Genomic DNA, 71454 nt, shown 5'->3' on the forward strand with positions numbered 1-71454 from the left:
AAATCATATCATTTTATATAATATATAAATGAATAATCTGAGAAGATTGATTTGATTTGATTTTGATGCTAAGAACACATAAGAAAAAGTTGGGACAGGACATGTTTACCCTTGCATCACCTTTTTCTAAACTACACTCTGTAACGGTAATGGTTTGGGAATTGAGGATACCAGCTGCAGTTGTTTTTAAAAGTGAAAATTTTTTTTTTCATTCCAGAGTCCACCACATGTGTCAATGCGTGACAAGTCTGGATTGCAGCCATGTCAGTTTAACTTGTGGATATCTATTAGGAAGCCATGCTGTTGTAATACGTGCAGAATGTGGTTGTTTTGCTTAAAGAACCTGCTTAAAGAAATTGCTTAAAACATGCAGCATACGTTGTTCAAAAAGTTATTCATCGTTCAGCATTAATGGTGCCTTCACAGATCTACACAGTTACTCATACCATGTGCATTACCATCACCTATTCTATGCTGTACTATACTGATGACAAGTTGTATAAGCTGCCTTATATATAGCCAGGAAAACCCTTTATTTTCTAAATTAACTTGGGCTCAGGGTGATGCAGAAAAACTAGTCCATGCAATTGGCACTTTAAGATTGGACAACTGTTAATCCTTGTAATTGAGCTGTCACAAAGATTCTCTTTGAAAAGTCTCCAGCTGATCCAATTTGCTGCAGCGAGGGCTCTGACAAGAGCTGGCAGGAGAGATCATGTTCCTCCAATTCTTGTTTTTCTTTATTGCTTATCTGTAAAAAAAAATTTAAAAAAAAATCCAGGATAGAATTTAAGATTCTTCTCCTCACATATAAAGCTATGAGTAACCAAACACCATTGAATGTTAAAGACCTCATAGTTCCATATTTTCCATACAGTGCACTTCACTCCCAGACTGAAATCTTACTTGTGGTTCCAAGAATAGAAAAGGTCAGTTGTCAGTTATCAGGCCCCTCTCTTGTAGAACCCCCTGCCAGTTTGGTTCAGGAGTCAGACACCCCTCTACCTTTGAGATTAGGCTTAAAAAATTCCTTTGTGATAAATCTTGTGAGCCATCCCTTTAGATACAAGGCTATAGGCCCAGACTGCTGGGGGACCTATGTTCATGCATTTGGCATACACTTTTATTCAAAGCAACTTACACTACCAGTTAGCTGGGTAGTGTAAGAGGGTATTGCCTGAGGACCCCTTTCATACAGGGAGGGGGTCATTCAAACTCCAATCACCCACATGAAAGGCAGCAAACTTACCACTCTATCCAGTACCCTATCATGATGTATCTTTCCTCATCCTTCTCTCTTTACATTTTACTCTCTATGTATGTATATGCAAATTTTTTTTAACCCCCATAACTGGTATATCCCTTGCGTAATGTTTTTGTGTTTGTTTGGGCCTCTGTTCTGTCCTCTCAACCCCCAACCAATCGAGGCAGATGGCCAACCCCCGCCCCCTAAGTCCTGCTCTGCTGGAAGTCTCTTCCTGTCAAAACGGAGTTCTTGATCATCCCAACACCTGCATGCTCAGGATGAGAGATTGAATTAAACTGAAGATTCAGGGTGGTCTTTTGGCTTCACTATGTGGCTATTCTTAGATGACAACTGGCTTAAATTGGATTTACATTGAACTTGTTTATCTTCTGTTTAAAGTGCCTTAAGATGACACATGTTGTGAAAATGCCACACAAATGTACTGAACAGAAGACAGCAACATTTGTGGGTCTTGGTAACACAGATCTTTTCTGTACATTGTGGAGGTTTAATTTGCTTTTGGGGATGCAGCGGAAAACTGCGTTCACTGACAGCAGTTTTTGGAAGCATTCTGAAGACCATGCAGTGATACAATTGTGCAATGTTTTTAATGCAGCACTGCGTGAGGACAGACTAAAGATCAAGACATTTCCATGCTGAATTACTCTTGGCCCTTTCAGTACAGATATCATTGTGCATTTAATCTCTAAGGATCTTTTATAGCATGAATAATAAAACCTTGTGAAACATCAGAACATGTCTTTTTTTTGTGTTGCTTGCATCAAAATCTGCTTTGGTCAAAAATACCACAGGCATTAAGTACGAGAGCTCACTTTACAACCCTGTTTAAATGACCATGTTCAGTTGGTTTTCAACAAGTATGCCAACATGCTAACTTTGCTAACAGCCAAAGAGTCACAGAATTGTATCTGAAATACAATTATATTGCCAAACAAAAACTGGGTGTCACATACCAACAGGTTTTTGTAAACCATTACTAGAACATGACCCTCAACAATAAAGTCTATCCACTGGACTTTTATATTTTCTAAGGCTAAAGTAATAATGGCCAACAGAGAAGTTCACCAGAAAGGCTCCGGTTTGTGGTCGCTTTCGAAATCCATCTATATAGCCTCAACCACAGGGATATATATATATATATATATATATATATATATATATATATATATATATATATATTTATTTTTTTTTCTTTTTCTTTTGTCTTTAGGTACATTTAACACAGTGTTTCAACTGTTTGGATAGGGTTGTAATTTTGGTTTTGAATTATTGACCTATAAAACTTCCTTTGGTGTATATTCTCTTTTGTAATAAAATCTGAGAACACCACGTGCTTCCCAGGACATTTTTGTGTCAATTGTCTGTGAGCTGATAATAGGAGGGAAAAATGCCCAAGTCGGTATCTAAAATCAGAAAAAGCATGCCTACCAAAGCTTACCTTATGGGTGCTATGATCGATTTCTAGCCTATTGATTTGCAACTATAAACAGCTTTTCATTGGTCATGTTAAGTACATCTACTTAAGTTTTGTGCTTATGTGCAGTTCTGAGATACCTTTATTTTACAACTTGACAAATATTCAATTACTTATTATTCTATCTTGTAACCCTTATTTTCTTTGTAGAAGTGGCGTTTCTACACACATCACATGCAAAAATGGAACATGTTTGCTGTGCACTGAAATATTTAACTTATGTCTAAATTACAGATATTCTCCAGAAAATCAGTCAGTGACTGACATGACAGCGAGCATGTTATCAATTTATTATCTTTTATAAATGCAGGTGCCCATTAGTGTGCATATGCTTGTCTACGTCTTGTGTGTGCCCGTGCAAATATGAGACCCAGTCTGTTGTCTGCTCTCTCAGATTGCACCTATGTGAAATCCCAAAATAACAACAAAGAGCCCTCAGTGAGTGAGATGAAAGCTCTGTCACCAATCATTTCAGCTCAGAGTCTCCTCCCCTACTGTATCACTGAGTGACACCTCACACATCGAATGGAGACAGGAAGGGGAAGCACACTCTCTTATTTGACCGCAGCAAATATTTCCATATTCAACATCATCCATATAAGATTTTGTTGGCTTTTTGTGAGGGTAAAATGTCCTCTGATTTGGAGCTGAATGGCTTTTGTTTTCTTGCTTGCACAAATGTAAAACAAACGTTAGATGAAAATACTGACGCTGCTCTTATATAAATGTGTCCTAAATATTACATATTATTATATTACACCTTGCAGTATTAGACTATTAGCACATTAGAAGGGCACTAAACTAGGGGCAGCCAGATCCAATACATCTGTTTATATTCTGTCTTTGTAGCTTCTTTAAATTTATTTATTTTTGAATTTGACATTTTAAAGAGCTTTTTTTTTACATGAAAAATAGACAAATGATTAAAAAAAATTTTTTATTTACACTGGTTTGGATGCTGTGCTGCTAGAATGGTTTCTGCTGGTAGTTTTTACACTGTTTATCTTTTACACTGTTTAATGATCTTTAATTAACAGGAAAGTTGTTTAAATATGCGAGTGACTGATTGAGCCTTCTGAAGTTCAACTAATGCCAAGAGTAAGACCCAAAATACAAAGAATTCCTCGAGCTGAAAAGGTCCAATAGGTATTTGTTTATTTGCCTTTAATACAACTCACTTTGGCATCCTGTCAAGTACCGACCCTACATGCAGCAGGGGTGAAATACGAGTCATATGCGTGTTTCCACATCAGAGCAAAAGTCATTCTCAAGTCTTCCGTTTAAGAAGCCACAAAGACCCCATAATGAAGAAGGAGGCACAGTAAAGCGCAGTGCTTTTAATCCACAAGCTGCGTGGGGCGGGATCGAAACCTACATAGGTTTCATCAATGAACCAATGACACTTTACTCGACCACGTTTATCCTTATTGGGTTTAGTCAATAACATTGATTTGTTAGGGTTAGTAAAATATCTTGGTTGGGGCTAAAATTGGCTGAGTCTGCCAATCTGTGGGGGGGGGGGGCAACAGCTAGGGAAGAATCAAGAACAGGAGCAAAACATAAAAATAGAAGAAACACACTGAAACAATTGATTTCCTTTCCTTTTTTTCTCATGGGGAATGTGAGATCACTAGCAAATAAATGTTAGAGCTTGGGGCGTTTACAAGGACACAACTGGCGTATTGGGAATGCATTATCATGTGTTTCACCGAGGCATGGCTGCAGGAACACCTCTCTACATGGCTTTCAGACCATGCAGACAGACTGCAGAAAGGCAAAAGTAAAGTAGGAGGGATTACTCTGCTTGTTGTCTTAGTTGTTCATTTCTGTCCATGTCATCTACCCCAGACTTCTGTGATACTTGCAGACAGAGTTTAGTTGTTGCCAAGCAACAAAAACAACACCCCAAGGATTTACTTATGATGTCTGGAGATTTTAACCTTACCTCTCTGTCTCTGCAACACTTAGAGCTTTCCAACAGTTTGTCAACCGATGTCTTTCACTTTACTATTAATTACTTTGTTCATTTATTCTCTGTAATTGATACTGCATACATAGTTTTCCTTGTTCAATTAAATTTAGTTCAATATGTATGATGCCCTTAGCTGAGGTTAGCATAAAGCTCAGCTCTGTCTGAGGCGACAACAAGCGACAACAAGCAACTCTGACACAAATATGAACATTGTATCTTTTTTTTTTGTTTTTTTTACAGAGAGCAACTGTAAGTGATATTTATTTTGTAGGGTCGCCAAGCAACCAGGACAAGCCTTTCTTCAGCACTACTTGCTGTTCACTAGGAAATACAAATTATCATTTGCATTCAGTATTTCCGTTTGTTTATGGATTAGAAAACAGGAAAAGCCGAGAGAAGCTAATCATGTCCTTAAAGCTTAGTACTTTAGGCACAGACATAAAATTGGTAAAATAAATAAATAAATAAATACCAATGGCATAATAAAAGTAAAAAAAAATTAAAAGAAGCAAAAAAAAATACAAAGAAAACATATATAAACTTTCTCAAGAATTACTGCTACTTTGTAGTGCAATGACTAAAATCTTCAAATCTGATATGTGCTCAAAAAAAGCCTATTTTCTAAAAGGAAGTACTCTACTTCAGTACTTTACACAGTCGCTAGTAGTTAAATCCATTGTGAAAATCCCTCCATCTTTTACCACTGATGTCAGGCCAACAAAGCTACAAACAGCAGAGAAGGACTCCATTGTTATTTCTAACTGGTAGAAGCCCTCAGGTTATTTTTCCTCTGCCTTGAAAGAAATCAATGAAGCACAACTCACTTTGAACAATTGCACATTTGCTGAAATCAGATGTGGGCTGAGGAGCCAACCACCATTGGGTTTATTCTGTTTGTTGACAGAGGGAAACTTTGAAAAACAAGCCTGTTCTTTGAAACAGGTGCCCAAGTATGAGTTCAGTTTTTAGAGGCAATTCAGAAAACGGACTGATTAGAGGATGTTTGTTATTCTCCATGCAACCATTTGGATTCTGTGCATCTACCAAAACGTCACAGAGAGGCTTTTGATATAAACTATGATACAATTGGTTTTTCAACCGAGATATCGCAAAAGCTTGACATGGCCACTTGCAAATATCCTATATGTTAAATGTCTGTCCTATCAGTTGATAAAAGCAGCAAAACAAACACTTTAACTTGATACAGTCATTTTGTAAGGATGTTTTCTTTAGCTAATGTTGCCCCCAAGTGGTTACTTTGCAAGTTGCATCAATTTAATCTTACAAATTAATCTACTAAATCTGATTAAACGTTGACCTTGCTATTAGTTAACAGAATTTGATGACATCATCCTTGATAAATGTAAAGTTTGCTTTCTCAACTGAGATACTGAATACTTGAAATCATGACCATAATGTGCTTTTACTGGCTGCTAGACAACAGCGAACACAACTTGCAGTCCGCCCAGTTCACAAACTCAGCTTATCCTCTTTATCAACATATGGAAGCGTTTTCAAATCGCTATCTACTAGCAGCAAATGGTCTTAAATCAGTCATTTTAATATCAAAGCACTTAACACTAGAATGATGATTACTTGCAGGTGGATATTCATGCTGCTTGTCAAGACTGCATTTGAAGAAAATGACTGAGCTCTTATCCGACACGTACAGTACAGCCAGTGTTCAACAGGCAAGATCACATTACAGAAGATTACTTTGGAGTTTCAGCAATTTTCCCAAATTACACTGGCCTTTGGTCTGTGGTAAACTTGATTGACTTGAATGGTTTTCATTAGAAAGCCGAGCAGTCTTTGCTGTTGATACCGATACACAAAATAAGAGGCATTTGAGGGTGAGCGGGTGTAGCTGGGACACTGAAAGTAGACGGATGTGCAAATCATTTCTTGAGAACGCTTCATCGTGTTTAGAGGGAACTAAGACTTTGGTTTGATTAGTCATGCTCATCTATACCTCCCAGGCATGACATTCTCCTTGCTCAATACCACCATTTGGCGTCATTTAGTTTGAAAAGGGATCTCATGAGTAAGAGTAATGCAAGTTCGGAATTTATTGAATCAGTGCAGGCTTTCCCAAAGTCATTGCAGGAACATATTGCAATTATCTGATGTTTTGATAAATCTGATCGGCATTCAAAATAAAAACCAATGTCATGCTTTTCACAGTTGGTATAATGTTTGAACTTCAGCCACCCCCCTGTCTTTCCCCATCCACGGAGCAAAATCTGAGTAATGGAAATCAATTAGATGTCGCTAGGAGTCTGAACCCAGACTGACAAGAAAATAGCCATGAATAACACTGACCACCCTTATTATCATTCTAGAAAAATACTTAGAGAGGGATCTAAAATGAAGAGTAATCCACATACACTCTTTATCTATCAAGGAGGCCAGACATATTCCCACATGCCCCAGAGCTATTTGGCTGCCTTTACCATTGCCTCAAAACTGAAATCCAAGAGCTATATCTGTAAGGAATTAAGTGTTGCTGTCATTTGCTTCTACGCATTAAGAGAATATGCTGCCCGCAAATGCATAAAGCACATATCAACTTCTCAAACCTGGCCACATCAACCTTAATTCTGACCGTTTTCTGTTCTTTTTGACATGCAGTTGATCTCGGCAACACACATCAAGCCAAACAGGGATCTCTGTGTGTCTCTCGAGGTTTTTGAGAGAACTGTGTAGGTTTTGGTTGCCATCTTGAGGAGACCGACAGACACGGCAACAATTACAACACTGCATGTCCTTCAACTTCAGCATAAACATTAGGGTTGCATTTCAGTAATATCAAATATTGCTGCTATGATTACTGAGGGTAAAACAACATCATGGACAGAGGAGCTGCCTCAGAGATAAATGTCAGAAGATCATTTATGTGATAATCCTGTTTTAAAATGCCATGATCAAACAGGCCACATAAAGTACTGTATATGCTGTGTTTAAATGGTGAGATAAAGACATTGCCAATCACTGCCAATCTCCCCTTCGTCTCTTACGAAGTCAAAAGTAAAAATTAAGTCAGGTCTGCTGGAGAAACGCAATGCTTCAGTATACTTAGATGACATCTCTCTAAGATGGTACAACTACTACTACTTTAATCATCTATCCCCAGCTGCATGACCATAACATGAGCGTTTAGAAGCCAGATACACCCACTCAAGCCACAGCCATCATGCAGCTGGCCACAACATTAAGAACTTTTAGAATGACAGGCTTACACTAAACTATCCCAGGCAGCTTGGTTTGGAAAACATTATCACACTGTTATGCAAACTACTCACATACAGAATCTTCTCTCTGGTGTCAGTTATATTATTATTATTATTATTTTTTTTAATAAAAACATTTTTTTCCAACGCTAATGCATAGACATTATGATTTAGAATTTGAAAGTATTTCCCGTATTTAACTCAATGGTTGGGAAAAAGATCCCTTACTTAAGTAAAATCATACTAAGATAATAAAGCACAAGGACTTGTATGGTCTTTCGAACTCATGTCTGACCATATTAAATTATTGATACAGAAGCATCAACATCTAAGCAACAGGTTACCATGGTGCAGCGAGTTTCATCTACTTTCTATGTAGCATTCTTATACACCAAATAAATCTGATTGTGAGACGATGAGAGGGTCAAGAATAAGTTTTTTTCCAGTTTTAATCTCACATACTCATGAACACTAATTGACATGTAAACATTTGAAAAACACGGAGGGGAGTTCCACCTGTTTGCTGGAACTTGTGAAATTTGACGCAGACGTCACACAGCTTTTTGTAAGTTTTTTGGAGGCCAAGGAGATAGGAAACCATTGCTGTAATCTTTATTCTTAAAAGTAAATGCAGCTGTGGTATAGATTTCGTGGAGCGCAGGGGATGATGGAGGGAATGGGGATGTCCCATTCACTTTCTGAGACGTCTTTGCAGGATCCTCTCACTTTGCCGAGTAAAGGAAACGATCATTTCAAAGAATTCCCAAAAACATCTGTGTAAAATATTCACGACGGTTACAGAATGCATTAAAGTGGGGTTACAGTTTACGGACAAAACACTTTGCGAGAAAATACATCTCCTCACACACAATAATAGGGTTCTGTATCATCTAATCTATATTCATAGAAATTTGGTTATTTTCATTTCTATCCAGTTGCAGAGAGGAATTTACTAATCATTTTGGCTAATCTTTCTGTGGTGGCTTATGAGCATATGTAGACATTCAAAACTGTGCTTTTAAACCGTCACATTTTACACGCACAACATGACATGTTTCTATTGAACATATTCGTTCCATTTTTGCAGATTACTTCCTACACTTACAGAACCTTTATGGTCCCACAACAATGACATCATTAGATAATCCAGTTTATATAATTACCGTAGATATTAAACTGTTAACCATAAGACTATATCATTTGAATTAACTGCACCTTGACCTAAAGCTAAATCAAATTGCATTAAGCTAATCGCACTGCCATTCAAGTCTCACAATGTTCCAATAACACATGCAGTAATACTGAAAGAGTTCATCGATATCTACATGTACTCAAAATTGTAATGCTCAACTAAATGTTTTTTAAAAATATCTAATGCGACCTATTTAACGTCACTTTTTTTTTTTCCCCCAGTTAATACGTCCTTCATTGGTAAGGTAAATAAAACTGAACAAAAGACCTGGTTAAAAGATTTAAATAAATTCTAAAAAGAAACGCAGCTCAGCAGGCATAATTAAGATGTTAGGATTTTAATTGAGATGTGAAAACATCGGTGAAGGACGTGCTGTTGTAGCCCGTCCATATATTCAGAGGTTCAGATCAGAGTGTTCAGCATAATCTTTACAATGAGCACTGCGCATGGCTATGGCTCAACACAGGAAACTGCTCAAATTAAAACGCTTTTTAGCGATTAACCAAAAAGGTAACACTAAAGCGTCAACATCTTGTATTGGGTCGGCTGTTTTTTTTTTAGAATCACATACAAAAACCATCCCTACTTTATTTAATCTATTAAAGTATTCGTCACCCAAAAACACACAATACAAAGTATATTAACAAGACCTTCGGTGTGGTGTAGTGTAGTTAATGGTGTCATCGCTCATGCTTTGATGCAGAGCATTGCATCCAGGAGGTTGTTTGTGTGTCTGACACGAGCCATGATGAAACCGTGGCTCTTCAAAAGCAGACTGTACTCTGCCGCACTTCTCTGTTTCCCCTCGCTCATGCTGAGGGCCTGCAGCAGCGCACGGCTCGGACCGCTTCGGTCTTCATCTAGAAAGATCTCACTCAGCAGTATTCCACAGCCTGCCGGCATAAAGTCCAAGAAACACACAACTTTTAGGAGCAGTGGGGGTTTAATACCTTCTCATTTCATTGCATTATACTGCTGCAGGCACATAATAAAGCATTGTGCAGGCAGTGAGGCATTTTGGCTTGGTTGTGAACTTGCTTGTTTCTTGCTGTTGTGCTATATCTTTTTAGGCTTTAATCTCAGTAGAACAAAGAAAAATAATCATTTAAGCAGCAATTCTCAGCCAGGACTCAGAGGTTGAAGCGACAAAAGGTCTTTTGAAACCAAACTAAGCATCTACTGATTTTTGGATTAGATTCTAATCTACAAAAAATAATCAGTAAGATCAGGTCCAACAGTTCTTTTATAGAAATACAAAAAAAAAAAAAAAAAAAAAAAATGCTTATCAGCATTCTCACTGCTGTTTCTCAGGAACAGCTTTTTCTAGTTTAATGTCACATTAGATAGTATCCTATTATTTTAGAATTAATTATTCAGTCAAAACGTGAAACACTAAAACAGAAGATTCCCACCTGGTGTACATGCATCTGCAATTTTGCTTAGCAGAGTATGTAGTTTCTCATCAGTTAAATCATGGAGAATTCTCACAAGGATGTACAAGTCCACTTTGGGCAACTCGTCTTTTAAAAAGTCTCCTGTTGATACAGCGAAGAAAAAGCCACACTTTATTCTTACTAAACAGTGAAATGACAATGTGCTATTGAGCATTAACAACGAAAGTGGAAATTTTTTTTAGTGTGGACCCTGCTACAACTGACCTGCTACAAATGTCACCCTGTTGTCTGTCCGTTGTGGATGGAAATATTCACTCAGCTCCACAACAGCTGGCAAGTCAAACACTGTCACTGACAATCCAGAATGAGCTTTAGCAAACTCATAGGCCATGGCACCGGTGCATCCTAAAAACAAAAAAACAAAAACAAAAGGATGAAATTTCTTTTTTAATCAAAAGACACAAGGTAACTATTTGAATTCTTACCTCCGAGGTCACAGGCTGTTTTAAATTTGGAGAGGTCAAAGGCTGTTGCGACAACTGTTGCTGTGACTTTAGCAAAGCTGTGCATGGCGTTCATAAATCTCAGCTTGACTTCTTTACCGTTACTGGCGGCATCCTTTACACAGGGACAAACGAAATAATAAATCTGGTGAATTCTTTGTAAGAAGATCTCACGTCCACTGTATAAATCTGATGCCGAACTTTAAGATAAACACCTGACGCATATCCTTGGACTTCTTGGCCTTTTCACATCGGCTGGTTCCCTCCAGCACAGCACTCTTAGTGTGGGAGAACAGGGGCCACAGTGTGTCGTTACAGTGCAGGATGTATCCATGCAGGGAAAAAGGAGCATCTGAGCGCAACAAACTCGTGGCCAGATCTGTGTTCTCGTACATAGGCCTCGGACATGCTAGTGGTAAAGACAACATAAAACATGTTAAGTGTAAAATATATATATATATATATATATATATATATATATATATACACACATATGAATACCGGTATATATATCATCATGTACTTATCATGAAAGCTGATAGCCGACTAACTTTTCTCTTTGGTCTTCAGCAGTCCCAGGGACACGCAAGCTTCCAGCAGACATTCAGTTCCCTTCACAGAAGCTTTGACCTGCTGAGCCACCTGTACAGCATCCAGCCCAGGCTTGCTGTGCAGCACGTCGAACACACACAATTTCGATGCTGTAAACAGTGCCTGGGAGATTTTGGAAAGGCAGAATTGATGCAGTGATTGCCAAGATCAGCCCCACTTATGTAATTGTGATATGTGATGGTACGCAATGCCGGCAAAGTTCTTAAAAAAAGATTAAAAAAAAAAAAAAAAAAAAAACTGTTCAAAAGGGCTATTCTGGATATTCCAAAACGTTCAACTTTGTAACGTTATGGGAAAGAAAGGCATTCACAATCTTGCCTTGAGATTTCACCAGGAAAATCAATACAATACATTTTTTAAATATAACCAGGCTATGGAATTACACTTTTAGTTTCTCTGGGTGGATTTTCTTTAATAACTGGTTAAGAGGTGAAGAACATAGCTATCAAGGCATCCCTCCTTTGACTTGTGAACTGCCATTTTGAAGCCGAAAGTCAGACATGTGAATGTTATGAAGTCATATTTGAATAGGAGGGCGGAGAGTGAGAGTGAATATCTACTTCTTTGTGGAATTGCTTCAAAAATGACAACCAGTACACCGATAAGAATGAGTGAATGGAATGACGTGAAGATAAATGTATCTTAGACTACACATCTATATCCGTGATATCATTTATATCAAGTCTATGCCTCTCTGGTTGTCTCCGGGTGATCTTGTTTTCCCCCCAAAAAAAGCCTCAAAACATGAAAATCAAGTTACCTGCCGAATCAGCCATGAGTGTAACCAGCCTCTCATCCGACGTATGTTGTGATAGGCTAAGCTCCGGCCCCATCGCAACTCATTTGGATGTAGCTAATAAAATACACCTCTTAAGAAAAGTTTGGGCAATCTTAAGCAAATTTCATAATTTGTTAAATTTTGTCCTTTTTAAAGCAACGGTCTGGAGTTTTTAGCTGATAATGGCTACTCTCTGAAAACAATTGGGCTCATGCAACAACCATTCGTACAAACAGATTTGTTCTTAAGTCGTGCGTACGAGGGATTCAAGAGAATTTGCGCATTCACCAATTTTTTTGTATTTTATGTTTTCTTTCAGGTACGAACAGAATTTACGAGTGATCCAGGCCTGTCGTAGGAGTTTCGTAAAATAGTCCGCTGTTATTCTAATCAAGTTTGCTTGACTAATGGATTGTAAATAAATAAATAAATATTGGATGGATTGGATGGTATTGTAAATAAATAAATAAATAATATATATGTGTGTGTGTGTGTATATATATATATATATATATATACACATACACACATTATATACAAATATATACAATATATATATATATATAAATAAATCTATACATTATACCCCATAATGATGCTGACATTATTCTGTTTGACTTAAATTATGCACTAATTGAAGGTTAATTTGACTCTGTATATAACAAGGTCAATGGGAAGCGTAACCAGCGGCTGACTTGCTACTTTTGGATGCCACAGGCTCTTGGAAGAGACCGTGTAGATATCCTTGCGGAGACAGACGAATGGCTGACATCGCGATTTAGATTGCCGAGGACTGTGCTGCTACAAATATGCAGCTTGCTAGAGCTGCAACTCCAGAGAGAAACGCCGACCAAACCCAATTCCAACACAGGTCATCACCACCCTTGGATTTTTGGCCACGGGAACCTTTCAGAGTGAGATTGGGGTCGTGCACTCCCCTTGGTCATCAAAACTGTCATCAGTTTATCACCTATGATACATCAAATTCCCATACACCGCTGTCCAACAAGTACAAATTAAGAAGGACTTTCATGCCGTGGCTGGACTGCCAAACATAATCGGAGCAATAAACTGCACACATATACGCATCAAAGCACCCGTGCTGTTGTGGAGCGCACTAGTGAGCTGAAGGCAAGGTGGGTGCGTCTCGATACAGTGGGGGGGCAAACTGCTCTATAGCCCAGAGAAGGCATGCTGCGTTTCGCACAATATTGCCATGAACGAGGGTCTCCCACTACCTGAACCAGCCCAGGCAGACCAGAAGGTGTGGTGCCAGAAGACCCCCCCCTAATGGACCGCCCCATCACAGTGCCATCATGATGAGGCAACAACTGATTGAACGGCTTTAGTTGCAGTCATCGAGCGCCTGGCCATGGAGAGACGGTTTAAAAAAAAATAATAATTTAAGCTATTTTCAAACCATTTCTTCTTTATTTCGGTGACATTACGAACAACAGGTGACACGGAATTAACAGCACTCATAATAACTTCCAATTTCTTCGCTTTAGCTGGTCTCGTAATTCCACTGCTGACACCGCTAAAAATGACAGATTTTCCTTTTTGGATCTCTGAAAACAGAACTTCAATCTCAGAGCCCATAAAGTTGTTCTTTTTGCGCCTTAATGCTATTCTCATGACTCCACACTCAACACTTCCTGGCACAGGAGAGATGAAGAGTAGCCTTATATGGTATTATTTTGGGCGTGGAGTATGCAAATTTACTATCCTCGTGCACGTTCACTTAAATACGCACGGGTGGCATTCATCATTTACGCAGGTCGTTTACACACTTTTTCTGAAGTTAAGAGCGTTTGTTGAATCTGACGTGGCGTGTTGGTACGAGACCTTCTTACGAAAAAAGTAAGAGAAATTTAGAATAAAAATACGAAAATGTTCTTGCTTGTTCTCACCCAATGTCTTTCAGAAATGCCAGGTAAGGGGAACTAAACTACATCTGACAGACCAATTAAGCTTTCGCTGTATGCTGTGTGTGGGCGGGGCAGAAAGGCTGGAGGTTGGAGAGTTTAAAGGCATGGTTGGTAATCCTGGAGAGCTAGCAAGATTTGAAAGTGGCACCTCCTTTAACAAATAATTACCTGTCCAACAGAAAGAGAGCAACCTCTGCATCGCTTTGCAGGCCCTTCAGATCCCTCAGTTGTCTCCACCACTGCAGCTGCCACAGAGGTCTGATTATTTTCGGCCCTTTTTCTAAATACATCGTGTATAGATTACTCTCAGGATAGACGGACCATTTCACCCAGCATTACAAAATGTGTTTCTGAACAGGATTACCAACCATGCCTTTAACTCACACGGGAGTATTGGAGCAGCATCGTACTTGAGCAGGCCAGGTCTAAGAGGAAAACTTACAAGAAAAACTTAATACAACCGTTCATCATGAGATCAATGTCTTCAGTGAGCAAAGAAACATCTAGGATAACCCAGAGACACTTTAAGGAGCGGGATGATTTTAAAATTTCCATGTTGATAATGAGCAAAGGTCAATTTGGGTTGAAAAAGAGGGGTAGCATGAAAAGAACAACTGGATGGTGTTGTGTTTAAGTAAAGGAACCCTTCACAGGCAGAGTAAAAGAAATAAAATTCCAATGCTAAATTGCCATAGAAGTGGTTTTTAACTTTTCTTCACTTTGAAAATATGAACTAAGGCACAGACATTTTTATTCTAATTTTCTCTTCTCTGTGCTGGGGTTTTGTGGTCACTTTGAGGTCTCTTCAGCAACAAGCAGAGACAACATCAAGCACTGCAACTGAAAAGGAAATTGTACAGGGCACAGCCCACAGCCGCAACGTGGCTTTACACTATTTTTCTCGTATAAATGAAACAAGGAAAATTTTATGGGTTAATTAGTTCTCATTGTACCGAAGTCCACTGCTCTGATCACTGCAAAAGGTCATCACAGAATCACCAATTACCTTTGAGGCTTTGAATCCATCCAACAGTTCACAGATTCGCTCCAAATTTTCTTTTTTAGGCTCACTGTCTTCCGGCACGGTCACATTGAGCTTAGTCCCGTGTCCTCCACTTCTTCTTGGTGAAGACATATTTTGCAAGTCGTGGAGCCTGGCTTCTCTGTCACCATGTTTAGACAAGCTGTTGACCAACATCCGGGAGCTTTCACTCGCCTCACTTTTAATGCTGTTCCTTTTCACCTATGAAAAACAGACGTTGTTTGGCATATTACAAATAAAATAGAGAGAGACAAAAGGAAAGTTTTTGTTTGTATAGAGTGACAGACCAACCTTATGGGCTGGACTGGCAGAAGGGCTGTTGGATCTGGGAGTGGAAGAGGAGCTGCGTCTAGCTTCACAGTTGTAGCTGGACTGTGTGCTCGGTGGCTGCTGAGCGGGTACTGAGGTGTCAAGAGTGCCGTTTTGGATCATATAAACAGAATTACTTTTACTCTCATCAGAAACCAAGGAACTGTGATTGTAAATGACGTCAAGCTGTTTGCAGAAGTGGTTGAGGGGGAAACCCACAACATTGAGAAAGTCTCCATGGACGTACTCCACCAACATGCCACCGAGAGCTTGAATGCCGTAGCCGCCTGCCTTGTCCCTGCCGCGCAAAGAAACAGAAAGATTTCCCCTTCAACAATTATACAGCAACACATGGACTCACAGAGTAGAACATGTAATGACGGAGACATTACTCAAATTCACTATCACTGATCCGAGTCCAAATTTGGGTTTTGTGCTCACACAATCTGTGCCAAATCCCACAAGGCAAACACAGCCAGAACAAACCTCCAACATCAAAGTCCAGAAGGCAACGGGTTCATGAAGCTTACAATCAGTTTAATGCCCTTCGTTGATCGACAACTTGAAGTCACAACGCAAAGAGCGATCGATGGCTATTAAATACTGAACGTGAAAGTTCAAATTTTCTCACTTACATGGGTTCACCGCTGTTGATGTACTCCCAAAGCATATCCTCCGAGAGGTCAGCAAACTTTACCTTTGTTTCTTCATAGAAATCTATCAATTGGTAATCAACCTCATCTGGGGGAAGAGGGTCAGGGTCATTATACACGTTTAAAAAATGTCTATAAAAATCATACTTTACTGGGCACTTTCCTTTCAAATACTCTTGCGGGACATTTAAAGAAAAAAAAAAAAAAAAAACCTGAACAACTTTTCTTCAGCAAACCAAAACAGAAAGTGAACTCTGACTGTTATGGAGCTGTGACTTACTTTCTTTCTCATGGCAGAGGATAATAGCGACGCCAGTAAAGACACTGTGTTCTTTACCACTTAGCCTGGAAGAGAAAAATAAAGATAGTAGCGGGGAAAAACCATCAACACAATCTTGTAAATCTTCGGATTCCGATGTTAATTCTGTAACCAAGCACATTACACTGACCTCGACAGCATCTTGTACGCATCTTGCTTGTCCACGGGCTTCTCCAGAATCATGCCATCTACAGCCTATGCAAATGAAAAACAACGGGCAGAGTCAATGAAAGTAAAGGTACATAAAAAACTTCTGCAAAGCTTTCATTACATTGCTTACCACAATCGTGTCTGCCCCGATTACCATGTTTGGAGTCTTCAGGTGTTTCTAAAGCAAATTAAGGCACAATATTTTAATTTATGTCATTCAACCCCATAGGTTTTTGCAAAGCAACAAAAAGAAACGAAAATCTCTGAACTCACAAATGGCATCCTCCGGGCCACCTCCAGGGCCTTCTGCTTGGCTGTCTCAACGGCATACTCGTGAGGTTCTTTAAAAAGTCCCTTATCAAGGGTTTCTTTAAACCAAGATGGTACGACCTCAAAACGCAAACCCTGACATGTGGGAGAGCGTAAAGGAAAAGCAGAAAATTGTTATTGGATAAACCAAAGCATGAACAATTACCAATTATACAATGAGCAACCAGTCCCACAGATGCTAAGATATAAAATAAACATATATATATATTTAAAAAGATATATAAAAAAAAAAATTGGATGTTCTCGTTTGGTGTGAACATACGGACTGCACCTTCAAGAAGTTCAAACATTCTTTGACACCATGTGCTAAAAGACACGTGAACTCCACAAATCAGTTATCGGCACTGTGTCTGCATTTCTGGATTTTGACAGGGAATTTTCTGAATGTCTGTTTATTACTTTATCTAATTATCTATTACATTCTATCCCAATCCCCGTGCTGGGTTTATAACCCGAAGTTAATCACGTTGCAGCTGTTGAAAGTGCAATCATCCTCAACACTAAATGAACGAAGACGTTCCTTTCATAAAGTGAAGCCTGATAACCATTTATGCATTAAAAAAAAAGAAGACTAGCAACAACTAGTACCATATGTGCACTTATACACGCAGCCCTGACACAGAGCATAGTCATGGGAAAGGATGATGTTGCAGTCCAATTCACTTTAACAATATTGTGAGTTTCCAATGCGACAGTATGTGCAAAGTTTGTACTAAATCTACTGTACATTCTATGAGCTTAATCAGAAAACAATTACCGCATTGCGGAGTATCTCCAGCCTCCTTGGAGAAGCACTAGCCAGCACAACCAGTTTACCAGCCAGCTTGGAAATCACTGGGTTCAGCACCATGGTGGGCTTCTTGTCCAACTGGCCTGCAGGTGAGCAGAGTTAAACATTACAAAGCTGTCTGGCATATGTTAAGAAGAATTGGTTCTTAATGATTTTCTTGGTTAAACAAAAGTGCAAAACAGAGGTCGAGCCCATATCACTCTGAAACTGGTCAGCTCATCGATCATTATGACATCAAAAATATGTTCTATCACTTCATCAGTTAAAGTAATTTACCAAAGAATATAAAAACATTCCCTAAATCCAGCTTCTCTAATGCAAAGATGAGTTGCTTTTTGGACTTGTTTTGTACAAATCAATCAGTTTAACTGACAATGTGTCACTTTGGACTCTTGGATTTTTTTCCCCCCTATACCACCATTAATCATTACTTGCAGCCCTGGGTCTACAGTTCTAATGCAAACATTATACATTCAAAGTAGACAATGAACTGCCAAAAGTACGGTAGAGACTTTTCCACTCATTGTATTTTAAATTACAAGTAAACTAATGAGGAACTGAAGAAAACAGAGTTTCACATTTTGTGCCACTGAAAGCTGCCAAAGTTAACCGCTTAACGTAAAGCATTACATTTCATAAGCATAAGGTATAACCCTGTAAAATTCTACATCACAAATCGCTAGCAGCACCAACTCGTATCAGCTAACTTAACAGCAATGAGTTATTAGAACTGTACGTGAGCAACAATTTATTGCAACGTTTGGGTTGTCAGCTTACGTCAAAGAGGTCTCGGTTTAGTAAACAAGAGTCCGTTGAAAAGAGATGAATATTTCTTCCAAAAGTACCTGACAATCAGTTGCTGTATCTCTTACATGCCCAGGTAGGGAAGCACTGACAGTGCTAGCAGTACGACGAACCGAATACGAACTGCTTGACGGCGCATACGTGATGACGTTGCATACAGGAGGCGGATCCAATTGGAGAGGCTGTTGCTGCTACTACTGCCATTACTACAACAACTTACAACAACAGCAATATTGATAATAATGATCATGATAACAAAGAAGGATTGCAATGAAAAAAATATTAAACTGAAAAAAGATATTCAGGAGCTTTAATTGGTATAAAAAGATGACATAGTTAACTCCATACATTCATGGATAATCACAGAACAGAGACATTTTTACTGACATCCATGTACACAGAGATTATGATAATACTTGCTAAAACGGAAACCAAGGAATATGCTTGAGTGGGCAAATCAGTCTAACATAACATACTTTTATTCACATTCATTTACAATTGTGCATGCTACATATTTCGGAAAAGAACTGTGTGGTATGTGGAAGACATTAAAATATACAGGAGAAAAAGCGGTTTCTTGCTCTTTAGAACTATAAGAGCAAATGCTTGATATAATATAAACGTAACTGTCACACAGAGCTGTTTTCCATCTTCCATGTTTTCTGTGGCTCATATGCATGATTTTGAAATCTGAAACAAAGATTTTTATCGTAGCTTAACACACTATCTCCCTCTCACATACTTCCTTTCTGAAGTCTTTTTTTCTCTTCAACCCTGCCGCAGTGGTTATAGCATAACGATATCTCACTGCGTGCCCTCCCTTAAGCTTCAACAGCTAAATGTCCACTGTACAAAGTCTCTTTATTCTCCATTTTCACTGAGTCTGCACTACTCAGACTGTGCAGATTCATAATCACTCTCAACTTCTGTCTGAAATCCTTTGAAGCGAAGTAGTAAATGAATGGATCTAGACAGCTATTCAGGCAGCTGAAACAGAGGGACAGTTTGTAGGCCATGTACAGAGACTTGTCATAGAAGAGTCGCAACACGGTGTGAGCCAACAAGAGGATGTTGTTGGGAGCAAAGCAGAGCACAAACACCAGGAGAACAACAATGGCCAGACGTATCGCCCTCTTTTTCTGGGCTGTCTTGGAATCTTTGGTCAGCTTGTGTATGACACTGAAATAGCAGAATGTTGTAACACAGAAGGGGAAGAGGAAGAGGATGAACACCATGCTCATAAGGAAGAATGCCCAGGCTGAAATGGACGGGAGCATGGATTTCTTCAGCACGTCAAAGCATGTGGTAATTCCGAGTTCAGGAACGTCAAAGGTCAGGTCTGTGGTCATGAGAGGGTACAGAACGCTCAGAACCAAAGCCCACATCAGGAAGCAGCTGAAGACAGCGATGGACTTGCTCTGACGGTATTGTCTGAAGAACATGGGCCTGACAATGCCGAGGTAGCGGTCAATACCGATGGCCATCATTGTCAGGATGGAACAATACATGTTGGTGTAGAAAACCAGGGTCAGGAAACTGTTTGTGGATACACACAAGGAAAACAGTATAAAGAAACAGCTTGACATTTTTGGAAGCTGTATTCAGAGGTCAGTCAGCTTTGCATGAAGACTGTAAATAGAGCAAACATCTATCCTGGCTCCATCCAAAGCCACTGATTAATCATAAAGCTGTGATTTAATAGAGGCATAAGTGCCAAACAATATCTGTTTCAGTGGTAATAAATCACAAAAGTCTTGTTGCCTTTTTAAGGTTGCCAGGCAAACAGTGATACTGACAAGTTGCCAAAATCACTGGTCAAAAAATAGTCCAGTGTGTGCATATGGGTGTCACTTATTTCTTATCTTGTTGTCCCATTTACGTTCAAATTTTTTTACAGATTAGACAAAAATGATATGACAAGTTTAAAGCGACTTTCATCTACAATGGGTATTTTGTTAATGTTGGAGGAATACCTGCACATATTCGATCCAAGATTCCAATTGTATCCCTGGAGCTGGTAGGAAATCTGAAAGGGCAGGGCAGTGCCAAGAGCCAAGTCAGTGAGGGTGAGATTAATCATGAATATGATGGAGGGAGTCTTTGGAGAAGTACGGAAGACGAGGAGCCACATGGACAGGCCATTTCCTGCCAGGTTAATGGCGGTGACAAATATGTAGATGACCGAGATGGTGATGCTGGCATTCACATTCTGAAACATAGATAGCGTGGCATTGTCCAGCTGGCTGCTGTTGAAGTTGCCCGTCATGATTGGATGGAAATTGCCTCTCATCACCTGTGTGCCAGAGTTTTATGAAAGTTTGTGAGACCGGAGGAAAACAGTTGTAGTTTTGTACAACATATTACCAACATACAAGCAGAAAAACATTTGGCATCAGAAGCCACACAAAAAAGATCTTGTCTGTAGTGCTGCATGCATTATGTGCCTGTGATTTCAAGGTGTGAAATATGATATGATTCCATCTGAAGACTCTTTTGCTCTGTTATTGTTTGTGTATGAGCAAGAACCGCAAGCCTTGGAGGAAGTTCTCACACAGGAAAAAAGACATGCTTGAGTTGTGGTAAAGAGGGCCAACTGTCACAAAAGGGGCCTATTGTTGTTAAAACATCAAGTAGAATCACGCCTGCTAGTGTTAATCTTCTAAAAACCTTTAACCTTTAAATTTGCTCTTGAGAGGTAAAACATGAGCAAATTTAAAATTAAAGGCAATGCCATAAAAAAAGATGTCGTTGAAAGGGCGTTAGCACAGGTTGAGTATAAACACTTTCTCTCCTATCCGGTGAGCACCAGATCTGGTGTTAGTGGGAGTAACCAGAAGCCACCTCTAAAGCAGAAATGGATCCTCGAGTAATTGCAATGTATGTAACTGAATGTAGCCGAAATTCAACGATGACTAAATAGTCACAGAAAATGTTACTTTGATAGCATATTAAAGAAAAAGAAAATCAATTAAAAACATTAAATAAATTATCTTAGTTTTTTTTTCCACTTTCCCTTCTTTTCCCCAATTATTTATTGTTTAACTGCAGCAGTAACAGTTTACCATATATTCTCAGGCTACAATATTCTAACATTTATATTTTCACAAAATTGCGTATACTTAGTCGCCTTGAATTTAAGTAATCTGTTTGGTTCAAATTGCCACTGTGCCCTGTTCTGGGTTTTTGTGTTGAGATAATTTCCAAAAACGCAGTTTCTGGTCACAATTTCCCTTGTCCTTTAATTTGTTACGTTAAGGCACTTGGTACAAGTAACAACAAAAAAAAAGTAGGTAAAAGTAAATATAAATGAAAGAAATTTGTAAAACTAAAATAAAGATATTAGATTAGAAAATAAATTTTTAAGCAACTGACTTGTGGTTCCATTTAGGTTCCATTAAGGCAACATTGATACTGCTAATCAGAGTTAATCATCATAAATTGAAAAAAACAAAACAAAAAAAGTAATAGCCACTTGAGAACGTACCTTTGTGAACACAGAGGCAGACAAGGCAGATGGGCATCTGAGTTACGGCTGCTAATGGGGTCACAGATATTGTGACTGAGGAAGGCTGCTAAGGAAATGGGGTTTGAACATGCCACAGTGGCAGTGAGAGGAAATGCACCATGTGACAACCTTCGTTCTACCAACTGTAATAACGGCCACATGTTAGATTCAGTCTTGGAAAGGAGAAACCACCATTTCTAAGACTTCCCGCATTGCCAACACGTGGATGATGATCAATCACATTTACTCATCTGGGGCTGTCTTGCTTCTCCTCAAACAGCAAATTTCTACAGTCTTCAAACTATACTGTACCAAAAAAAGAAAAATAATTTAATGTTAGCTGGAAAAAAGAACTTATAGTTTACCAGAATGGAAGCTAAAAAAATAAAAGGTGCACATGTGTACTGTCGGGAAATTCCACTATATTGTGGTTTTACTTTCAATTTAACTTGTTAACAGCTGCATCACTGATGTGATTCACAAGAAATATATAACAAATTAATACCTGTGACGTGTATGCGAATGTAACAACATACAGGCTGATGCTATGAGAGATATACCCAGTATTCCCTAAACGGCAAAGACTCAAATATTCTTTCACATGCACATATGGATTTCACGGTGCTGTATGAGCGTGATCATGAAAAGTGAAGTGAGAGTGTGAGATTTCAGCTTGTTCACGAGATTCGCGTAATGTGTGTGCTCATACGATGCTGGTTTCCTGTTGATCACAATAGTTCTGTGTAACAGCCTCTGGCTGCCAGTCTTTCCACATTATTCCGAACAAAAGCTTTAATCAACCACTGAAAAATATCCACCGTCATCATAAAATGTCTACACAAAAATACCGCCTTCCCACAAAATTCCCCTCTGAACTCATTTGTGAAACTCATCAGAAATAAAGGTTGAACTTAAACTTTTTACGTCAGAATTACTCATGATGCAACTGGGCATGTCTGGCGACCAACGTGTAGTTGTGTATTCATCTGCTGTTAACTGACTCAAATCTGCAATTTGTTAGCGTGCATCCTGAGCCTCACCCAAACTTTCAGAAAGCTACCACAGTAACTGAAACGCTGTTGAATGTGCTCAACCAGAACAGCTTTATTTTTTGACAACTTAGAGGGAAAAAAAATCTCAAACAAAATGGTATACAGGGTATCACAGACAAATGTTTCATCACATGGAAATTTAACACAAGGCCCATTAAAGTAACTTTATCAAATGATGTATACTTGTGACATTTACATTACATTTAGTAGACATAGTCAACATAAATCCATGCAAACAGCATAAAGAGAAATAACGATTGGTGTCATACTCTGCAATTTTATATTTACGTAATTTCTAGGACATGTTTTATAGAAATGTGTTCTTCCTGGCTCATGGATGATCATTTACAAAGCTTGGCTCACAAAAATGCTGCCTCTGTCATGTGACATCTTAGAGAGAGAGAGATGAGCTAAATATAAAAGTAAAATATTTTGACATATAACGTTCTCCTCTAGTTCAGTTTTCAGTCTCATTTACTCAAATGTACACACAAATATACACATTGAATTTCTCTAGCAATTTCCACATACATTGTAAGTTCCACTTACGTTACTTAATTCTAATTAAACCTATGAGATATTTATAAACATCCAGGCTCAGCAGACTATATAAAAAAGGCTCAGAAAGATGTCTTCCAAACTATTGATATAACCAGAAGTGAACGGCCTCCTACAGGGACCAACTTCAAAAGCATGACCAGGCAGGGAGTGATACTGAACTGTCTCAAGTGTTGATGAAGGCAAAAGGAACACAACAGGTAGCAGCTGCATTAAATTAAAAAGTCAGCATCAATCTATGAATCATGACTAGGAAAGCATTTGAACTATGACAAAGAATTGGGACAAACTCATTTTTTGTGCTTTCTTTCTGATATTTACATGATTTGCTTCTGTTGTCAGTATTCACATACCCATGCTTTAGCAAGACAAAAAACCTTGTCCAACATTCATAGTTCTCAATTTCATTACTCCAAACAGCAACAAAACTTACAAGATGGTTTACTTTTAAAGTTCCCATATTCCTCTGTCTTTAAAGCCCAGTGATGACCAGTCAAACCAGCCACCATCAACTTGGCCTGAAGCTTAATATTTCTTCTTTTATGTCCCCAAAGCATCCTGGCTATTCACTGTTCCCCTTTGCTTTTCTCAAACCCCCTCTCCAGTCCTGTTGCTATGGCGACAACCTCATAACAGTGCTCTGTTCTGCGTTCCGGTGAGTGGCCCACAGGGAGGCAGTCATAGCCTTTGCTGGATGAGCTCATACGCTTCCTGTTGCGGGCGCCTGGCTGATAGAGCTGCATGGCTGGACGGTCCTGCGGGGAGACGAGAGAGCAAGAACATCAGAGAGACAATGAGCGCACAGCGTGTGTACACGAGTTCATATAACCACACGCACTCATGCGCTTAGGTGACTTACACTGTACTCATGAGTACAGAAACTCCCGTTTAACTTCGACTTGGAAATTGAATAACAGCAAAAAGTCAATTGAATGTGTTTATGTCACGTCTGTCAGTTTATCATGTTTTATTTTTCCTGTTTAGTCTTTATGTTCCCCTGTTTTTCCTCAGTCTCTCTTGCCCTGCCATCAGCTTCACTCACGTCGCCAGCGTTTTTCCCTCTAAGCTGCCTTCACTCAATAATCACCCTCCTCAGTATTTAGTCTCCAAGTCTGTTCATGCAGCTTGCCAGATCCTCACCGTCATCCATGTCACCGCCACTCGTGTGTATCAGCTTTGTCCATAGTCGGTTTTTTTTTTTTTATCATAGTTTAGGTTTTTGCATTGCGCCTTATGTTTGGATTTTGTAATAAATTAAGGAATAAAATTGGAATATCTGCATCCGGGTCCTCCTTCACCACCACGCCACACACCCAATGTGACAGTTTATCCTAGAGCCACTGAACCACCACTGCAATTTCTTAACAGAGATGTAATTATTTGGAGCGTGCGATTAGCGTTGTGCACACTATAATCTCGTAACGAAGAGCAGCTAGCAGGTTTTAAGGAGACTTGGTAAAAGTAAGAAGAAAATTATATCTCTGAGGTTAGGCACAGACTATTCTTAAAGAAGAGCCAATTTTACCGTGAGGCAACCTCTGATGCTGAAAACAGAAGCTTTTCACTTTATCATACACTTTCAGTTTATCATGCATGACTGCATTTTCTCTCTTTTTTTTTATTTCTTTTTTTTATTTTTTCTTGAAGTCTAAGTAAATCCATCAAACGAAAAACTGTCTGGTTCTCTCTAGGTAAGGTAATCTACACATTCATGACTGGACAGTGACTGACTTTGATAAAATTGTATTAATAGTTCTGGCTTTTCAACCAAAACTGCAAAAGGAAGTAAGAGGGGGAAGAGTAGCATCGACAAAACACCTGTTTTTTTTTCTTTTTTCTTCCCTCATCCGTTTCCGAAGACAAAAAGAATTTAGCACGTCTCTACATCCTTCGCTCACATGACAATGCACAGACACAATGTGCACGCAACTTTTCTGACAGGACTGGCAGATTATATCAAAAAAGTTCCCTGCCGTTTAATTCATGGTATATGCTGCTTGGTGAAATGTAACAGCAGTGTCCTGGACAAAAATTCACTCGCCATTCTTTAGTGAAAACCATCTGGTTCTCAAAGGTATCCCACAAATCCTAAGCATGACCAAAACATCGGGTTCTGTGACGTTTGAGTTTTTTGTACCCCGTAACATTTGACTCGCATATAAAACAGGTTTCTAGGACTGCCTTCTTTCATCTTCGTAATATTGTTAAAATCAGGAACATCTTGTCTCAGAAAGATGCAGAAAAACTAGTCCATGCATCTGTTACTTCAAGATTGGACTACTGAAATTCTTTATTATTGGGCTGTCCCACATATTCTCTGAAAAGCCTTCAGCTGATCCAAAATGCTGCAGCCAGAGTTCTGATGAGAACTAACAGGAGAGATCATATTTCTCCAGTTTTAGCTTCTCTTCATTGGCTCCCTTTTAAATTCAGAATAGAATTTAAGATTCTTCTTCTCACATGTAAAGCTCTTAATGACCGAGCTCCATCATTTCTTAAAGATCTCATTATAAGATATTTTCCTAACAGAGCACTTCGCTCCCAAACTGCAGGTCTACTTGAGGTTCCCAGAGTTTCTAAAAGTAGAATGGAAGGCAGAGCCTTCAGTTATCAGGCCCCTCTCTTGTGGAATAAGCTGCCAGTAAATGTCTGGGAAGCAGACACCCTTTGCACTTTTAAGACCAGGCTTAAAACTTTCCTTTTTGATAAAGCTTATAGTTAGGGATGGCTCAGGTGATCCTGAAACCATCCCTAACTATGGATAAAGGTGTTATCTCCGATTTTTCGTCTACATTCAAACGTTATATTCGGAGTGAGTGAAAATCTTCCTCTTGGAAGGGATTTTAAAAAACCCCAAAACTGTTTGCAGGTGGAAAACACCCATTATTAAGATACCTCGTGTTCAAGTGCAAGGGACCTTTATCTTGACTTCCTTCGCTCTATCACTGCACTACTTCTTTTCTTTTTTACATTAAAATGACTTAAAGTTAGAAAAAACATCATGGTTAGGCATTAGAAATACATAATTAAATACATTTTATGTACAAAGTCTCACTGACATTGTCTGCTTTTGTTTTTCAAATCAATTCAAATAACTTTATTTGTCCTTTAGGGGGAAATTAAGGCTCATAGAGCAATTTACACAATATGCACGTTGTGTGTTACACACACTGATACCTTGATAGATATATAAGGAATGTGTCCAGTGACTGGTATGACACCAGCTCTGGAAACTTTGAGGATCCAAAAGGGATGTTTTGGGGGGCACCCCCTGCGTTCAGCCCCGACTCCTGACGAAGCATCAGAATTTGAGGAGTTGGAAGTGAGAAGTTTTTGAAGTGACAAATGTTTGCAGTGGCTTCAACCCAATGGATATGCACAGAGTCCAAGGTTGGATCCAAGGCTTTAAAACAGTAGCCAACAAAGCAACTGGTGTTGTCGCAGTGGCTTTGTCCATCCTTCATAGACAGTCGATTAAAGTTACATACAGAGTGTGTTTACAGCTCATGCCATCTCATGGGTCTTATCAATCATAAACAACAGTAGAGCAACTGATTAAAAAAAGGGCTCCCGGCTGTATTTTAGTGAGTCAAAGGTGAAGACACTTGAATCAGCAAACTTAAATCAAGGATTAATATTATTTTGACTTAGTTTAATTCTGTTTTCCTCATGGTCATCCCATCATCCCCACTTGTTACTCTATTCAATAACAGCAGGTATATTTTGTAGACAAGGGCAAGGATGTAAGTTTATTAAAGCTCTAACAAGGGAGCACTACTACCTAGAACAAAATCGAAATAAAAAAAGAATGCATATCACAACATTAAAACATAGTTACAGGTCTGACATCATCAAAGACAAAGAAAATAGCGATCACCTTCCTCCTATTCTCATGCTCACCTTCTCGCTCACCTTGTTTCGGAGGCGTTCCTTCCTGCTACTCAGGTCCTCCCTGTCCTCCTTTCCCATTTTGTCTCCACTGTCGTGACCGTAAGAATAGCCATGATGATGCCCCTCTTTCTTGGCTCGGTCCTGGCAGTAACCCTTCCCCCATTTAGTTTCATCTTTCCGCCGCATGAACTTGTCAAAGTCGTAGTGGTGTTGCTGTCGTTTCCTCTCTTCATCTTTCCCACGGTGATCTTTATCTCTCTGTCTGCGCCCATGCTGCTCTTTCTGCTCTTTGTCACTCTCAGGCTGACCTCTGGTGGTCAGAGTATGCATTGTTAGTTTGTGTTTTTCTTTTCTTTTGTTTTTTTTTTTTCTTTTTACACACAGAAATAAGTGTTGGGATTATATTTACAAGCACAATTTAGTAGTAAAGTTGTGTTTCTGCCCCTAAAATAAAGAGGAATGTTCAAGTTTAAAACATTGAACAAGCAGGCAGTATGTGATAAGTATTTTTCCCAAAATTATACATAAATCATCCTCATTTGGGTGATAGGAAACGTGCTTTATATCACTTTATTATCATTTAACAAACAAAAAAGTTAATGTTTTACTGATATTGTTTCAGTATTGTGGGTTTTATGCTGTTACACCAAACTGGACTTTGTGGTTGGATTGTAATTTTTGTAGAAGACTTCTGTCAAAAAGTATTCAGTAAAAACCCAGAGAAGAATTGTGCCTGTTGTGTTAAATGTGGAGCTTGTTAAAAATCACAATGAACTGTTTCATTTCTACAGTTAATAAATTGTGTCGAATTTGAACAACTATCTATTTCCCACTGTTGAGTTTAACATGTCTTACTTTTCTTTGGGTTCTTTTGACTTCATTTGTCCTCCAGCTTTTTCCCATTTAACCCTGTCTGCCTCTCCAGTTTCGCTTTTGTCCTTCATTCTGTCTGAATCAGCATCATCATCTCTGTCACTTTTCTTCAGGAGCTGGATATGCAGGTAACAGGGAGAAACTCAATAGTTTCATGCTGTTGCAACACTCAAATAACAGGGATATACACTTTAGTATTAAACAGCTTTGTAGCGATGAGAGATTACCTTAATTTTAATGTCTTTATCCGATAATTTCTTCTGCTTCTCTGCCTCTTTTCGCTTGCGTCTCTCCTCCTCTCGCCTCTTCCTCTTTTCCTCCTCTCTTTGTCGTTTCTTTTCCAGTTCTCTTTTTCTCCTCTCCTCTCTCTTCTCCTCTCTTATTCTCTATTGTGAATCATGTGACACTGAATAAGTTAGTTTTACATTTTAAAAAAACACTTTGAAGGGAATTTATTTTCAGGTGAGTTCTCTGCACCTTTCTCACCTGTTTCTCAATTTTCTTATTTTTGATGTACTCTAGCAGAGGTGTTGTCCGTTTGGCTGAAATCAAACAGAAAAAAGGGACCAAAAAAACGTGGCCATTTTGTTAAAGTAACTAACTCAGATGCATGGGAATCTTCCATAATTTTGTTTTTGATAAGAACAACTGTGTGTTAGATAATATGGATATGATAGTGTACCTATAAGCTCTCTGGTCTTGGCTTCTATCTCCCCCAGGAGAATCTCAGGGTTGGCCATAGACTTCTCTTCATCACAGGAGTAATGCTCCAAGAATCGCTTGTATTCTGGGTCTGAGTGAATTTCACAGACAAAATGGATAATTAAACTAATCAATTAAAGCATGTTAATTTAAAAAACCTGATTTTCTGAGCATCTTAAACCCATTTAGGAAAATTCTATATTCACTAGACATGACTGGGTGAGTCTTTCACCAAGTGGAATCTATTCTTAAGTTTTGTATTTTAGTACCTTCTTCAATGCTCCCTGCTTTTCCATCCTTCTTCTTGAGCTTCTTTTTAGAAACCTTCTGAAAGGGGGCAAACTCTACCACTGCAGGATACTCCTGGCCTGAGTAAATATTGAAATACAAGGCAGTTAATCTTTTAAGAGACCAGCTATCAAATAGTTACAATGGCAACAAAAGCTCTTAAGCCACATCTTTATCCATAAAATTCGACCTGTAGCTGCAAAACAAACATGCTTGTGTTTGTATTTCATATAGCTGAACAGGCTGTGCTTTGTGTCAACATTCGTGACCATCATTGTCCACGAAGTACGAGTTTGAGTAAAATTAGAAATACCCTTGTTGTCAATGAAGACGTAGCCATCAAATCGATCCCGAAACAGAAGGATATCTTCTGTGTTTTTAAAATTGATGTATGCTCTGGAGAACAGGTGGGGAGAGAGACTGTGAATTCAAACAGAAACAATTAAATCATTAATATCTATTGAGGAGACGGTGTTTTTGCTTAATTGAGTTATAAAACTAATGTACCTATGATCCGCTGGGAAGAATTCAAAATAGTCATAGGATGGAAGTGGACTAAGTTGTTCTTCTAGCTGGTCCTTTGACAGGCTAGGCGGGAGCCTTCGAATCACCACCTGTAAACAGCCATTCACATATTTTTCTCCTGCTTAGCAATAAATGAAGACTATTACTCATTTCTGCAAAGGTGGTTAATGTTTAACCACTCTATTCTGGAGATACTGTTTCCACATCTCGTCTACCTAACACCAGCTGACAAGAACAGCCTACAACAAAAAGCTTGATACTGCACTTTTGTTGAAAGTAGAATGAGGCAGTGCAGTTTTGAAAACTGTTATGGAGGGTTGAGAAAAAGAACTATTGAGATATATAATAGGAACTGTTTGATGCAGTATTTTTGAGTATGTGACATTTTATTTATTTATTCCTCCTTGTGTTTTATTCTCTACTGCTTCAGAGTTGGCCATTTTTCTTTCTTATATAGTATTGTGCAAAAGTCTTGAGCCACCCCTCTTGTTGTTACAAAAATTCCAAAGATAACAAAGTTTGACAGGCATAGAATAGTATTTTTGCACCAATTAGGAGATTCTAAAAGAACATGGTGTGCAGTGGGTCCTTAAAAATTTGGGGAAACTGGACAAGTGGAGGACAAAAGAAGGAGTGTCAGGCCTAGAATCCTATATACAGCAGATGGACAGTATCTGAAAGTGATGTCCTTAAGAAATGGAGGAAACAAAAACTCTAAAGGCAGCAAAATCTCCAGTGTTGCATCTTTATCCATAAGAGCTGACACAGGACCTGAGTGACGCATCTGGACCTTCATTTGAGGCCTCGTGAGACATGATCTCGAGGGAGGGATGGCTGTCAAGGAGACATTCTTCAGAAAGGGAAATGGGTAGAAAAAGCTGAGGTATGCCGAATGACATTAAAACTGGACTTAAAATAATTGGCAACAGATCTTATGGAGTGACGAATTCTTCCCCTGAGCCTGTATCTCAACATCACTGAAGCAATGCGGGATCATCTTGACAGGAAATGGAACAAAAGGCAGCCAACATCCAAAGAGTAGCTTTGGAATATCATTTAAGAAGCCCAGACAACTGTACCTGAATAGTACAACAGGAAATTACAAGGAAGCTTCTCTAAAAACTAAGGTTCACTGCTGAAAAATAAAGGTGGTCACATGCAGGTGTTTTTGTAGAGAAAAAAAGCAATGCATAACGTATACAGAATGCATTTATGTCAAAAGAAATGCTATATATGAGTTGGGAAACACATGCAAAGTGCTTTGTAAAACCTTAACAAGGTTCAAAATACTGACTTCCAGGCTTTTTGGAATTGTTCCAATTTTCCTGGCTCTATATGACGAAATGAGGGTTCAAGACTTTTTGTACAGTAATGTAATTTATAATATAATAGATATATATGTTTATGTATATGTACGTGCATATTTAAACCTGTTCCGTTCAACTCCTTAACCTTATAGTAACTAAGTAGTGAACTGTTTTTTAAACGTTTGATTTGAAATGGAAACCTTTCAGTTCCAAAACATACCTAGAGATATGTTATGTAAGGAGATGGACTGAAGAACAAAACATGTAACAGATAAAAAAAATAGTGCACCCACAGAGAATATATCAATAATTGCAAACATGTAGTCATGGTTGTGCCATGACAGATTATAAATAGAAATTAAACTGAACTAAATATAGCCATAATACAACCTTGATAGTGGGTAATGAGATGATTATTTAAACTTTAGACCCACCTTACAGAGGTTAACAATCAGATGAATGAATACATAAATCAATGAATAAACTCATGTGCTCTAAAAAACATGATCACTTTAGGCTCTGAGACCTCTACATTATCAATATTTTCTACTACGTTACATACAGAGTTACTCCAATACATGGTTGAATAAATAATCCGTGTTAGTTGCTGCATTACTCAGATTCATGACACCTACTGCAATGGGTTTATTAGGATTTGGAGGCCTACAACTTGGGTCACGGGATATAAAATTGTATGACGCACGGAATTGGACTTGACATAATACTGCAAGTCTTCTGCTGTCGAGGTCTCCTGCATTCCTTCAAACATCACCTGTTAATGTCACCTTGACTCGGTCAATTGTAATATTAGATTAAATGAGAAGGTATATGAAATCTATACACAGAAAAGGCTGTGAATTATTCTGACAGCTCAGGAGGTCCGTGGGATAATCGTGAAGCACTTCCTTCAGCAGTCGCTGTCCGCGGTGCTGGAACACCTCCCTCCGCGTCTCCTCCATGTCGGTTTTCCACGCAGCATAAACAATGCAACACATCGCAAAAGCCTGGCGCCCTACCTTTGAAAAAACCTCTTTCTTCTCTTCTTTCTGCTTGGGGTTACCAGGAGTGCTTTCCTGATCCGTTGGTATGTCCCTAAACTGTAACTCCACCACACTTTTCTCCTTGCCCACGGTCATCTGGTCCTTTTCAGACCTCATTTCTTTCCATCTCCCTCGCTTTGTGAGGGTTAAGCTATTGTGTTCTCGCGAGAGTAAAGGGACCTAATATCGCGAGAAGATATTCAAAAGGGTAGAATTTGTTTTTGTTTTTTTCTGATGTTTTTTTTTTCATGGCCACTTTGACTCAAGTTGTTGGATCCCAATACCAATACTGATTTTAAATCTGAACTCGTGGCATGTGCCATGATGTATTTTTGTGGTTTTAAAAAAAAGAGGACAGAAATGTGGAACCAATCCAGAAACATTTATTTAATTTTTTTCTAATAACGCTCGTATGAAAAAGATTGTCACACAAAACCGAATGCATTTGCCAACACATGCTATAGTTGGCGAATTATTATTATTATTATTATTATTTAACCTAATTAAACATGGTATAGGCTGCACAGGCTCCATTGCCCATTTTCCCGGGCCACTTTGTATTGGCCGGCCCTGGATGGAGCTTAAGAGGCCCCGGTAGCACTGTGCAGGTCCCGGGTCGGGCTGCGGGCCATCGCGCAGGAAGAAGTCCCGGGACCGGCGCTGCCAGCAGAGCTCCAGTTTTCATGGCATAACGACGGGTCCCCTGACCGCTCATGGACATCTCGGTAGGGAACTAAAACAGTCAACAAAACGAACTTAATAAATCGAACGCAGGCAGCAAGGCACTGTTGGCCGGAATAAAACTGACATCGTGCTCAGGCGATTTTCCATTTCACCCGCACTAATTATGTTTGTCCCATTAGCGAGCACGAGACACAATACCTTTATACGCATACTCAAAGTCCGGTGAAAGTGCCACATTATACGAACTGGCCTAAAACTCACCATTGAGAAAAGTTTGCTTTCCGCTACTGGTCTCCACGCACAGCCGGGGTCTCTCAGGTGGGGACACGGAGCTCTTCTGGCTGGGGACAAACGTGGAGCAGGTGTCCAGGTCCCGACAGACCCTTTCTTGAGAGTAAATACCGGTGGATTTAGACGGAGTACAACCCATCTCTTCTCAAGTTACCACAGATGCTCCCCATTGGACATAAGACCCGGTAAACGGATGAACACCGAATGTGGTTGGCGCTTTCTGCTCAGGGATGGAGGTTGCGTTTTCATCCGAGGCTCACTCCTCACTCCTAATCTAAGCCAGAATATGACATTTGAAAGGATGCTCCTTGCTGTAAAGGGGTTGTCTCCCCCTACACTATATGCCTAAAAAGTACATCTGTGCCCCTTTAGAAGACAGCTTAATTGGCTCATTTTCATCTTAATGGGATGAAATGGGGGGGGGGGGGGGAAACTTCATTAAACCAAGAAGTGCAATTTCAATATCAAATTTGATTTAGCTCACAATGCAATGATTATGTGCAAATATCCCCATTGTCATTACAATTGTATGAGAAAATGAAAAAAATCTGCAATGTAAAATGACAGGTCTTCTTTTTTTCAAATCATATAGTGGTCGTAAATAAAACAACAGGTTTTCATGTAACAACAGGTTTCTATTTAGGAGCAACTCTTACACTAACCCACCAGAAATATAATCTAAAATGATTTAATTTACATTAAAGTTCCTGGTTGGAATCTTGGTTGTTTTCTCTGTGCATGCATGGGTTCCTCTGGGTACTCCAGTTTCCTCTCACAGCCGAAAAACTTGTGCATTTGGTTAATCAGTGATCTTTCCTCCACCCTAGGAGTGACTATGAGCTTGCATGGTCGGTGTCTGTTGGCCCTATGATGGACTGCCTTCCCGTCCAGGATGCACCTCGCCTCTCGCCTGATATCAACTAGGATTGGCTCCAGGCCCCCCGCGACTGAGTAGGATGAAACGGGTACAGAAAATGGATGGCTTGCATTCATTTAGCATATACCTTCAACTAATAGCACTCACAAGTTGGAAACGCATATGGGGTTGAACATCTTGCACAAGGAACAAGGTCAACACGTGACCTGGGGAAGCTGTGGTTTGAGCCCTGACCTGACGATGGACAGCTGATCACTGTACTTCCTGAACAGCAGCTGCTCAAGAATAATCCTGTCAAAATGACAACAGGTAAAAAAAAACAAAAAAAACAAAAACACCAAAAACATATGCAAAATGTTTAAAATAAATGCATGGTTTATTATAGGAATAGCCAAAGATGGTTATTCACAAAAACTGCTTATAATTAGCTGGCTCTTTATTCAGGGTGAAAATCCACAGGTTAAACATGGAGGGTCCTGCCACAGGCAGTAAGAAGTGACTTACTGTAGTCTTTTGATTTATGATGCGAGCTGTGCAGCCGTTTGCTCTGTTCAGTCGGGGATCATTCTGCCACATTTTCCCAGTGTTTAAACCCAAGGTTAAAAAAATATTCAACCCTTTGAAGACAACATGTGTTAATATCCCTCTTTAAAGTGCATTCTTGCACATTTTATTATGCATACAGTAGGTGCTGTACCACAAATTGTTCTAAACGTTCACAACTGCATCGTCTATGTTTTGTCACTTTTAAGACCACCATGTAATGCACAACGGGGAGAATCCACATGGTGGAGGATTGGCTGCTAAAGTTTGGTGTTTTCATTCTTGGGCTTGGACGTGCACATATGACAACCTCACTAAAAAGAGTTCCATCTCCTGACAGGATGACATCACGTGCTGGTGTCTGATAAGGTGTCTAACATCATGTCGTTCTCGAACATGTCACACTCCAGAGTTAACGAGAGCCGAAGAGGTGTCTCCAGCATCATCTTGTCCTGACTGGAGACTGGTGTTTCCAATGAAGCCACGTTCGCCTCTTCCGGCCTGGGCGTAGCCAGAATTTCTGCCGACTCCGACGTGTTCAACATCTTCATCAGTGCTGGAGTATTCAAGCTGCCTCGCACCTTGTCATTGAGGTCCGTACCTTCACGGAAAACAAATAACACCACATTTCTGCAACGACCAGACGACTATCATTTTATACACTTAAAATGTTGAGAATCTTTGCCCCAGTTCTGGCTGAAGTTAAAATAAATAAATGTAGATTTAGCTGCTATATTTTGTAAGGGTTTTGCCACAAAGAATTCTGTTGCTACTCAAAGCTCTGTGCTTTACAACACTAGGGCAGCACTAGGGCTGGGTTAAAAAAACAACAAACAAACAAAAAAAGATTTTCTAATTCACATTATTTTCATTTGAGAAAGCCAATTTATAAAATCCCTGAATAGATTTTTATTGTATGTCATTTTCAGCATCATCTACGTAAGCAACCTTAAAGGTGGGGTAGGGGATCTTTTTCTGGAACATTTTTTTACATATTGCTTGAAATACTCTTCACACCCCCATTGCAACCAATTAATTAAAAGTTTTGACACAAATATGAAAAGTTTTAGTGGCCTCTAGAACGTACAATCTAGGAAAAACAGTATCCAATCATACTGAACGGACCGTTCACAATGATTGGATACTGATGCCGTCAATCAAACTGCAATCTGCTCCTCCCTCCCCCTCATTCCCCCTGTGTGCGTACCCTGCTCCGTGAACGAATTACGCGTCCAGAAGCTTGGCAGGAAGCTAAACTAGAGCCAGCTTGGCTAGCACCGAGCATTATTAAACGTATAGTTAGCATATACTAAATACTAAATACGGCAACGATTGATGCTTGCTGTCAGAACAGCGCGTGCCTTCGGGGGGAAAGTGAAGAAAAGGGTTGGGACTTTTGACCTGTGTATTTTCAAAATGCAGCTTCGCTGGACTCAAAATCCAGGATCTCCTACCCTACCTTTAAGGAATTGAGCAACGCAATTTATACATGTGTCTGTTAGAGCCTGCAATGTCTGTGAGGAGAGAGAAAACATGACAGAAACACCATCATTCCTTGAGGTAGATGTGTGGCAGCATTTAAACCCCGAGAAACAAAAGTAAAGCAAAATTTGAAATAATTTCTTGATTAACCAAAAAGCTTCTTATTCATTCACTTTTTGCAGTTACTTTTGTGAAAATCTCCCTTCCAGGCAAGCCAAATTTGTACTGAGACAGAACTTTGGAAATTGGTATGAAATTGAAAATCGAACGGAATCACAACCTTTCGAATTGAAGTAGCGATTTCCAGCCCCATGAAGCATGCAGAGCACTCTTTTCCTTCCTATAGTAAGCCATAGTAAAGAATACAGATTTCTGAACTTTTCCAAGATAAAACCAACCTATATAGGCATCCGTGTCACCAATGTACATTTCAATACAGTGACCAAGCATTGTCACAGAGAAAGTGTCGTCCCTTTTCAGTCCAAGCGCCTGCCACAGATAGAAAAGAACAAAAACACAACATTAAGTATACTGGCATTGAAAATCAGCCAAATCACAGGCAATCATCCATAAAAAAAAAAATACAGTTCAGCCAAAATAATCAAGCTCTGCATCACTAAAAGCATTAAAGTACTTTTTATACTTATAGAAATATACATATTTCTATAAGTATTGTGCCTAGTAATTTTTGTCTTATGACTGAAAGCTGGCTGGACGACAAATTGCAGGGCTCTAGACTAACTTTTTGCACTGGTGCGCCCAACTTTTTTTTCTTAGGTGCACCAGCACAAAAGTTAGGTGCACCCAAATTTTCAAACGCATTGCATTTAACACTGCAGTTTTACAGGTTTACTTTTTTTTTATTTTTATGTTTTTTATTTTATAAAATCGCTGTCCATATAGGCAATTTTGACTTGTAAACGATCAACTAGCAATCTGGTCAAAATAAAGTTCTTTATTTGAACCACAATTCTACAAACTTACTGAAAAAGTGTTGGTGCTTAAAGTGCTTCACTGGCCTGAAATTTAAACTTAAAACATCTCAAGATAAATTAAATAAAAAGAAAATCTAAATTAAAATTGCAAGTGTTTTAAGGGCTTCAAACTGAACATCTCATGGCTCAATGTCTTATGGACTATCCTCCATTGCAGTCACAGTCCCCTCGGATGGCCAACTCCTGTAGTTGGGTTAAATATATATATCAGTGTATTCACCGGTCTTCCTCTCCTCAAGATACGGCCGTACACAATGACGCGTTCCTGAACGATCAGGAATGCCATGTACTCACTGTTCGCAATTAGCACAGACGCCTTTTTTTTTTTTTTTCAATGTATCTGCGATGACTCCTATAAATTGCGCGCATGCGACATCATTGCTGTACGTCGGGTTTACGTACAAGCTATTTTTCTTCTGAAGAATTATTTCCGACTTGAACTTAGTGAAGGGAACTTTTGCAATATGGTCGGCAACGTTAAACTTGATTATCATCTGGGCCTCGTCCGATGATCTGTTTGCTGCTGCCTGCCGCTGAAAGGCAGCGGGGAGAGGGGACACTGAGCAGGTAATGCGTTTCATAGATGCGTTTTGCTTTTTCAGCGTTTCAATTCGAACCAGTCACAAATTCACTATTGCCACACTTTACAGTAAATGCAGTGCATTATATTATCGGCTTTACTGCATCTTAGCCAGGGAAACTGGTCAAGCCACTCTCTTGGAAATGTATACACTTTACCCCTTTTAATTTCAGTTGGTTCTGGCTCGGAGTCGATCGTATGTGGCTCATTATCTGATGCTAGCTCCGGACCAGGGCCTGACATAACGTGGGAGGTTGATGGCTCCGTGTCAGAGCATTGGTTGTGGTTATTTTCGGACGTATCAGGCCTTAACTTAACCAAAAAGTTGTCAATCGTTCTTTTCATCTTATCACCCGCGGCTACATCCACTGTTCATCTGACGAGCCGAGGTTCATCACCTCTCTGTCTGACTACAGCACGCACGTGTTCAAACGTACACGGGCCAATCAGAGGCGGGTCCCGCCCTGCACTATCTCTGATTGGTTTAGACCACGATATGGGTCTAATGTGTGTCTGTTGTTGAACCACAGGGAGACTTTCAGAGTCGCGTAGACTTTTTTTTTTCCTCGAACGGGTGGTTGCACCTGTGAAACCTCAGATTTTTTTTTAGTCGCACCATTTAGAAAATAGGTTGCACGTGCGACCAAATTCGTAACACTCTAGAGCCCTGAGTTGCCATCACGAATGCCTTGTTCACAACAAACTGCTGCAGTTTCTATAAACATGGCTACTCCCATTCCTCTCAGAAAAGCCATCTGCTCTCTACTCCACAAGTGACCCAACACAAATGATGACAGAAAACAAAACCATTTAAAGGGGAAGTTAGTGCTGCAGAACATCCCCTTTAATACCGAAGGAAGCTGAGCAATACAACCCCCTGTAAAACTCACCGTGTGAAAGTAGTCAATAGCGCTTTCAAAGTCCCCCATGAGGGTGTGCACATATCCTATGGCAGCGTAGGTAGAGGCATGCTGGGGGATCAACACCAGTGCTTGACGGTGGTACTCCAGAGCCTGGTCATACTTTCTACAAAAATTAAACATGACAATATACAAAGCTGTTACTCGTAGATTCAACTAAATGTAATGAGCGGCTTTCAGGAATGTGGCAAAATACATCTCATTGAGAATTCAAAGAATACTAAATGGCTAACTTTTCCATTCATGTTTATTGATGGAACAAAATGTCCACAGTCTCTCAATACACACAGTAGAGTATCAGAGTACGAGTATGCAGAGGAGATGTGCACATTTCGAAGCCCTGTTCTGTGCATACTCCATACTTAAAAATGCATCTCCTGGTTTTTACTTTAGTGCAACTATTATTGCTATTGCTTTGGAAAAGTTTGGTCTTTCTGTTAATCTTGAAAGTCTGGGGTTTGCAGAATGAATTGGCTGTCAGATCCTGATGCATCTATTCTTGTCCGATACTTGAACTGATGAAACTTGTGCGTCTGGTTTTGTGCACTCTTCACAAACCACAGACTCCAACATAGTATAAATTAAATAAACAATCTTTGCAACAATCTGAGGCAATCTGCCTTAAAGAAGACAATACAGGTCCCACACTTAAAAAATACATCATGTGTCAACTCAAAGATAATGAAAGCCTTGTTGTTCACAAGCACAAGGATTTCCTGACACTGACAAAATAACAAGTTTGCTCTCCATACTAATAACTAATAACTATACTAATAACTTTGTCATTAAGATTGCAGATAGATGCTACAGCACATCATTCTCCAATTATTATTTTCAGAGGAATATGCCCACAACACGGTTGCATAATGGCACAATGTCCTGAGGACCATGTTCGGTGGTGGTTGAACACAAAAAGGGAGAGCTGCAAATACATTCACATCCCGTCTTTATTCAAACAGATAACTGCACAGTACAGTTGGTTCCATACTTACTTTAGTTTCCGACACACGTGTCCCAAGTTGTTCAGCAAAGGCTCCCACTTGTCCACAGTAACCTTGATAGACAGCGAAAAGTAATAAAAGCAAAAAGTATACGTTAGTAATACATATGGAGACCCGGTCACGTCTTAAAGACATGCACCACAATAATTCTACTACTGATAGAAATTAGCTGTCACCTCATTCCCTATGGCTTTAATCTTCTCCATCGCATCAAGAAATAACCTTTCTGCTGTCTTCCAGCTGTAACAGTCGAGGAGAGGAGAAATCCATTTTGCAGTTGTACGAGGATGCATGAGTTATTTAAATACAAAATGTATGTAAATGTTCCTGTCAGTTGTGCATCTGACCGGGATCTGATCTGATCTGTCAATTACTAAAGATACTGTGATTTCACAGCTTAACATTGGTGGCCATTTAAAAAAAAAAACAACAACAACAAAGCCTGTGAAAACCAACATTCCCAAATACCACTGCGACATACCAACATCCATTTATGCTGCCTGTAACATTTATGGCACCGATATCCTATTAGAGCACTGTTATTGTGTTTTCCGCTATATACTCACTCTCCATTTTGAAATGCAACCACTGCCACCTCATGTATGACGAATGGGTCCTCTGGAGCGATACTAAGAGCCTGGCTGAAAAAACGTTCTGCCAGCTTGGAATTGTTGGTTAGACCGTACTCCAGTCCAATGTAGAGCATGGGTAAGTGACACCTAAAGCAAGAAGAACAAGTCATGTATAAAACAATCGCGTCCATCTGTTTTTCCAGGTTTTTTTTTTTGTTTTATTAATTTGTTAAAACTAGGCTTATTTACCAATAATCTTCCTCACTTCCTGGCTCAATTGTAACTTATTAGAGGCGGTTCGCTAACAGACAAACTTTGCTTGACTATACCTCCATTTATTGTATTAGATAATGACCTTTACCAAGTACAGCTCTAAAAACAGACATATCTACATTGTACAGGTGTGGAACTGAGCACTGAAGGATACCTCAGTCCTTTACCCACCCTTTCATCAGCTGCGCAGCAGTGAAGTAGGCAGCCATGGCTTGGTCATGCTCACTCTCCACTGCAAATGAGTGACCATAGGCTATCCATGCAGGACCATAAGTTCTCTCCAGGGTGGTAGCTTTGCTACAGGAAATGTACAATAAACAGAGTTAATGCTAAATGTAAACCCCAAGTAAGGTGGCAACACACAGGATGTAGTTCCTTTTGAATGTGCAAACACATACCTAAGGTATCGCCGCGCGTGTTCATTTTTGTGACCAACCATGAGATAGTAGCACCCAACAGCAAACCAGGATACCTGGTAAAAAGTTTTGTTTGTATAAAAAATTTTTTTTTTAAAAAAAGGGGGGAAAAAAAGCAAACACTAAAATTCTGCTAAAAATGAATAAACAAGATAAAAGGTTAGGGGAAAAAACTTACCGGGTTGTTGGGATACAAGTCTACAAGTTTGTGTGAGAGGTAAAACAACTCTGCAAGGAAAAAAAACATTTTTTTTTTTTAGAAATACAAATAAATATATATTTATTTCTACATGAAAGAATCAGCCGTGAGTAAATATGTTTACCATTTGCTTTTCCAAGCTCAACCAAAGTTCCTATATGAACTGGTAAACAGTTGGCATGAAAGGGGTCTTTCACCATCACCCTGAAAAACAAATAGCATCTCTTTTATGCCCAAAAACCCACACCGCAACTTCCTGATTGGAATAATATGCAAGAAACGTCTTATTTTTACTCTTCCTTCCACCCCCCCCAGAAAGGACATAACCAAAGTTAATGAAAATCTGCATTTTGTCAATGGGGAACTGTGTAAAACATCAAAGTTGAAACAAAAATAATGCAATTCGCATGGTGGAGAGCCGCATTCACCATTGGTTGATTTTAAATGTATAAGTACAAGCTGTTCATAAGGAAACGCTTAGTCTGAAGATCAATAAGAACTCAATGTGGCAAAGAAAAACAGATTACAAAGTGAAGAAGCGATTAGTCTTTTAATTTTCTCTACAGCTCCTCTCTTTATTTGTAGCTAATTAATTCCCCAAATACAAAAACAGAAGAAAAAGATGGAAACTGTGGACACCTACATTGATGTGAGTTTGTAGCACATCTTGAAATCACAATTATAATAATGCCTCTCAGCAAGAGACACCACAACATCCAAGTTGTCCTGAAGACCATTGACCATCTCTGGCACCACCAAGTCACTGGGCTTGTTATACTGTAAAGGGATAGAAGGAGAAAGTATATCTGTCTTAATGCATGTCTCTGAAAGGTAAATGAAAAGGCTTTAATGTGAGCAGGTGGGAAACCATATAAAACGCCCCGCAAAAGACCTATGAAAAGGTGACCGTAATATCCATGGTAAGCAACGGAATTACAGCATACGCGCATCACAATATCTGTAAACACATCAATTTGACTATTTTTCTGACAACAGAACACGGGGACAAAATGGATATGCAAGTCCGGGTGCCAATGTGGGTGTCCTGCAACCCCAAGACAAGAAAACACAAAGGAGGCCTGAACTGAGCAGCTCGTACCACGTTCAACTTTAAGCGGTCTCCTTGGTTCCCTAACACTTTCATGTTTTTTAATTAAAAGAAGAATAAATAAGTAAACACATTTTTTCCCTCCCCGTTTAAATATGTAATATATTGCCTTTTACTATTTAAACATAGAAGTTATACATTCATTTGCAAAGCATTACATTCTGCCTTTTAATTCCATTTGACAGAAGTCCAGAAGTGTTGTGCACAGACAACATTCATGGAGAGAGAAATCCATTTCAGATTTTGGCCCTCTTGGAAGATTTGTTGAAAAATTACCATTGAAAAAAATGTAAAGCTTTATGTAGAGCCCTCTACCTTCTTTAATTTATTCTCAAATAGGAAGTGTAACAGCTCCTCCTCTTCCTCGGTGCACTGCTGACTCAGAGGAAGCGAGTCAAGGAAATCTTTTTCTGTCAAAGAAAGAAAATTAAGTTTCATACAGACATTACCAAAAATAAATGGTCATTACATATATATATATATATATATATATATATATATATATATATATATTTTAATTTCCCCGACTGGGGGAGGAATAAAGTATTTTTCTATTCTATACATACATATATAGATATAAACACATCTATATATGTATAACAAATAAAAAGATTAACCCACATCATGTCTAGATTTCAGCCTCACCTTCCTGTGCGGTCAACATGTGGTGAGACGTTAAAAGGTCAAAGGCTTCAAAGCAGTACACATCTAGTTTCAAGGCCTCTTTGTAGCTGGAGGTGGCCAGTGGCCTGTTGTCCATGGCATCATAGATTTTACCCCGCAGGAGGCAGATGGAGCTGCTGATCTGAAATATTTCAGAGAGAAAAAAATGAGAACGGAGATATTCATTTTGTATTAATTACCCAGATATTGATGTAGTGTTAATACCCTACACACAAAAAACAAGAACTGAAACACGGTTAATCCCACAAGCATTGGCCACAAGAGCACAGCAGTCTGCCAGACTGACCCAATGCTATCAATGACAACACCAACATATTTCTATGTCTGCTCAAGCTTACAGAGGCAGGGGACATATCCCAGTCTTTTGTTGACTCTGTTCCGTTGTCCTCCTTTCCACTTTTGTCCAACACTTTCTTATTATCTGACTCCTCTGCATCCAGGATATCCAAGGCCTGCTGGAACTCTTTGGCAGCATACTAGAAAAAATAAATAAATAATAAAAAATAAAAAAAGATAAACAAATGATCTAAGGCATTAACATCTGACAAGTTGGTCTAGATACTGATCTGTAATAATAATAGTGTAGGGGAGAACTTAGAACTGGTGTTATAGATTTTCTATTTACTTACATGGCACCTAGCAGCAAGATACTGACAAGCTCCATACAACTGTGGCAGAAAACACAAGAATTGTTTCAGAAAGACAAAAGTGAGAATAAGCGGCTAAACTGTCTGTGACAGTTTTAACTTTGATTTTAATTCATGACACAAACGTTGTGTAATCTTTAACCCATCGATTGTGTTATGAATGGAAGCCTCATCGCTCTCACATTTAAAAAAAAAAAGTACAACCCACCTTGTCAAGTTTTCGTGAACGTAGGGCGTGCGAGGCTCTGTGGTATTGTGAGGTTAGGTAAAGGCACTGAGCTAGCCAGTAGATATCCTGGGGATCCTCTGTATACCAAACAAATAGGGCAGGTTATCCAGTTATGACCATATGATGTCGTTGTTGAGAGGTTTTTATGATACTTCTGTCATTAGAAAGCTACTGCTTTATTAGCCATCCCTGCTACCTTCTTTTCAGTGGTGATGAACCACGACAACAATAACAGAGCACAAACACCAAAAGTCTTCAGTGAAAAACACTATGGTCTTCCCGTGCAACAAAGTAAGTTTAACATACAAAGTATATTTCCAGTAATGACCTCAGTTTCACTTTTACAATCAAGATCATTCCCAGTGTGTGGAAACCCAACTTTTGCTATAGACGTGTTCACCTAAAAGGGGCTGTGTGGCCAGCACCAGATGTTTGACAGCAAACACGAACCTAAAGCTTTAATATTTCTCAAATGAAGAACAAACTAGTATTGTAACCAAGCACGAGGATTTGAAGTTACAGTGTGGACTGAAAGCAACACAGTTTTTTGGAAAATGTTGCACACAAGTGAAGATATAAACTTCATAATATAACTATCAAGGAACAAGCATCAGTATATAATAGGTGCACAGCGTTGTTTAAGTTAAAACCCTAGTAGTGTTCAGTGGGATTGGGAGCATGTAAAGAACAAATATAGAATTAAAAAAATAAAAAACAGGTGAGCTGATTTGCAAATACAGAGGTGCATTTTTTGGGGGGAATATTTGACTTACTGTACGTCAAGAAAATGTATTGAATTAAGTTATTGATTCAGTGATTTTATAAAAACAATCTTAAAAATAATAATCTCACTATTTCTATCAAAAATCAAAGTGCACAGAAATTTTGCAAAGCCAATTGGAGAAAGAAAGTCTGAAATTGGTACCCGAATGTAAGAAAACGGGAATCCTTTTAAAGTCTATTTCCAGCGATTTTGATAGGAAGAAAGAAAAAAAGAGCAAAAACAACTTGCAGTTTTTATAGAGCCAACAAGAACAAAGCTTCAAAGCTTGAGGCTGTTACAGATGTGCAGTCCCTCTGTTAAGTTGTGTACATAGATGATCGTTGGGGAAAACCAGAGACACTGCCTAATTCTTTATCTAAAACAAAACAAAAGAAGTGGGGGAAAAAAAGCCTAGTACCTATCCACCTGGGTTTCTTAAAAAAATATTTAATTTTTCGTGAGAACCGATTGACCAATCGGTGTTTTTAAACTCGTCGATGCCTCATTTTGAACATAACGTGCTGCAGGGCAGTTGACATGTTGATTTTGCCGCAATAGACGTTAGGTAGTAAAAGTTGATGGTACCTCGCTGAGCTTCAAAATCTACATGGTAGTACACGTACGCGACCCAAGCACCCCAACTTTAACTTTACATGTAGAACTGACAGGCACAGTAACATTTCGCTGTTTTATCGACTGGTCATAAATAACACTCTCGTCATTTACTCACCATGAGAAAGGGATGCTATCTTGTCGGCCCAAAACAGAGCACTTTGATATTGTTGCTGTTAACAGAGACACAATGGTAGGGTCAGACAAATCCAAATTCACAGTTTTTAGTTTGATTCCTTGGTTACATAGCCAATATGATGCAAGGGTGACGTACTGTAAAGGTTTGTTACAACTATATTTGCTGGAAAGCTAGCATTAGCTAGCAACAGAGAAACTAACAAAGACGCCAGTATGCTTACCTGGTCAATGTACTGCCTTACTCGCTTTCTAAGTCTATCGAGATTCATTTTGAAGTTTTTAAAGGAAACGTTAGGAACATAAAAAACGTGTCATTCCTTCAGACGAAGGAAGCTGTGTTCTACAATGTGCGCACAAGCTTGCTAGCTGCGAAAAATCAAATCCGCGGCTTCTCCCTGCAACGAGTGTCCTGCGAAAGTATGTCCTCAGGAAACTCGACTCAGGTCTAACGTTCCGCTTTCCCAGTCGTGTTTCGATTTTGAATGATGTCTAGCTTTCATAATTATGAAAACAATCACAATGCATTTTCATCCCTTTATTTGTTCTTTATCCGTTGTTATCAAAGGAACAAATCACAAGTGATAACAGAAGGAAAGGTAACTTTGCTGAAACAACGTGGTAATTCATCCTTCCTCTGTACTTGAGGTTTCTAGTTTGACAGTGCTTGTTGTATGAGGAGTGCTGGACATTGTGGATGTCTCAGGACTGCAGGACTGTTGAGCAGAAGGAGTTGCTGTATTTTGACTGTTGACAGATGAAGCAGAATTCTCAGCTGAGATGGATTCCTTTGGTTTAGGTACAAGCTGTGCAGCTGACTCATTGTGTGTCATTGTTTCTTTTCCGGTTTCATCTCTTCTGTCATTTGTCCCGCTGCTCGCAGACCTGTTTGTGGTTACGCCAGGACTTAGTTTTTGTTTTTTATCACTACCTCCGCTGATCTTGCTGGGTTTGTCTCGTCCCTGGTAGTGACACATAGAATTGAGTATTTGGATTGTTAAATAATAATATGCATCAGAAAGATACAATACAATTCAAACATAATGAAATATTCAAGTAAAAATAATAAAAGCATAACACCTTATGTTCTTTTACTTTCCCCCGTGGATAACGTGCAATCCTGTCCATCACCTCAACAGTTTTGGCCCAGTCTTCCTGCCATCTTCTTAAATTATAATAATTATTGCAGTGGTGCAGATGAAATAGGGTTATTTCATTCTCCTTTTTAATAAGGAGCGCCTCATGTTGTCGTTTTTCCTTGGAAGACAAACATATTATCAAAAGCGGTCTCAGCATTTTGTTTAATTCCATTTCAGCCTCTATTATCTGCAATCTCATTGTTTCAGTCACCACCTAAAACTTGTGACCATAAGCAAGGATAGGTAGATAATGTAATGGGTAAATCATCAATTTTGACTTCTGGCTCAGTGTACTCTTGCCCATGACAGACTGTTACAGCAAGCGCATCACTACAGACATCACACTGATCACAATGCTCAGTTGTTCCCTCACTCATTAACAAGACCTTGTGATACTTAAAACTCCTCCACTTGAGCTCACAACCATCACAGAGAATGCATCTATCCCTTTGTAGCTGAGAACCGTGGAGGTAAACTTGGAGGTGTAAATTCTTATCGCTGAGCAGCAAAACTTTCCAGCTCGATGAAGCCAATTAGACTACGTTTGTCAAATGGCAGTGATGCAATTATCACTGCACTTGTAATTGAGTAATTGATGATTTAAAGAAGTTTTCCCCCTTCTTTAAAAATTTTGAAAAGTAAATGCAGTATTTGAAAATACAAAACATTTTTAAAGCTGCAGTCTGCAGGATTTGTTGTTGTCATACGTAAAGTCCTACTTTTTGGCATTTTAAGAGTTTACATGATCTATCAGAACGCTTGAAGTTGAAAACGGTGACCTCCGTAGTCGCAAAATGCAAGAAATGCTTATTTTTTAACCGAAAAATAAAAAGTTATTCAACTTCCTGTCCCGCCCCATCAAAACACATGAGAACTCGTGCACGTAGACGTGCACGCCAGATGCGCTTACACGACTCCTCATTCATCAACTCACCTGTCATTTGCGATCATGGAAGACACAGTAAGTAGACTAGCCCGTAATGAAGTTCAATAGTCTAGATAAATAAGCGTGGGGACGAGCCTACCTTGTATCGCGCGTGCACAATCGGTGATTGACAGGCAGCAGAGCCCAGCTCGTAACCTGATTGGTTACCTTTTACCGGTCCGGTCTGCAATTTTGTAAACAAACCTGCTGGCTTTGGAGGGACCTAGCGGGACATATAGGGGACCTAGAGAACTCTTTTTTTTTGTATTGGGGTATTTAATGTACTACTTTCAGAATCCCCGGACAGTTCCAGGCATTATGCTTGAAAAAGAGTTGCAGACTGCAGCTTTAATTCAATTTTTGAAAATTCAGTCCGTAAAGGATACAAACAGAATATGTGATAAACAGTCCATCCTGTTGAAGTACTGTAAGATCTGCTACTCTTATGAACATAACAGAAACTGTGTATGTTCGTACATATGTGTGGTGTTTTTTCCAGGATGGACTGTTTTCTCCAAGTCCACAAAGGTTGACAAGACTGGTTTGGCATATGGTGCCCATGTGCACTGAAAACTCTAGAAGAGGGCATGGAGTCGGTTGGGTGTTGGTTCATTAAAAGCTGAACTTTCCTCTTCAGCTCCTGGTCTAACGGCATTTGTGTTTAACAATACTGTGTTGTATGATGGAAACTGAAAATGATGTGTGTACTTTGGTGTTATTCTTTGTTATGATTTCCAATTCAAGGACTAACCTTTAGTTTCTGTGACCTGCTGTCCAGTGAACCAAAGGTACTGGGAGGAGACATGTCAGTTCCACCTTTAGCAAATTTCACCTTGGGAGAAAAAAAATGCACACACAGTTTTGTCCGAAGACGTGAACAATGATAGAACTAATTTCTGCCTAACAGGGTGGAGAGGGTTCATTTAAAAAGATTGTTGGTACAACAAAACATTTAGTGACAAATAAGTATGATAAAGTCATTACGCCACTAGAAAAGAACAAACACGTGTTTCTACTGACCTTCCTTCTGTGTAAACTATGTGAAGCCTTATCCCATTTCATCTGCAAATATTTGTTTGCACAGGGAAGCAGGGATTGATATGCCCGATGATGCATCAGGACCCTGTAAAGACAAAACGTCAAATAAAGCTGCAGAAGTACAAGCTTCTCACACATTGTAGGATGATTTAAGGGGTTATGCGCTCATGGTTGAGATTCAAGGAAGTTCCAACAGTCCATCTGAACTGCTGGCCTAATCACTATCCATGAAACCTGCTCACAACTTAGACTTTGTAAGTATTCATTTTTTTTCTTTGTTGTTGTTTTTTTTTTTTAGTCCAATCAGTTTCAAGGAACATCGTCAAACTCTGTCCTCTTGTTCAAATATGGTCACTTCTGACTTCATAAATAAATACAAGGCTGCTTCCAAATGCTGATCGCTAGGTTTCAAAATGTCAGTTTACAAACCAACTGGTGATTTCATAGTGACATACTTCCATTTATTAAATACAGTCTATTCTAGAACCTCAAACAAATATGTTTACATTCAAATAATCACTGGTTAATTTGACTTTCGACCTCCAACCAAAAAAAGAAAGAAATTGCAATTATAGTGCTATGGGTCGCTAACTTTCATCTGTATCTCAGAGGGTCTTCCACTCAGTCATAGCTTATTGAACCTGTTAAAAAAATATATTTATAATTATTTCTAGACTATCTGACTGCCAGACCACAGTATGTCAGGATGGGGAGATGTGTTTCTGGAACACTGGAATGCAGTACTGGGGCTCCGTAGGGTGCTGTTTTGGCTCCTTTTCTTCTGCCACATACAGAAGTATTCTGATGATACGGCTGTTGTGGCATGTGTGCGCGGTGGACAGGAGAAGGAGTACAGGGACCTTGTGGAGTCCTTCAATGGCTGGACCAAATAGAACTGTCTTCTCCTGAACACCACCAAGACCAAAGAGCTGGTGGTGGACTTCAGGAGATTTAAAACTGCATACCAGTCAGTCTGCATTGATGGAGGGGAGATAGAGACTGTTCAGACCTGCAAATACCTGGGGGTGGTGCTGGATAATAAACTGGAGTGGTCTGCCAAGAAGCAGTGTACAGGAGGGGCCAGAGCCGTCTCTTCTTCCTGAGACGGCTCAGGTCCTTCAATGTCTGCAGTGATATGATATGCATGTTTTATCACATTGTCACTGAGAGTGCACTGTTCTATGCTGTTGTCTGCTGGGGGAGTTGCACTACAGACAGAAACTGTAGGCGCCTGGACAAACTGGTGAAAAAGGCTGGTTCTGTTGTAGGCAGAAGGCTGGACCCTCTCAGTGCTGTGGTGGAGCAACAGAAGAGGAGGAAATTGTATTCTGTTTTGGAGAACAATAAACATCCTCACCACAGCATCCTGGCAGGACAGAGGAGCAGCTGCAGTGAGAATCTCATCTCAAAGGTTCAGGAGGCCCTTTGCCATAAGGCTTTTTAACAGTGACTGCTGACATGTTTTTCTCAAAATTATTTATTTATTTATGTATTATTTTATCATTATCATTATTATTGTTATTATTGTTCTAATATACAATCATTGTAAATATTTAAAAGAAAAAAAATTAACTACTTGACTAATTCTGAATTTCCCCCACTGGGGGATGAATAAAGTATTTTTCTATTCTATTCCATAAGAACATTTCTAAGTTTCCTTATTCGAAACTGTTGGGCTATTTTACCTTTTTGTCTAAAACAAAATATTACTTCCGGTAAATGTTGATTCTATTTCCTGTGACAGTGCGCCTGGTAACGGTACCCCAGTTTTCCGCCATCTTGTCTGCAGCCAAACAGGTACCTAACAGTGGTTCGCGGTTTGGATAACGGAGGCAGGGATCTAAACGACAACAACTTGACTGGTGGGCAAAAAGTTCTGTGTTTTTATTGGAAAAACAACGCGCTATAGTTCAGATATTTGTAATGAAGAAGGGTTGAGCTGTCCCAGTAACATTAGTGCTATTGACCCAGAGACATGAAAATGGCAAGGAACATGACAAACAAGTGCCACAAAGGTTTAAAAACGTGATAAAAATGTTACAGGCACACATATGTAGCACGTATACACACACATACACACACACACACACACACACAAACAAATGTATGCTTGGTCATTTAACTCACCCCGGAGTCTCCAGATGTCTTGGGAGTGTTGACAACAGTCTTTTCAAGACTGTGTACCCACCGGTTGACCTGAGACGGGATATTGAAATCTGTTTTCTATCATGGTTGCCATGGCGCCAGCTTGAGAGAACGGAGATGAATTGTTTTCAAACGACGCGCTTGTTTAATAAGTTACACACAGAGAAACACACAGAGGCATGTGAAGATGGACTAACTAGTGAGGAGACCGTGGAGCGAGCGACAGTTAAAATGAGCTGCCGCGTGGGGACATCGTTTCACGCAGTTCAAAGCGGAAAATGAACTGAAGTCGACCACATACCGACTGCCCTTAATGAGTGAGAAACTGTTGTCCCACTTGCTGCATACAGACCTCAATAACAGTATACACTCCACAAGCACTGCTACAGCTTTTAGCTGATGCCTGACGATGATTAAAAAAGGTTTGGGAAAAAAGAAGAGATCGTGGAAGTTGATTTATGTTCTAAGACCCTTTCATACTATGCTGTGAGAATCATATCAAATATTTGATGAATGAATCCCATTTAGGTGCTATGACTTCATGAATGAACATCTATATTACAACACTTCCCCCTACTGCCTGGAGTTCTCTACAACCTGGAAGTGTCACTACCATTAATAAATCATATTGTATACCAGAATAAGCCATAACACATTAAACTGTAAAAAAAAATGATTACCACCCTTTCTCCTGCACTATTTTTACATTTTTGTGTTTTGTGGCTTATCCTGTCTCTGACATGCACACCCCACGAATGCAAAGCTTGTGCAACTATCCACGAAGAATTCATAAAATAGAAGAAACATCTAAATGAATAATTCCACGTATGTTACACCACAACTCGGTTATCTAAGATTTTAGGAGTTCTGAAGCCTCCGTGGCTGAGGGCGAAGCCTTATTTCTGACATCTCCCCACAGATGCACTCAGTTGCGAATTAATCACCCATCCCTCCTAGCACAGTCATGCCTTAATGCAGAGGCATTCTCATGAATGAATTATATGCAATAAAACATTTCTGGTCCCATTTGTTATTTTGTTGTATAAGAGGAAGTTTGTTGATGGGATGGATGTGAAATGCTGTGAGGAATAAAACAGTGCCTCTGGATAATTCTTTTCCTAACTGTCCTGTGTCAGTTACTTGGACAAACTTTCATTTGATTTCAGCTTCATCTCAACCTGAAGTGAATATCTGTGTCTGTGAGTGTGACCCGAATGAACAGTTTGGCTGCATAAGACCATATAAAGTGTAGCTATATATTGTTAGGTTTCCCTGGCAAGAGATGTAAAACCATCCGTCCTAACGTAGACAGCTTTGGTCAACATAGAGTGTTTAGTTTTGCAGAAGAGCCTCGCATACAATTGGAGAACAGTGATTTCAAACATAAAAACAAATGTTGAATGCACAGAACCTTGTGTCCAGTCTCCAAGGGGCCTGACTACGACGTGGTTTTCTCACACAAAAAAATAAGGTTGCTCTCTCATGCTCTCTCAGTGGTGCTTTCAGAACACTTGGCATAAACTCTTTATGGAGTAGTTTTAGAATATTCGTGATAAATCAGTTTTCATATGGACTTCAAAGATTTTTTTCCCAATGATCAGTGTCACAAATCATAATTTACATCCATTTTTACTGCATGAGCTCAAAGGGAAATGCACGGAAAGGTGACATACTTCTTATAAGCACTGCAAGTTCCTCATTAATTAAGAAGGGTGACGATGGTGCATTTAATGAGGCTTGTTTTCATCTCCTGTTTTAAACGGCAGGGGATGATACCAGTTCCAGGAAGTCTCAGTGGTGGATCTTCCATTGCACCGTTGTGGGAAAAGGTGCAGAGCAAGACGGTCCCTTTGGGACCGATGAAGTACTGTAAGATCTGCTACTCGTATGAACATAACAGAAACTGTGTATGTTCGTACATAGGTGTGGTGTTTTTCCCAGGATGTGCAGTTGTTATGTAATGTGTACAGCACAATCACCATGAAAGAAACAGGATCAAAAAAACGACTGTGTTTGTACATTAAGTTTGCTTAAATAAGTTTAAATATTTCATTCCTTTGCATTTATGAGCTATCCAATTTAATAATTTAAAATTTATCACATTCATTGTTGTTTTAAAATTGTGTTATCCAAATGAAAAGAATATCTTCCTCGTCAGCCACCTGTCTCTGCTGATTGAGACAAATACTATGAGTTCCCACTTAGGTCATATTCCTTTTATTTTCTTGTCTACACCTGTGGCCTGAGCCTTAGTAAGATAAGCAGGAAGAGGGTGTGAATCTCCCCAAGGTCAAGTTTTAATCCGTGTTGATGGTTGTGACTATAGTAACAGGTCCCAGTGGAAGACCCTGTTTAGAGGTGGCTGCATCATATTGGCTGCTTGTTAAGAGACACCCGCAATGAAGGACTTCTGTTATCAAAAATGTACACTGTTTTCTCCAATTCACAGTAGTCATCATTCCAGCCAAAGTCATTTTTGTCACCTTCTTACATCAATAATTATCTAGTTATTGTGCTCAAATGCATCATGTTTCTCTTCATCCGTTCACCTTTAAAAGCTCTTTTGTCCACACACAGTGATCCCCTGTCAGATTAGTGTTGAACAGCCTTTACCAACACTACCCTGACTTTTTTTTAAATAGAAAGAGGCTTTAGAGACACCTCTAGGTACACTGCTAACTTCTTTAGGAGTTGCATTGTAGTAAATAAGAGGGATTGTCGCCGAGTCGATGTGGAGATGAATGATGAAGAACTCTGCTGACACGGACTTAATCGAACATAGAAACCTTTATTGCATTCGTCAGGTCCGTCTCAAATTTACAGAAAAGATGCATCAAGTCTGGAGAGAGTAGCCCAATTGTTCGAATGAAATCTCTCTGTCTTTCAGAGTGTGAAACTCCTTTTTATGGGTGTTAATTTATCCCTATATGGTGGAGATGCTCCAGGTCTCTCCTTCTCCAGGCATATAGCCAAGAGACAATGTATATGGACTTCACACCTTTGGAATGTATTTTCCTCCGAATCTCCTTATTTGACTATATGCTACCTCTGGTTGGAACACATGCACTCAGTGGCCTTCATCAGTGACGTGTTTAGAGCATATGTACTCAGTGAACTTAGAGATGGTCCTTTTCAACTGTTTCTCTTGAGTATTTTTTGAAGATTTTGATAAAATCAGAAAATGCAGCATATGGTGTTGACAATGCATGTTTGAGATGTTAAAAGTCATAGCTGTACTTACTCCCTTTTCTGCACTTTATCTGAGAAAAATCTCAAAATAAAACCAGTCCCCATGCAACCCCCCCTTCCAAAGCTTAACACACAAAATCTAAAAAAGCCTGCTCGCTTGATGTATAGAAAGCTGTTTTAAAGTCAACACAATTTCCTGCTAATGGATGGTAGACTAGGTAAGGCACTGCACTCTCAGTTGTGCCGCTCCATTAAAGCTGCTGAGCTACACAGGGACAGTTGCTTTGACACAAAAATTGGCTTTCACCATCTGAAAGGGGGTCTTTTTCGTGATGGTTTTGATGCACACATGCTGCACTGAATGCAGGAAGTTTCCCCCACTTTAATACACAATACCATACAAGCCAATATTCTACCAAGATCTGTACTATGAAGGGTATAAATAATGAAAGCTGCAGTCTTTACAGGTTAAAAACGACCCACAGCACTGTTACATAACACTGGAATGAGTTATGAGACTAAAGCTCGAGTAAAGTTGAGTACAGAATGATACCGGACCAACTGACTCCAGGATACCGAGACGAATGCAGAGCTATTATACTCAAATGTGTCATCTTGAATATAATCTCGTTTTTAATTTTGCCCCACAATTATACTATACTGTTTCTTGACGATTCAATCTCTTCTGATCATTTCAGCTCATTGCTTACTGGCTTGTAAGTTTGCTGAAAACAAATAAAAAAAGACAAATTAAAAAAAGAAAAAATAATTTAAATATTTCTTTCTGTCTCATTATTTCTGCTTATCTGACAAAAACAATTCACAATGGAACATGTAAAACATATCAAAAGTTAAAAGCCATACTTTTTTCGATTCTATCAAAAAAAAAAAAATCTTTAATTTGACGGCATAACACATCCCAAACAGGTTGTGACAGGAGCAACTAGTAGGATGAAAAAGTAAGTGGGACTAATAAGAAACAGCTGGAGGAATATGTTACAGCTAGTTAGATTAATTGACAGCAGGTCAGAAACATGATAAGTTCTAAATAAAAGGGCACTTTAGAATGGTAGAATATCTCAAAGGTAAAGATGGGCAGAGGTCTAACAACCTGAAAAAACTGAACCTACAATTTGTGAAGCAATTTCAGATTACTGTTCCTCAACAAAAAATTGTGCAATCTGAATATTCCGTCATCGTTAGCGCATGACATCATTGAAAGATTTAATTCAGTTAAATTCAGGTCAGTTTTATTTATGTAGCACCAAATCACAACATGTGTCGCCTCAAAACACTTCAAAGATACGGTCCAATTCAAGCAAATTCTAATCCAATTAATTTATGATGGGATCGTAATCCAATTGAATGCAATTAATAAAGTTCCAAATTAGTCCAGTTCATACAGAGCACACAAAAAGTAAAAAGTCCCACTTTCAATATGTTATATGTATTATTATGAATAAAAGATTAGTTTATAGTATATGCAACCTTTTCATATGTGGGGTTATACTTGTTTCATCCAGTTGTGTATCTTGTATACCCCAAATTACTTAGATCAATTTTGTCCACGCTTCAAATACAGATATTCTCCACGTGAAAAGTGAATAATGTTAGGCACCAATTGGAGCATATAATTTTGGATGTGTGCAATGTCAACCTTAATTTATTTCTAAGACAGAAAAGATTCTGACTCTAAAAGCTTTGGTTAAATGTGTTTTGAGTCTGACTTTGCAGTTGAAGGGCCAAATTAGATACTCTACCTGTATTTCCCTCCTGTGTTGTGTTCAGGTTCTCCTGCAAGGTTCATCAAAGGTTTGTTGCTTTATTACAGAATGTGGTTGAGAGGGTGTTGTGTCTGCATTTGCAGTGAATCCATTACCGTGAAAGCATAATAAAGACATACATTCTCTTCAGTATGAATACATATTGATTAGAAAGAAAAATCAAATAGTTTTAGTCATAGAGTATGGCAGGTCAAATTTTTTAAATGAATCAGTTAGTCATTATTTAGGTATTTTATTAGGATACAACATCCAGCTGACGCAGGACAACCTGATCATATCACTTCTGTCGTCCACCTGCTTGTTGCATTTTATTGTGGTAAAAGTACTACAAGAACATTTCTGGCACTGGCAATTACAGTCACTTTTGAAACCTGTACTGGAACAGGAAGAGATTTAAGCAGAACAGAATGGTTAACTATACTAAATAGCAGATCAGTGGTTAAAGGGGGAATGAAATAGCTGAAATATCGATTATTTTGTCGATTACCGCAGGAACCAATCGATCGCATGACTGCACATGTATGTTGGAGTAAAGTTTGACTTCGCCGGCATGACTGCACAGTATCCACATTGTTACAGCCATATAGAGTATTGCAATGCAGTACAGGAGAACTCAGAGAGACTAATTATAGAAAGTGTGTTAATGTTCAGAAAGCTAATATGTTGATAATGCCAATTCTTACCGAACAGGAAAGTCCCAGAGAGATGATTACAAAAGGGCAGGATTGAAGTGTACACTTTATTTTAGGTCATGCGCATCACTGAAACCTGAGTGTGGATAAAACATCTCTTCTGGATAAAGTTTAAACGAGGGAGTGGGGAGAAAGGCTATAAAGAAGGCAGTGTGACGATCAAACAATGCCTGGCATGTGAGTGACCACTTCGGCATTCTGCTCTCGTATCACTGCTCCATTTGACCCTTCCTTATGCTTTAGGTGACCACTCAGTGTTGGCATGTCTCGTCTGACTCCAAAGAAAAACCGAGATCTGTCTTCATCTATATTTCAACCACATGCCTTAGTGACAGATCTTTCCAAATTTAGCCAATCCCTCAAGACAACACAGAAACCATGAAGCAATGAACTTGTCAGAGACACAGAGAAAAATGATGACAGCCAGATTAATTGAATATGTTAAATCTTGAATATTGGTTGAATGTCCAAGAGTTCCAATTTTTTTTTAATAACTAACATGATGTATATTAAACTCTTGTGAAAGTGCCCTCGAAAATTTGGAAGGAGGGTAGCATGGAAACAAGCACAAGATAAAACCTCCAAGGAGCAGAGAGAACGGTTATTGTAATGATGATATTTCCACCTGATAAAGTTGTATTATTAAATCTCAAAAAGATTAAATGTTAAGCATGTTATTATCCATGTTCTTTCTGTCCTTCAAGACAGTTGCCAAGTTTTTGTGTTTTTTTTTGCTGTCACACTTTTTAAAGACTGCATGTCTTCAAATTGTAGAGCAGGAGGCTGTCATTGAAATGAGAAATTATATAGTATAAAAACACAGTCCTTGGAGCATCATTATACAGTTATGACACTGTGTCCTTGTGGACAGAATTGCCTGTATAACTGGAACTTTTTACTCACAGAATGTGGGCTGGCTTGCCTATGAAGTGAATTCTCAATGGACCATGAGTACTACTGCCCCTATCACTCTGCAGTAATGAATACTCTTGGTAGCAATGGATTTTAAAGAGAAGCAGGTTATTATCTGTGTGGGATTCTTCAATTTGTTCTATTGGTGTTTTGCCCTGTTAGTCACACTGTGGGTGCACTTGAGCGGTTCTAGAGATGTCTAAATATTACATATAGTTCAGCATTTAAGCCACCCGTATCAGTGAGATAGAACTGATGGTTTAGTAGGCTCATATTCCTTATCTCATGTGCTGCATGCTTATGAAGCACACTAATTCTGATAATCAGATATGTGCAGAGCTGCTTGTTCCCAGGATGTTGCCAAATATGGTTCAGTTTAGCTGTTTGAACTCAGTGAAGCATGTAGAATAGTTCTGGGCCCCTTAGCTCTGAATGTCAGCAGCTGTGTTGTGCCCAACTTATTGCAAGGAATTCAGCGGGCAAATAGAATGAGCACAAATTTGCAACAATGCGTTCACGATAAGAGTTGGTGTGTGCCTCTGTGTGTTTGTGTGTTTAAATGAAGTCTTTGGCCGTTACTTGTCTTGCAGCAGCTGTTCGTTTTCTCATGAACACTTTCTCCGAGCTGTACCAAACACAGCTCATCTTCCTTCTCTGGCTGGAAGGCATCTGGGTTTCTGCTCTGTTTCTGGATGTATAAGGTTCCAGTCTGGTATTTCCTGAAAGCAGAGGCCATGACTTTAGAAAGCAAAAGTTTCTAAATGAAATTGCACTGCATCCACAAATGCAAATTAAACCTGAAGTTAAAAATAAACTAAATGAATTGATAAATAAATCATACAAACAAGATTGGAAAAAATGCAGCAGCCCCTTTTCGGCCCCAAACTCAGAGGAGATCAACTAGGACTAATTCATTTTTCAAATGCATGGTAAAATATAGGTCCAATCAAAAGCGAACAAAACTGAGCTTACGCATCTAGATAATGTGGTTGTATCTCTCTGGCATGTATATGCTCAACTAGACTCAAATGGGCCAATGCACCTTGATTTTCTTTTGTCAACCAAAACATACCAGCAATTGTGATGAAAATTAAGAATATGTGTAAATTAGCGGTCAACTTGAAACAATTTCAGACTGTAACTCTGCTCCCGATTTTATAACCAAAGCATGATCTGACAAAATTTAAAACTTCAAAGTCTTCAAAGTCTGTGCAGTGAATTGGGCAACACTTACAGGTAGGATGATCTCCAACAGTGGTCCGATTAAATAGCCAAGTGGAGCTGTAACTGAAGCTCAGTTCAACAGTGCATGCAATCGTGCTTTGTTGTTGTTGATAGTCAAGGTGATGCAACCAAGTGGTAAACACTATTTTTCATAACATAAAATGAAATATATGAGCAAAGAATTTCTAAAAAGCTCTAAAAATGTCTCACTTGTTTTTAACCTGTTTTAAAACCCAAGATTTCCGTAGCATTCCTACTATTTTTTTTAAATTGGGTTGTGTCTTTAATTCTCTGTTTAATTTGGAGTAAATTTCTATTTCGACAATTCAGTTAAAACTGGGATATCTGGAAGCATATCAGGGTTTTGCCAGATGTAGTCATCACACTTTAAGTGCAGCAGATAATAATGATGAAATATTCAAATGATCTAACACCCACCATTTAGTTTTTGTCTAAAAAGATTTGGATGGAATTCCTGTCCTTTCATTTAAGAGTATGCTTATTTCTTTAAGCTACTTCACTAATAATTAGTGTACCAAATGTAGCTGCAACAGTAAAATGCTTGTGTTTTTAAACATCTTTATTTTTCACAGGAGATAATGCCGTATGAATCCTTCCACATACACCATCCTCAAAAACGATATCACTATATCATGCAGTCTTCACACTCCCCCGAGTGTGAGCCTTTTAAATGTGTACAGTAAAACCACAGAGACCATATGCAAAACTGAAACCACTCCATTTGTCTCTTTGCATCTTAAATCAAGGAATTTGTTTTTTTCCCATCTGCAGAAAACAGGCTGTTAAAAACTCACAAGGGAGCCACTTTCTGCCAGCCCCAGCCTAAGCCATCAAAAAGAAGTATTCTAATGATCCCTGACAAAACTGTCAGATGATATCCTCCAGGGTGCGATGATACTTTACATTATGGTGGATGGATCGATAGCAAAGCTGACACGATGGGCCTCTGCAGAGGGAGAAAGCTGGAAAGGCAGCGGTGCACTGAGCCTCTGACTTGTGCTGATTCCACAATGAGTCCACTTGACCTGACAGAACAAGAGTCCAAAGCATGCTCATGTAATCTGCCTAAATTACTGTGCTCGTACTTTATCTGAGGCTGTATAAGTGGGTATTTACAGTAAATTTGTTACTCATACACAAATTGGCAGCCACTTCCTAAAGACAATAAAAATTTTTATAGTTGGGCTTTAAACAGTGACATAGCAAAATCATAATGCTGTGTAAAGACAGTCAATCAGGAGACATTTAGTTTCAAAGTGGCCCAGATCCCCAAGGAAACTGTTATCACAGACAACTGACAAGACCTGGGCACCACAAAACTAGGTCATTAAAGTGGATTAATGCTGTAATTCAGAGATGAATGCACAACACAACCCCAGCAATGAAATCCAGTCTTTAATCAAGCTAGCTGTTGCCCACATTGTTTACATTAACCATAGCTTTTCCAAGATTTTTCTCACTTGGTATTACTTAAACAAAAGTGGCTTTTGATAACTCCTCCATGCATAAAAGAAGATAGCTTTGACAGATGCAGTAATTATGAGGGTGGGTGACACAGGAATTGTACATTAAATGTAAAAGTATTAAATACTAAAGTGACATATGTTAAATGCTTTTGAAAGCCAAGATCAATGAAGTTATCCACTGTTTCCGTTTTACCACAGATCAACCTTTTTCATTAAAGCTATACTAAATCTCTATTACATTAAATAACGATAACACTGGTCATTTGTATTAATTTCATTCCATTTCATTTCAGTTTGTTAATATAGTGCCAATCCAAGACAAATCATCTCAAGGCACTTTAAAGATACAGTTCAACTCAACCCAATTACAATCCAATTAAATCAAATTCATTCCACTTTGTTATAACTGTCTGCATATAATACCAACTCAAGGAAACCAGCTGATCCTAAGGAGTCTTCTCTTTTCTAGAATACCAAGTCCTGAGCATGCATGGGGCAACAGTGGAGAGGGAAACTATCTTTTAACAGAAAGAAGCCTTCAGCAGAACAAAACTCAGGAAGGAAGCAATTTCCCTCAACTGGTTGGGGGTTAAGAGGACAGGAAAGAGGGGTCAACAAGCACCATAACATCAAGCCAAGGATACCTGATGAGAAAGAAAATAAGACAAACACAAGTTGATGACAATAAAAAATAGGCTACAGCCCCTCCCACGACCCTGAGCTGCATTAAGCGGATATAGAAAATGAATGGATGGATGGATGAATGGATAAACCAAAACCTAATTTTTGAATTTGGGGTTGTAACAACACTTTACAGATAACTGTTAATGAGTTCTGCAGACCAAGCAAGTTTAAGCACTAGTTTATATGGGTATCCTCAGATAAACTGCTTGCTTCAGATACTTCCACAACATTTCTATTAGATTATGAGCAAGACTTTGACTTGGTCATTCCAGAAATTTGACTTTTTTACTCTTAAATAATTTTTTGAAAGATCATCTTGTGCGCCAAGGATTGTTGTCTTGCAGCATGCTCCACTTTCTCTTGATATTCAGTTCATGTACAGATATCCTTACCAGTGACGGACAAGGATAAAAAAACAGCTGTGGCATTTAAATCAGACTTAGTTATCAAACCTAACACCGATCTCATCTAGACGCCAATGTAAAAAGCTTGAGCTAAAACCATAGATATTGACTGGAATGCAGCTTTTCAACAAAATTATTTAAGTTTAAACTACACAGTATAATCACTCCTGCCTCTGCTGTCCGCAATGTAATATGCTCTGAGAGCGTGATACTCTCCACTTGTAACACATTTAGCACAACAGCAGGTTCTTAAAAACAAGAAAGTCCCACACAGCTGCTTTAGAAAGAACAGTAACTTCATCAAGACATGAAAACATCAGGCAAACTTTTGAAGTGCACCGACAAGAAAAGTATGCCTTTACACCTTTCCACTTGAGAAGTTGTTTTCTTAATGCTTGGTTAGCCTTTGATGTACACTGCTCAAAAAAAATAAAGGGAACACCTAAACAACACAATGTAATACCAAGCCAGTCACATTCTGTGAAATCAACCTGTCCAGTTAGGAAGCAACACTGATTGTGAATCAATTTCACCTGCTGTTGTGCAAATGGAACAGACAACAGGTGAAAATGACAGGCAATTAGCAAGACCACCCATATAAAGGAGTGGTTCTGGAGGTGGTAACCAAAGACTATTTCTCTGTTCTCATCCTTTCAGGCTGATGTTTTGCTCACTTTTGCATTTTGTCAGTGCTCTCACCCCTAGAGGTAGCACGAGGTGGTGTCTACAACCCACAGAAGTTGCTCAGGTTGAGCAGCTCCTCTAGGATGGCACATCAATGCGAGCTGTGGCAAGAAGGTTTGCTGTGTCTCTCAGCACAGTGTCTAGGGCATGGAGAAGATAGCAGGAGACAGGCCAGTACACCAGGAGACGTGGAGGGGGCCGTAGGAGGGCAACAACCCAGCAGCAGGACCGCTACCTCTTCCTTTGTGCAAGGAGGAACAGGAGGAGCCCTGCAAAATGACCTCCAGCAGGCCACTAATATGCATGTTTCTGCTCAAACTGTCAGAAACGCACTCCATGAGGGTGGTATGAGGGCCCGACATCCACAAGTGGGGCTTGTGCTTACAGCCCAACACCATACAGGCGATTGGCATTTGCCAGAGAACATGAAGATTGGCAGATTCGCCATTGGCGCCCTGTGCTCTTGACGGATTAGCACAGGTTCACACAGGGCACATGTGACAGAGTCTGGAGACGCCATGGAGAACGTTCTGCTGCCTGCAGCATCCTCCAGCATGACCAGTTTGGCGGTGGGTCAGTAATGGTTTGGGGAGGCATTTCTTGGAGGGCCGCACAGCCCTCCATGTGCCAGAGGTACCCTGACTGCCATTAGGTACCAGGATGAGATCCTCAGACCCATTGTTAGACCATATGCTGGTGCAGTTGGATTCCTTCTGCCTCGTGTGGCTGAAGTGTGTCAGCAGTTCTTGCATGATGAAGGCATCGATGCCATGGACTGGCTTGCCTGTTCCCCAGACCTGAATCCAATAGATCACATCTGGGATATCATGTCTTGTTCCATCCACCAACGCCACTTTGCACCACAGACTGTCCAGGAGTTGTCTGGGAGGAGATCCCTCTGGAGAACATCCGCCGCCTCATCAGGAGCATGCCCAGGCATTGTAGGGAGGTCATGCAGGCACGTGGAGGCCACACCCACTACTGAGCCTCATTTTGACTTGTTTTGAGGAATTTCCGCTGAAGTTGGATCAGCCTGTAATGTGATTTTCCGCTTTTATTTTGAGTGTGATTCCAAATCCAGACCTCCGTGGGATAATAATTTTGATTTACATTGATCATTTTTATGTTATTTTGTTCTCAACGCATTCCACTATGTAATGAATAACAATTTTCAACTGGAATATTTCATTCACTGAGATATATAGAAAGTGTTATTTTAGTGTTCCCTCTATTTTTTTGAGCAGTGTATATGCCTCCAATCATCACATTTACGAAGGAAGGGATTAGTCTCTTTGAAGAAATGATCAACACACTGCACAAAATGGGAAATAATTAGCACCTTTATTAGACAACTAATTCAGGTTGCGACCGGTATTTATAATGAAATGCCTTACCGAAACTTGAATAACAATTCCAATGTATTGAAAATCTCATTTGAATCTGTGGAACATGCTAGCATAACTCTGAAGTAGAAGACCTAGAGAAACGTTTCGAGCAACATGACTGATCCAAAAACCTGCCAGTCAAGATTGCAAAAATGTGCAAGGATGGGCATAGTTGATTCAAAATCTGGACCAAAAAAACATCTAATGTCCTATCACAAAAATAAATCCCTGCAACTGAGATATCAACAATAAACTGTAAAGCAAAAGACATTCAGTGGGATTTATTTATTTTTTTCATCCCCGGTGGAAATTTGAAATTTGTTGCTTGTGGCTCCTCCCATATTTTGTACTATCTCAGGCTTTTTGTTGATTGTTGGCAGTTTCTGCCACAAGTCCATAATCAAAGTCTAAAACTTCAGCCTCCTCAATGTCTTGTGTTGTTCCTGTCTGATCTGGCTCTGCCATATCCGTAAGCCAAATCTAGTATTATCAAAGCTGCTAACATCGGTGGCATGTTTAGACAACAAACAAAATAGTTGGTTGGTTGTTTATGAACATTTTTCTCCCTCATGCAACAGAGCTCTCTTTTTTTTTTTTTTTAGCAGTTATCCCCTTTGGGTTTTTTTTGTATTGTTTTTTTTTAGCTATGTCCGGATCCATTATGTTTTATCCTTTTGAGTCATGACATCAGCGTACCATTTTATTTCCGCCCTCACTTGACCTTTCCGCTCAAAACATACACAGTAGATATTTCATAAATTCTCTAAGAAGCTGTTTATTTAAAGGTACTTTGAGTCCAAACTCAAAAGATCTGGGCCACATCCATCCTTATATAAAAATAAAAAATGAAAAAAAAATCTCCCAAAAATGATACTATTGCCACCATATTTCTTGATGGGATAAAGTTCTCATGTTGGAATCTAGTAATCTCCTCCCTCAAAACACAGCGCTTCTAATTTAACCCCAAAAGCTATTTTATTTTTATTTTTTGTGTCCTCAAAATGTTTTTCCAACAACTTTATCTTCAGTAAACTGAGGACTGCAGTAATGGCACCAGTGTTGTTTTTAGAGAGCAGGGGCTTTCAACGAGCATGCACGCCATTGTTACCAGTGTTAGATATGTAACTTTGAATCAGTGTTCCTCAGCTGCTAAATTCTCCACTAAAACAGTGTGACAGCTGTTTAATTGGATTATGATTATCTGCTCCCAGGATTTGTGCAAAAATCTCCCACGATTCATCTTATTTCTGAAAATTTGAAAAGGTTCACAAACTTTAAACCACTACTGTACAACTTAAAACAGCAATATAGACAAGTGGCTATGCATCATCTTTAAAATGTCTTCTGTGAAAAACAGGACTTATACACATGCAATCAAACATACACTTTACTTCTCTTCAACTCCTGCCTTAGAAGGCCAGGGGTGATTAGGAGAAAAAATATTTTCTCCTTTTGCTTGTGATGGAAAATGTTTAAGCCCTTGGGGGAAAGTACAGTGGAAACAGTCACTATAAGCAACACTAAGGGGTTCATTTTCCTTAGGGATATGAACAAAGACTTTAGTATAAGCCCCCCCCCCCATACAAATTATTAAAACGTTTTTTATTGAACTTTCTCATTTATTTATTTGATATAGGATCAGTCTGTACTCATGTTGACTTGTGTTATGATTTCATGATGGCAGAGTAACGTTGTACATTATTCTTTTGCCTACTTCACAGAAGCACAAAAGCCTCCCAATGCTAACTTACACAGGTGAGTCTAAGCACCTGTGACTTTCTTTAATTTCTCAAATGCATAAAGTTGCATATAGTTGAAAAACTAGGAGTGCAGAAATGGCATTGAAAAGAAATGACATCAGGTTAATGGTTGCAAATGTAAACTCCTCAACATGCGACCCACAAGTCCTCCCACATAGCCATATAAAAATTCTAAAGACATGTCATTTTCTTGAATCCAAAATAAAACTATTGGGACAATGGTCTCTGTCGGATCACAAAAAAAAAAAAAAAAAAAACCCGAGCATCTCTGGTATGACGGCGCAGAAACCACGTGTTTACGTAATGGAAAGCCAATCTTTCAATTTAACCCCTCCTCCCCGTCTATTTCTAACAGAGGTCCGACGCAAAAAGGAAATGCATGCAAATGTTTTCATACAGGCGCAGCGTACTTTTAGAGATGCCAGTTTCGTGCTGCTGAAAAAGGCTTAAGGAAAATACCCCACAAAGAGAACAAACGCACACTCCAGGAATCACGGACACACACCAAGAACCCAAAACCTGCGGCGTGGGATTATAAGAAATGAAAACTGATGTTGGTGTTATCTGACCTCGCCAAACAAGCTGGTTTTAAGGAGACACGAATTGGACTCAACCTGGCAATGTGGTGTTTTGTTGGGGCAATCATTGCAGCAGTCTGTGCATAGGATGCATCCTCCCTTGGCTTTTGATGCTGTGCAGATCCACCCTCCTCTCCTCAGAGTGATGAACTAATAGGCAATGATTTTCTCCTCGGAAATCCACCGTGGTTTACTGTTTCCCCGTTAGTTGTGTTTGTTTACTGGCGACCCGTCTCCTCTCGGTGCGACACATGCAATTTATAGAGTATATTTTCTATCATAGACTAGTTGAGGAGGCATTCTTTATTTGGCACAGGAAGAAACACACCGCTATTACGAAGTCTGACAGACACTGACTATTTTGTCACGTGAATGAAAGCGCATAGGACTTGGATATAGCCTACCTATTTTTTTTTTCTATGATACAACTGGTAGCCTTGTTTGAGAGAACTGATCCAATTGTGTTATTATGCAACCGCAAGGATCTCATCTATATCTGGGTGTTTAAGCCACTGGATTGCTCTTCGCCCAAATCAATGTGGTTTCTTTGGAACATTTTCAGCAAAGGAACGCATATGCTGCAGTGTCTTTGTGGCAAGAGTCTTAAGAAAAACAAGAATCCAAGTGGTAAGCTCATCACCATTATGCACACTCGTTTCTCTGTGTGAACCGGCGTTATGGGTGCGCGCGCGCGAGCGCGTGTGTGTGCATGTGTGTGTGTGTGTGAAAGAGTATCATTCGTTATTCGTTTGTTTGTTGTTACGGTGAGAGATCTGCAATCATATTTATGCAGCCAGTGGCTCGCGCAGAGGCGCTGGCGGGGGGGGGGGGGGGGGGGTACAACTTACTCTGTGCAGCTACTACATTACGGTGAGCCCAGGTTTGAGGACGCAGCGCAGAGGCACAACAAAAAGCTTCACCACCCTGCATCACCACGACACCCTGATCTCCTAACTTTTTAAATAACGCCTGCTCACTCTCGGTGTCTCCTTCTCTCTCTCTCTCTCTCTCTCACACACACACACATAGACACACATGAACCTAACACACACGCGCGCACACACTCAGGCTCGATGTTATTCCAGTTAATCACATCCACGCACATTTTATTTTATTTTTTTATCCAATGTAAATACCGCTAAACAGATCATTCCATCGTCGGGTTGACTGCAGCGGCGTTACCCCCTCTGCATCACTTCTCTCTTCAATGAGCCATACTCGCGGTGGTTTCACCAAGCCAGCCGGAGGAGACAGACCAGTCTTTCATGTCTGTCACTGCAGGCAGTAGGATTGTCATCATGCGGGTGCTTTTTTCCCCACTTAGGTCGATTTTATGTTGAAGAAGCCGGGGAGTTTAACGATGTGAATAGGACACAAAGAAAGAGACTGGGCTCCGCCGCTTTAATGTAAACCCAGCAGTTCACCCAACAGTCGACATCGCTTCCATTCAGACATTCTTGACTTTTTCTTGTAGAAAAGCTATGCACAAGCCCCGGCTTTAGTATCTCACCAGCAATTTTCACTTTGGCCCATGTGGTAGCTGATTAAATGTACACTGCTGATGCTGAGTGAGCATGGTATGCCGATTCCAACAGGCTGTTGGAAAGCACCAGGTAGACAGCATGTAGCGCGGGCAGCTTGTAAGCGCTTTGAAGATGTGCTGAGCAACGCGACAGTTCCTCGACACTGCAACTGCAGTACAGTAGGTTGTTATCATAGAGTAGTGGGACTATTATGGCTTTACTACACTGCAGGAGCACCAAATAAAACACTTCCAGCTGTACTCTGAAAGTCATTCTGTTTTACAATGTGATATTTCCCACCCTATCAGCCAAGTTTGTGTTATTGTAATTTTTATTGGTGTAAAAACCAGGCCCAATTATGTCTTTCCAATACCATTATTCATTGTTAATAAGAGCTTTTTTGGTTACAAAAAGGCAACATTCATTTGAAAAGGTTTATCACTGGTTTTGTAGTATCTAGATTTTATAAACATTTTCAGGAAAAAGCAATGGACTCAAGCTGCAAACTCAACAGCAAACTGCATGAATATTGTATAACAAACATTTGGCATGTGTGAATTAAGAAGGAGGAACACTGGCGCGTTAACGAGGTTGTCTTATTTTATGCCAATGAGGCATAGATTATGTTATGGCTTGTGATTTACTTGTTTTACTGGCATCCACCATGATGTTTTAAAACTCCGTTGATGTCACACTCTCCACAGTTAATGATCCACACTTGTCAGAGGTGCAGACACAATTACCATATATGCTTTTTAAGTGCACAACGATTTTATGAAAGATTACTTGAAAATATTCATTGTTTCATTTCTAAATATGGGAGTTGTTGTTTGGACTTTACTATTCTAAAAGGTTATTTAGTCCAAATGTATGTACTTGTCTTCCAAAATAACCGACTATGGTTGTAGTTAGTTTAGCAACATTTGCATTCTGTGAGGTTATATATTTTTTTCAAGCTCAAAGAATCTGGTGGCTTTGAAAAGAAAAGAGATGGTTTAACAATTTCAGCTCCCTGTCGAAAAGTGCTTTCTAATGACAAGATAAAGCAGTGAAAATACTCTAAATTAAATACTTAAACTCCATCCATCCATCCATTATCTATACCGCTGAATCCGTCGATCGGGTCGCGGGTGGGCTGGAGCCTATCCCAGCAGTCAATGGGCGAGAGGCGGGGTACACCCTGGACAGGCCGCCAGTCCATCACAGAATACTTAAACTCTTATTGATATTTTCCTTTCTACAGGAGGTAGTTCAAATGCATATTGCTGCGGACCTCTTTCATTACAGCGCATTGTCAAAGTTCTCTGTTGTTCATCCAAACTGGAGATGGAAAAATGTAATGGAGGAAGCCAATAATCTGTTTATGCCTGTACTATCTTTAGTGGATTATTCACCCCACTTTAAGGTCTCTTTTAGGTCTCTACACCACATCACCACAGTTATGCATTGACACTAAAAAAGTAGCTGTATATCATAGTTAAATGCTATTAATGTTGCAATATTTATCTCAGAATTTCTCGAACCTCCAACATAATAAGGGATTTATCACCACTTCCAAAATGCCCATATGTGTATGAGAAAGAATAACATTTGGGTAATGCCAGTTTTCATTATTTTGGGGTATAAGGATTAGAGCTGCAACCAGTTGGAACTTGAATTAAAAAATCTTACATAACCTTTTCATTAAGATAGCCTTACTATGGCTACACATCATAGTAAGCGCTGTGGTGATACACTGACTGATTGCTACTCTGTGGAAGAGCTGCAGTAGGACACTGCTTCCCTTGCTTGTATTCAACACAATACAGGCAGTCAGTTAAAGCTTGGTCAGTACACTGAAATTTAAAGCTGAGACTTTCAAAGTGAGATTTATCTCAAAGATCATTTTTCCCTGAGTTGAAAACAGATAGTGTGAACACAAAACGTTCAGAGTTTGTATTGAAGCAGCAGATGGAGCTGGCAGTTGACTTGGAAATGAAGTAGGCCAGAATACAGACTGAGTCAGTGGGGTGCTGTACTGTTTCTTACAACAAAAAGCTGCAAACTCATTGAATCTACACTGTCAGACAAATCACACTCCCAATTAGTTTCAGTTCCAATGGTGCCTTAAAAAAAAATCCCTAAGAGGATTTATTAGTGTCTTTATCATCAGTGGACAGTGAATACTCTGTGTGGCCCTCTATCAGCACAGGCAAGTATTTCCAATGTACTGCTCACCAGGCCCTGATCTGCAAAGGCCTAGATACAGTGCTCCAGCTCCTTGGCTGTATTTTTAGCAACACAACATAAGCGAGAGAACACAGTATGACCGATCCAACCTGACTGTAATATTAAGAGTCCGTATCTTTGTTGTCATTCAAACATCAGTTTTATACTACAGAGATTGTTCTTTGCATGTATTTTCACACCCAAAAACGTACGGCAGCTAGTAATCCAGGAAAATGGTATTTTGATGCAGTACACGGGGTTAGTTTTAATGCAAGCCATGATATTTTTCTAAACCTAAACCATCTTGTTTTTAATACCTAATATATAACCAAGTAGTTTGTTCTGTGTAAAACAGTGACAAAAAGACGAATCAGTGCACGAGGAAACAGTGACCAGATGCAAAAGCAACATTTAACAGTAAAGTTATGTGAAAGCAACAGCAGCTCATGCGACCTGGACATTTTATGGTAAAATAACTAGAAGACATTAGTGGTAATTATAGAATGCAATCTCAAGTCTCCTACACGGCAGTTGGTTGAGAGGTGTTGTCTTTCTTCCCCTCCAACCTCCAAATGCAGACTTTTTGGTTTGTAAAACATGATGCAACAGTGCAGACTTTTTGATGCGGAGTATTATAAGGAGTATTTTGGAAATTACATGACATGGCCGCTCTTGAACAAATATTCAAGGTTGCCTGGTGTTGTTATTAATTAGATATGTTGGAGCATTTGTTTTGTTCAATTTCTGGTTCAAAGAATTTGGTTGTTTTGCAGTTGAGCATATTTAGAAAAGGTTGAGTAGCATTAAAATCAGTAACTTACAGTTTTGAATATCCAGATGTGACATATATATCCAGTTGGCTAGGTGGTAAGCATCTCCTGTTTTTGGTGTCATCCATAACAGTTTCTAACTTAGCTGCATGAGGAACACTTTAAAACCTCAGACTGATGCTGTATTCTGATGCAAACGAGATGTTGAGTCAAAGCTCAAGGATTAAACAGAATTACTTGGTGAACACTACAGACTATAGACTATATGTTCACTTTTCTAAAGTGGCTTCATATATATATATGTGTGTGTGTGTGAAAAAACTCACTGACTGGTCATTATTTTACAGCTGTGTCATTGTTTTACAGCAAGATTGTTGTTTCATTTGTGGTGGGTTCTTCTTAGAATTGTTGCTCTGACCTTGCCATAATGTTCACTGATGTGAAATGGTATGGGTTCATGTCTTTGAGTCATTCATTAAGTCAATTAAGTAATGAACCAGCTGAGCAGAAATTATGGAAATACAATTTCACCCCGCAGCTTTATAAGCAGTGACGAGTGTGCCAATGTCAGCGTAGATGCTATTGTAAAACTTTGAGAATGTCCTACAATGGCACATACAGGCATGATGAAGGAAAGTGTTTTAATGAGGTCATTGCAGTCAATGGCAGAGGAGGAAGTTATGTCATGACTTCTCATATAATAAAGGCCGATATTTGATTGGTTGTCAGTGTTGAAGAGTTGCACAGCAGTGGCTCATTAACAGCAAAATGACAGCACAAGTCACAAAACACCCAGGAATTCCCTTAATAAGGGGTCATAGCGTTTCCAGTGAAACTTAAGTCTACAGTGTGTGAGAGGGCCACAAAGTTAAACCAAAGCTTTAATAATGTCAGCATGTCAAAAGGCAGAGTCTGTTGGTGAACGATGAGCGTGTCCTGGTTGCCATTTGTAGTCCACACAGTGACCAATTCAAATTTTAGGGAGCTTTGTTTGCATGCATGTAAGAAGTTGTGTGGAGAATTTTTTTTTTTTTGCATATCTAATTTGATCTACATTCAGTCAAAGTCTTGTGCATGGAAAAATCTTGGCTCAGATATTTGTTCTACATTTATATAGAAATCCGCTGGCTGCAGTGGAAGTTGAGAAATATTGTTCATTGCCCCAGAAGTATAATCATTAGTCTATAGTTGATGGATTTCCTAGATTGACCCAAGATTTGCCTTGGTTCAGCGATTACTGAAAAGCAAATGGAGGAATATCCTTTTAATACAAAATAGATGGCAGTGTAATTAAAGGGGGGAAATTCATACTGGGACACCTACAATCAGAATAACAGCAGGGTTGGCTAAAAATCCTCCTCCGACCATTATTGCGTGTTGCTAGGTTTCATACAAAGACATTGTTGTAGGTTCACGAATGGCTA

General features: G+C 39.3%; 5 protein-coding genes and 1 long non-coding RNA gene across 8 annotated transcripts in view; 1 reads left to right on the forward strand and 5 right to left on the reverse strand.

Annotated features, from left to right (window-relative positions):
• Nucleotides 1–8538: 8538 nt before the first annotated feature.
• asmtl (acetylserotonin O-methyltransferase-like) lies at nt 8539–18877 on the reverse strand. Of its 2 annotated transcripts, none has more exons than XM_075479209.1 (15): nt 18789–18877; nt 17911–18026; nt 17097–17228; nt 16954–17001; nt 16804–16868; nt 16635–16699; nt 16337–16442; nt 15684–15999; nt 15357–15593; nt 11584–11746; nt 11248–11441; nt 11015–11147; nt 10794–10934; nt 10548–10670; nt 8539–10028 (listed from the first exon to the last, which is right to left on the reverse strand). In XM_075479209.1, exons 2-15 carry the CDS (start codon nt 18001–18003, stop codon nt 9823–9825), a joined length of 2022 nt encoding a protein of 673 aa, XP_075335324.1. In that variant the 5' UTR covers nt 18004–18026; nt 18789–18877; the 3' UTR covers nt 8539–9822. The 2 variants fall into 2 exon arrangements, with proteins under 2 accessions (XP_075335324.1, XP_075335323.1); XM_075479208.1 differs by having other exon boundaries at nt 18721–18866.
• A 147-nt stretch (nt 18878–19024) lies between these two features.
• Nucleotides 19025–22299, reverse strand: p2ry8 (P2Y receptor family member 8). The gene is made up of 3 exons (XM_075478647.1): nt 22232–22299; nt 20721–21040; nt 19025–20283 (listed from the first exon to the last, which is right to left on the reverse strand). Exons 2-3 carry the CDS (start codon nt 21035–21037, stop codon nt 19569–19571), a joined length of 1032 nt encoding a protein of 343 aa, XP_075334762.1. The 5' UTR covers nt 21038–21040; nt 22232–22299; the 3' UTR covers nt 19025–19568.
• A 1032-nt stretch (nt 22300–23331) lies between these two features.
• Nucleotides 23332–32647, reverse strand: upf3a (UPF3A regulator of nonsense mediated mRNA decay). 2 transcript variants are annotated; one of them, XM_075479211.1, is made up of 10 exons: nt 32465–32647; nt 30124–30230; nt 29930–30036; nt 29598–29696; nt 29309–29419; nt 29113–29168; nt 28854–29012; nt 28609–28742; nt 27775–28063; nt 23332–24617 (listed from the first exon to the last, which is right to left on the reverse strand). In XM_075479211.1, the coding sequence occupies exons 1-10, from the start codon at nt 32603–32605 to the stop codon at nt 24429–24431; spliced, it is 1392 nt and encodes a 463-aa protein (XP_075335326.1). In that variant the 5' UTR covers nt 32606–32647; the 3' UTR covers nt 23332–24428. The 2 variants fall into 2 exon arrangements, with proteins under 2 accessions (XP_075335326.1, XP_075335325.1); XM_075479210.1 differs by having other exon boundaries at nt 27763–28063.
• A 2324-nt stretch (nt 32648–34971) lies between these two features.
• cdc16 (cell division cycle 16 homolog (S. cerevisiae)) lies at nt 34972–45909 on the reverse strand. The gene is made up of 18 exons (XM_075478648.1): nt 45724–45909; nt 45483–45537; nt 43969–44066; nt 43743–43781; nt 43452–43589; nt 43075–43234; nt 42745–42839; nt 41965–42098; nt 41446–41525; nt 41301–41350; nt 41105–41178; nt 40878–41003; nt 40428–40580; nt 40038–40101; nt 39853–39914; nt 38831–38966; nt 36764–36854; nt 34972–35484 (listed from the first exon to the last, which is right to left on the reverse strand). The coding sequence occupies exons 1-18, from the start codon at nt 45769–45771 to the stop codon at nt 35231–35233; spliced, it is 1857 nt and encodes a 618-aa protein (XP_075334763.1). The 5' UTR covers nt 45772–45909; the 3' UTR covers nt 34972–35230.
• A 129-nt stretch (nt 45910–46038) lies between these two features.
• LOC142396114 (uncharacterized) lies at nt 46039–51130 on the reverse strand. Its single transcript, XR_012772510.1, has 5 exons — nt 50729–51130; nt 48584–48686; nt 48315–48395; nt 46580–46756; nt 46039–46461 (listed from the first exon to the last, which is right to left on the reverse strand). It is a non-coding gene; the product is annotated as an uncharacterized LOC142396114 (long non-coding RNA).
• Nucleotides 51131–65314: 14184 nt separating this feature from the next.
• The window catches only part of fgf14 (fibroblast growth factor 14), a 128090-nt gene continuing 121950 nt past the window's right edge, over nt 65315–71454 (forward strand). The window contains exon 1 of the mRNA XM_075479214.1: nt 65315–66156. Within this exon, the coding sequence (XP_075335329.1) occupies nt 65949–66156 (208 nt within the window). The 5' untranslated portion in view covers nt 65315–65948. The remainder of the gene's footprint in view (nt 66157–71454) is intronic.

The sequence above is a fragment of the Odontesthes bonariensis genome, chromosome 12, assembly GCF_027942865.1.
Source record: "Odontesthes bonariensis isolate fOdoBon6 chromosome 12, fOdoBon6.hap1, whole genome shotgun sequence".
NCBI classification, from domain to species: domain Eukaryota; kingdom Metazoa; phylum Chordata; class Actinopteri; order Atheriniformes; family Atherinopsidae; genus Odontesthes; species Odontesthes bonariensis.

Excerpts from the sequence above, each read along its gene's own strand:
- asmtl (XM_075479209.1), bottom strand. The coding sequence starts at position 18,003 with ATGGTGCTGAACCCAGTGATTTCCAAGCTGGCTGGTAAACTGGTTGTG. Across the intron at positions 17,229-17,910 it reads TGGAGATACTCCGCAATGCG|GGTTTGCGTTTTGAGGTCGT; the intron begins GTAATTGTTTTC and ends CCCACATGTCAG. Across the intron at positions 17,002-17,096 it reads TGGCCCGGAGGATGCCATTT|AAACACCTGAAGACTCCAAA; the intron begins GTGAGTTCAGAG and ends AATTTGCTTTAG.
- upf3a (XM_075479210.1), bottom strand. The coding sequence starts at position 32,605 with ATGAGGTCTGAAAAGGACCAGATGACCGTGGGCAAGGAGAAAAGTGTG. Across the intron at positions 30,231-32,464 it reads AGAAAGAGGTTTTTTCAAAG|GTGGTGATTCGAAGGCTCCC; the intron begins GTAGGGCGCCAG and ends GGCTGTTTACAG. Across the intron at positions 29,697-29,929 it reads CGTCTTCATTGACAACAAGG|GCCAGGAGTATCCTGCAGTG; the intron begins GTATTTCTAATT and ends ATATTTACTCAG.
- cdc16 (XM_075478648.1), bottom strand. The coding sequence starts at position 45,771 with ATGAATCTCGATAGACTTAGAAAGCGAGTAAGGCAGTACATTGACCAG. Across the intron at positions 40,102-40,427 it reads GTTGCATTTCAAAATGGAGA|CTGGAAGACAGCAGAAAGGT; the intron begins GTGAGTATATAG and ends CGACTGTTACAG. Across the intron at positions 38,967-39,852 it reads CACGTGTGTCGGAAACTAAA|AAAGTATGACCAGGCTCTGG; the intron begins GTAAGTATGGAA and ends TAATTTTTGTAG.
- p2ry8 (XM_075478647.1), bottom strand. The coding sequence starts at position 21,037 with ATGAGAGGCAATTTCCATCCAATCATGACGGGCAACTTCAACAGCAGC. Across the intron at positions 20,284-20,720 it reads CTTGGATCGAATATGTGCAG|TTTCCTGACCCTGGTTTTCT; the intron begins GTATTCCTCCAA and ends ATCCACAAACAG.